The 71,725-nt window shown below is 39.8% G+C and overlaps 3 protein-coding genes across 4 annotated transcripts in view; all 3 read left to right on the plus strand.

Annotated features, from left to right (window-relative positions):
• The first annotated feature begins 2,245 nt into the window (after window positions 1-2,245).
• On the plus strand, window positions 2,246-29,659 carry CD99 (CD99 molecule (Xg blood group)). Of its 2 annotated transcripts, none has more exons than XM_036392451.2 (11): window positions 2,246-2,394; window positions 20,552-20,590; window positions 20,921-20,971; window positions 21,442-21,474; window positions 22,388-22,429; window positions 22,578-22,610; window positions 23,985-24,059; window positions 25,513-25,554; window positions 26,074-26,184; window positions 26,977-27,033; window positions 29,558-29,659. In XM_036392451.2, the coding sequence occupies exons 1-11, from the start codon at window positions 2,334-2,336 to the stop codon at window positions 29,581-29,583; spliced, it is 570 nt and encodes a 189-aa protein (XP_036248344.1). In that variant the 5' UTR covers window positions 2,246-2,333; the 3' UTR covers window positions 29,584-29,659. The 2 variants fall into 2 exon arrangements, with proteins under 2 accessions (XP_036248344.1, XP_036248351.1); XM_036392458.2 differs by having other exon boundaries at window positions 2,247-2,394; window positions 26,980-27,033.
• A 15,872-nt stretch (window positions 29,660-45,531) lies between these two features.
• On the plus strand, window positions 45,532-55,264 carry XG (Xg glycoprotein (Xg blood group)). The gene is given in 9 exon segments (XM_036380448.1): window positions 45,532-45,706; window positions 46,041-46,097; window positions 50,043-50,078; window positions 52,616-52,681; window positions 53,603-53,650; window positions 54,278-54,316; window positions 54,922-54,989; window positions 54,991-55,042; window positions 55,248-55,264. Coding segments are annotated over 9 exon segments (558 nt in total).
• A 3,938-nt stretch (window positions 55,265-59,202) lies between these two features.
• The window catches only part of GYG2 (glycogenin 2), a 19,071-nt gene continuing 6,548 nt past the window's right edge, over window positions 59,203-71,725 (plus strand). Inside the window, exons 1-6 of the mRNA XM_036392154.1 lie at window positions 59,203-59,438; window positions 65,139-65,280; window positions 66,650-66,824; window positions 68,063-68,225; window positions 68,731-68,857; window positions 69,758-69,980. Coding sequence (XP_036248047.1) covers window positions 59,432-59,438; window positions 65,139-65,280; window positions 66,650-66,824; window positions 68,063-68,225; window positions 68,731-68,857; window positions 69,758-69,980 — 837 coding nt within the window. The 5' untranslated portion in view covers window positions 59,203-59,431. The remainder of the gene's footprint in view (window positions 59,439-65,138; window positions 65,281-66,649; window positions 66,825-68,062; window positions 68,226-68,730; window positions 68,858-69,757; window positions 69,981-71,725) is intronic.

Consider the following 71,725-nt stretch of genomic DNA (forward strand, 5'->3'; position numbering starts at 1 on the left):
GGGGACAGAGCAGTAAGGTTTTAACTGCACCATGAAGATCTGGTTTTTAGCAAATAAAAATCTATTTGTCTTTCCTTTGCTTCTTTGGACACCTGGAGAGCTATGATGTTTCTGGCAAGGTTGAAAACTCCAAGTATAAGGGGAAAAAATTAGGGTGAGACAGTAAAAGAGCTACAAGGATCTGATTTCAGAAGAGGAATTGGGGGAATCTGAGAAGAAAGAACATTTACCTTCATAGCTCAGAGACAGCTCTTCAGTTGTGCACACCCAGATTTTATTCAAGCTTGAACTGTTTCACATAGGCTTACAACTTCCAGCCTTCATTGTGATGCTCTATAAGTCACATTTTTATTCAGGTCAAACCACAGACCACGAATGCCTTTTAAAGTTCCTGTTCTTTAGAAATAAGCCATAAGGCAACCTTTTCTCCTACTACAGCATCTTCAGATCAGAAAAATGCCCACGCTTTCTGCAGAGACTTCCTGGCAGAGGCTATGGACAGTACAGAGAGAGTAAAAGACCTCCTAGGACAACCATTGCAGGCTGGGCAAGACAGAGATAGGTGCTATTGGAAGAAGTGGGTCTCCGATTATGATTACTCACACAATAGGAAAAACAGCCTTATTACTAAATGATTTTGATTTTTTACAGATAAGTTTGCTTTATGTGTGAAACAACAAAGCCTGGATTTTTTTAAAATCAAGTCCACACATAGAAGAGCTGGTAACAACAAATCAGGAACCTCGTTTTCACAAAATACCAGTGAAAATTTCAGATCATGACATTAGTAAGATTGAAAAAAATTACCAGATATCTGTAAATTTGGAAAATTTATTAGCCATAAAGTGGCTAGTGCCAGCTAGCTGTGCTCCTGCCTCAAGGACTGAACCAAGTGGAAAACACAAGCTGTAGTACAAAGTGCAGTTATCTCATGTCTGTTCAACAGGAAGTTGCTTTTACTTTATCTAAAGCAGGTAGCTTTGATGAAGAGTAATTTTGGCAACAGGAAGCTACAGGGCCCTGTTCTGACATGGTAATATCCAAGAGATAACTAGGTTTTCTCTGTCAGCTCTGCAGTTCTTAGGCAGGAGGCATGTTTTGGTATGATGTGATTAAATGTGCAGTAGTCTAAGGAGTACCAATTCAGGTTCTTTTTGGCAAGGCACCAACTTCTTGGGCAATTCTTAACAACCACCATAAACACTCTGTTAAAGGATATCCTTTAAGCAACATTAATAATTCCTGTATAAAAGCACAAAGCATTTATGGCAATTCACATATTCAATCTTACCTTCTAGGCTTGGGGTCTGGCAAAAATGGGAACTGCTAACCACTACATAATGTTGACTTCAATACTACTCCTGCAAAACTCAGATATTTTAATGAAAAAGCTTATCCTTAAATTAAAACACAGCATAATTTTAAGTGTTTTTATTAGTACAGTTAAACTCTTTTCTGCTTTAGAGTAAGTCTAAAAATAACCTGATTAGGCACTGTGAAAAAAGAAAAAAAGTAAACACTCCTCAATTTATGAACTGGTGACAATGATTTGACATTTCACCTTTCCAGCTGGCAAGGTCCTACAAATGTTAAATAACAGATATGGACCTCTCTGAGGAAAGTATAGGTCTATGACTACTGAATCCAAGTCAGCTACCTTCTAAATCACACTATGTGTGTCACTGTACTGTTTATTATCCAGTCAATGACCAGTGCATACCTGGCAATTGAAGAACCAGGATTTGGGGGCAGTGTATTTTTCATACACGCCCCTCAACACAGCTCAGCACAAGTACAAATACAAAACTCGAAACTATTTTCTTCTGACTAAAGAAAAAGCAAGCCTGCCATGGGCAGCATTATTAGGTGTCCTGCACTGTTTTGCGTTGGGTGACTTTTCCTGAGGAAAAGCAATGAACGGGAGTGCCTAATTCAAGAGAGGGCAGCGGTACTTGAGCACCTGAGCACTCATCTCTGCTATTAAAACCTGGGGCCAGAGTTGAAGCCCCGTGGCCTCCTTTCGGAGCTCCCTTCAGTTCGCAGGCAGGCTGCAGGGCAGCGGTCAGGGCTGAGCAGCACGACAGACCTTCCACTCCTTCTTTATCTCTGCCGGCAGCGAAAACCAGCCGCCGGCTCCCGGAGCTATCCCTCCTCCCTGCTGGAAGGAGGGCCCTGGGGCGCGGCGGCCCGAGCGCGCTGGGGCGGTGGCCCCGGCCCCGGGGCGGTGCCGCCCTTGCCTCCCGTGGAGCAGCTGCGGTGGTGCGGGGAGCGTCTGTCGGCAGCGTGTGGTGTGTGTCTGTCTGTCTGTCTGTGAGCTTGTGGGGCGGGCAGCCATGCGGCGCTGGAGGCTCCTTTTCTTGCCGGTGCTCCTCGCCGTCCTGGTCTCCGTCAGAGGTGAGGAGGGGTGGGAGCTGCGGAGCGGCCCTGCCGCGGCTCGGGGAGGTAGCCCTGCCCGGGCCCCTGGGGCGGGGGCCGAGCGCTGCCGCTCGCAGCAGTGCGGCTCGGCCAGGCAGTCCCGGGAGGGAGCCGGGCGGGTCCCTGGCTGACCGTGTCTCATAGACCGGGGAAACAGCGCTCTCCCCCTCTTGGCTTTTATTTTTACTTCTTTCTTCTCATTTTACTGGCTGGAAAAGTGTTCTGAGCTTTCTGCCCGCCTTCCGCACTGGAAGCTGACTGGTTTATCATCCGCGGTGAATCCGTGGTCCTCGCCCCAGTAGGGCCCTTGGGTGCAGGGTGGCGCTTGAAGGGGGTTTCGGTTCCTGGGGAGCTCGGCTGGAGCGCAGCTTCCATTTTAGGAAAGAAAGCGGAGTCACGGCAGTCCCAGGGCATCGGATAGTTACTCACCAGAAAGTCTGCCGTCACACGAGAGCCTTTAAAAAATAATTATGGCAAAACTGCACGGTGAAACACACTGATATGTTTTCTGAGAAACTTCTCGTTGCTTCAGTATGTATCAGGGACAATTTTCCTGAATCAAAAAAGTCTGTATGTAATAGCACGTTTGTATTTGGTAAAAAGAAACATTTGGGGGTGGGGAAAGTAGTAAAGTCTCCACTAGGAAGGTGTTTTTTCCAGGCGGAGGACTACTGAACTGGAATATGCAGTCCAAACTGACATTTCCCATTCATATGACTTGTTTTTAAGATATTTCTTTCTTCTTTTTACAATGTCAATAAGCCTACTTGTTGCTGTGCCTAGGTTGGTTTTTTTTTTTCAGGTACTTCATAAAAGCAACACCTCAAATCTTAAATATCTACCTCTGTGAAAGAGAAGGAAAAATGCATGCTCTTAACGTTGATTGGAAGCTGTATGTAGTGCACGTGTGATGCCAGATAAGCAGTTTGACAGCAAGGCTGCTTGAATTCAGTTCTGCTGTGGCCCTATTGTGGTCTTGATTTGCAGGTTGGAAGAGCTGAGCTCTTGGAAAAAATAGTACAATTTTATAGAAGCCACCTTTAAAACTGACAGATGACTCGGCGGCTTACATTTGTCATCTTACTACTTGTGTGGAAAATTTCCTCCTCTACTTCTGCAAGCATTCCTCATGGTTGTAAACAGCAAGATCTTTGCTGTGATGCTCTTAACACGTGGAAGTATTTGGGGCCACTGAGAAACAGGTTCTTCTTATACTTTTTGCCAAGAAGCGTGGAGATGAAAAGAGATGTCAGGATTGTGCTTTACTGGAGGGAAGGTGCACAACAACTGCCTCTAAGGGTTTTGTTTTAAATTCTGAGGAAAATTATGCTACTACTAAAAGCAATCTAAAAGATTGCTTTAGAAAGGTAGTTAATTTATATGAGTGCTGGTTAATGTCAATAATGCAAACTGAGTAGATAGGTTATAATTAGTTTGGACACTTTTTCCTTAAACAGAATGTGTAAGAATTTGAGAACTGCAGAGAATGTTAGCCTGGAGAGGGTGGGGCCCTCCAGGGGAATTTCAGATTTGTGCTCATGACATCTTAAATGACAAAAGCAAAACCTGAATTACATGCTTTTGAAAAACTTAATTTCACTGTTGGTGGGATGTCTGTAGTCTGAATTTACAGAACTGCTATAGAAAGTTAAGGGTCTTGCTTTGTCAGCAGTTCAGCTGTTACGAAACTGTGTGGAGTTGACTGTTTTCACTGGGGGACTGCCTGCTTTCATGATTCAAGCAGAAGAATCTGTGCTCTGGACTGATAACTTCTTACAGGATCATTCATTTTAGGCATAGGAAAGTTGTTAGTGTTAAATCAATGTTCAACATATCTACAAGGATTTGGATGTATTATTAAGCAAGGGTGTACTGTGTTATTTGAGCTTGCTTAGAGAAAGATCTTGCAGTTTTAACCTCAAAGCTGCTATTTAAGTGTTGTCTCATGTGCTAAGTATGAGCTCTGCCAGTCTGGCAGAGCTGCAATTTAGATACCGTTGGGGCTGCATCCATAGGAAGGTTAAATGTGAGTTTTTATATCACCAGTTTCTATAGGCAGTCTGACAACTTGCCCCTCCTGAGAAGCGGGATCTCTGTTTCTCTTCCTTTTTTCTTTTTTTTGGTCTGGTGCCCATCGAGGCGTGCACTGAGATGATTCAGTTTGATAAATCAGCAGATGACTAATCTGCACTGAGTTTGCTCTGCGGAGTGTTTGATGGGTGTTCCTGCCAGCACAAGGGAGTGGCAGGGCCTAGCACGGGAGAGTGGATATGAGATGGGGACACAGAAAAAAGGGCAAGAGGCTTCCTGCTGTGGCTGGCTGTGAGGTGTGAGACCAACTCAGCCGTCTTGTACCTGGAAAATCATCAGGTTAGCCCTGTGTCTAATTTGAGGCATGTGGTTTTCAAAATACAATGCCAAAAAAAAGCATTAGGCAGCATGACTTCTGTACAATGTGTAAGAAGACCACAGCAGATGAAGAATCAAACAGAAAAAAGCCTTGCATGATACTCTACACATGAACTTGATGATCTTAGAGGTCCAAACCAAGCTCAATGATTCTCTGTGATTCTGTGCATGTTGAGCTGCAAGAAACTGCTGTATTTAGACACAAGGCTCAAAAGTCTCCCTTATCTACTGCAGAAAGATCAAAGCATGAAAAGCTGTCTGCTTACTGTGGGCCTGGAGTTTGGACTGGGGTATATGATTTAAGTATCTTTGCAAGAATTGGGGGGAGCTTGTTGAGTGAAAAAAAGCTGCCAAAAGGAGGTGAGCAAAATACAGCTGGAAAATGAGGTACCCATGTTGTAAGATCAGTAGCCTGGGGTGAAGTGTAGGTGGAGATCCCTTCTAAGACCTCTGTAATTAGAGGGCCCTGAGGAAGGGAAGGAAACATTTGAGCTCCTGACTTCTTGCTGAGGCAATTCAGTGTTGAGAGAGATGACTAGTTGGATGGTAGAAGGTGAAATGATCCTGTCTGTAATCCAGTAATCCAGTAGATGGAGCTTTCAGCTGGGACAGGGAGGTACTGTAGGGACTCCTGGAAGCTGAGCTTTGCTTTGTAGGCTCTGGAGCTGTTTGCCTTTTAAATCTGATTTCAGAAACCTCAACAAAACCAATAATAAGCCAACAAGCCACCCCATAGTTTTCATTGGAAAAATTTCAGTAGCAGTGCTAGAATGCATACATGGCAGCATGAACTTTAAAAATGCAGCACTTGTTTCTCCATCTTTCTATTTTCTCTAACGTGAACAGCTAATAATTTTTTCATGTGGTGTTGTATAAAATGGCCACTTCACTGTTATATCAAAATGATGTCACTGCAACAATCCATAAGCTTTCCTTAAGCCATAACTGTTAGTTACAGTGATTTAACTTGGCAAGAGCTAAGTGTGACTCAGCCTACTGCCATCTAGCCAAGACCAATTTCATTATTTTTCCTGACGTTACTCTGGTTCATATGATTGGTTCGTCTGTGTTTGAGACTCTTGCCTACTTTAACTCTTGCTGTCTTGAATTTCCCACTGAAATGACTTTGTATTTCATCAGGTGTCAGCTGTGTTGGAAAATGCAATGATAGTAGTAGTCATTGGTTAAGATCATTTTGACAGGAGCATTTCACTTACTTCTAGCCTTCTGCAAACTGCTTTTGGCACAGGAACCTGCTCTCTGGAGTATAGTAAAAATGTTTTGAGAGAACGTTATGAGCAAAACAGTCTCAACTCATAGGACTTTTACTTAACTTACTGTCAGTTAATGCAAACTTCTAATCATGGGTTTGAGAATTGAGAGAAAAAAGTTGATCCATCAAACCCTAAAGGTTTTAATTTTAAGCCCAAACAGCCCTATCTACTCTATATCAGCTTCCCTGGTTTTCAATGCAGATTGTGCTCAGCCCATCTTCTGCTCCTTTGCTGGGATAACATGCAGAGCAAGGAGGTTGTAATGAGCTTAATGGTGTCTTTCTGCTTCTCCTTCATGCTTCATGCTGCTCTTCCTTTGCTCTTCTTTGCTTTTTAGTGTCCCAGCCTCTATGAGGGTCACTTATGGTCCCTCAGGGCTGTCACTGTTCTGTTGTGGGGGGCCCTGGTGTCAGTGGCCACACTCCTTCAGGGGTGTCTTTGCCATAGTACCTCCAGGAGTCTCCTGTTGGCATGGAACCTCTACTATCCAGAGCACATTTACAGCCACACGTTCCCTCTCCAGTCTCCCTCTGTGAGTCTCTCAAACCATGTCTTCCTGTGTCTCCTGTCCCTGCTGGCTGACTCTGTGTGCTCCAGCAGGAATACTCTGTGCTTCTGAGACCAGTAGAGGGTTTGGTGTTGGAGTTTAGGATCTTTCCTATTGCTTCTTTCTCTCATGGAATTTTGTCCTATCTGTCACTAATGACTGATATCACCATGACTGATACTTAGGAGATAGGAAAAAAGTTTCCACAGGAAGGGTGTAGCTGGCCACTCTCTTAGCTGGGGGATTTCTCTTGGAGGGGCAGAGATACCACAAAATTGGGCTGGGGAAAAATGGGGCTAGGTCAGCTCCTTGCTCTCTTGACTTTGGAGGAGGATGGTTGAGCTGCTTCTTGGTGGGGGAATTTGCTGCCAGAGCCCAGCCCTGCTCTATTTTCTCCTGCCATTGCTCATGAGAGCAGCCATTGAACTGGGACCTTATTGGCACCCTGCCTCACTGGAATGGACCCTTGCCATCTGCTTGGGTGCCTCAGGGAAAAAACCGATACCCTCGCCGTGTCCCCTTTCCTGGAGGGTGTGTCTGCGTGGCTGCATGCAGCAGCTGCTGTGGAGGAACCCAGCTGCCGCTGCCCAGCCCTGCTGCTTTCTGCTGCTGCCTCGGGCTTTTTCACTGAACTCTAACCCACACCCCTGCCTGCTGGGACACCCCATGGCCCCTGCAGCAGCTGTGGAGTTTCTGCTACCTCTCCTGCTCCCCGGGCTGAGCTGTCCCTGCCATTCCAGCCGCCTCTCCGACGTTCCTGCTGCAGCCCGTTTTTGCCATCCCGACCATCCACCATTACTGCGTGAGGGCGGCGCGGCTGAGCTGTCCCACAGTGCCCCCTGCAGGCCGGGGGGATCACGGCATGGCCCTGCCCGGCCGGCAGCCAGCAGCGCCCCCGCTGGAAAGTGCCTGTGGCCAAGATGGCCGGGTGTTGTGGTGTGTTTTATGTTTGTTCAGTTTCCCCCCCATTGTTCTCTCAAAAGGTCCTGCCCTGTTACCAGTTTGTGTCAATCCCCAAACCCCTCCCCAGTTGTCTTGGTTACTAAAAGTATCTTTCTTGTTCCCCACCCCTGGCTGCCTGCCTGTCACTCGACACCCCTGCCTCTTTTTCTAGAAAGTTCGGGCCAGGGTGTCGGGTGATTGGGTTAGGGGCCAGGGTCCCTCCCACAACTGTGTTTGATTGGTTCTCCGATTATGCCAATCCTTAATGTATCCTTCTCTGATTTGCTAGCTTTCCCCCCCCCCCCACCACCCTCTTTAAAACTCGGGGTTTTCTTGCCTCGGGGCTCTCATCCTTCTCCACGTTTTTCCCTACCAATAAAACCACCCTCCCTGAAGAAACTGAGAGTCGCCTCTTCATTTCATCCTGCGACTTCGGAGCTCACTACTGCGGCCACTCGTCCGTAAGCCTGTCATCGCTAGGCACCGGGCCCTGACTTCGTGTTGGGGAAGTGCCTTACTGGCTGGAGGTTGGCTGGACACTTATCTAGCCTGGGCGTTTTACTTTCCACCGGCCACCGCACCAGCCGGGATTGGATTCCTCCTGTTCTGTCTGCTGTGGCTGCCGCCGTGGTTGTGTCCTTGTCTTCTTATCCATACACATATAGTAAAGAACTGTTAGTCCTTTTCCCATATCTTTGTCTGAAATCCCTGCAATTTCAAAGTTGTAATAATTCAGAGGGAAGGGGGTCATGGTCTCTTTTCCAAGGGAGGTTTCCTCCTTTTCAAAGCAAGACAGGTGTGCGCTAGCAGTGTCAGTGCCACTGTGACGTAACTGTAAGTGACACTGGGCAGCTCGTGGCCTCCTCCCATACAGGGCAGCCTGCTGCTGAAACCCTGCCAGGTTCATGTCCTGTACCTTCACTGACCAATGGAATTGAATTGTAGGATGGTTTGGGTTGGAAGAGACCTTAAAGATGATCTGGTTCAAATCACCTGGGCACTTTCCATCAGACCAGGTTGCTCAAAGCCCCATGCAACCTGAACACTTCCAGGAATGGATCATCCATGCAGCACATTCTTGAGCAGCCTGTACCCAGGAATTGTTTGGACATAAATCTTCAGATACTTGCATCTTCTGTCTCCAAAACACGCGGTATGCTTTTGAAGTAAATTAGGACTATTTATGGTATGTAACAGCACATATCTAAATTCTTTATCATTTTTCCAAAGGCCTCCTAATAGGTAATTCCTGGTCCTCAAGTGATAAGGACTTCTTCCTTAGGGATTCCAATTGCTGCAGGAGGATAAATTGTGCTCTAATTCGGGCATCCCAGGGACTGGCTGGTACTTTGTCACCCAGTTGAAATTGGGATAAATGGCTGTCTGTGAGACTGCTATGATGAGTTCTACATTTGTGTTGACTAGCTCCCCCCCAGCTTCATAGAGCTGAGGTTTGCTCTTCCTGGATACAGTTTGGAGTGAGACATTGTAGAGTTCTACCTTTTTAAGTGCCAGGGGATTAGAAGGAATATGATATACCATCTCTGCTCCACAATCTTTCCCTCATTCTTCGATAGCTGTGGTTTTGCTTACTGCTAAGCCTAGCCAAGGCTGCATTCCATCATGCCAACACACTATGTGTTTGTTGCATCTAGGGTGCCACCTACATTATCTTTCCAAGTAGAAAATCTTCTGGCAACTCCTGTCTGACTTTGCTGCTGCATGGACTGGTGGTGTGAACAGAAAGGGGGCTGCTCCACTTGCCAGGCTTCTTCAAACTTCCCTTTCTCCCATCACATTACTGTTTCAACAACTTTTCATGCATGTCCTATTATTCCACTGATTTCACACTGCCTGATGCTTGCACTGTGGCTTCTGAGATGAGTCTAAGCTGTGTTTTCTCCCTCAGTACATGAGCAGAAGTTTCATAGACCTACCTGTCTAAAAATAGCTTTCTTTTGTGTCCACACCATAAGCCTGTACTGGCAAGTCTGGTTAACTGATCAACCTGGTTACTATGTTTCTTAAATTGCCTCTGAATTTCAGATATTCTTATTTACATCATATGTTCAAGGTATTTCTCTGAGTAGCTGTTGTATTACTTTCCATTCTTCTGATGTTGGAAATGGTTTCCCTCATTGCTGCTGATTAACATGACTCCAGTCTTTGACCCATTTCTGGACTGCATTAGTGATCACTCAGGAGGCTGTGTATATGAATTCTCAGGGCCACTGAGGCTCCCAAGCATGTTCTAAGGCTAACAGAGGCCATTAATTCTGCAAATTCATGGCAGCCTCTTCAGCAAATAACTTGTCATATTTTACAGCCTTCATGTTGATTTGCTGGCGTCAGATTAATCAGTTCAGGCTGGGGAAAGAAAAAGACTACATGGTGCCCATTCCTTATTACTGTTTTGAAGGTTTTTCCTTCAATCAATATAGCATCAATACCATGGAAAAATTCTCAAGAGATGTTGCCTTGAACCTTTGTGGATGGTGCCATGGAAGATGGTAGGGTTGCATTTCTGTCCCTTGTAACAGCCAGTTCCAGATATATTGCACACCATTCCAGGTGAAGGCAGACCCAAAGCTAGTGTTTGGAAGGTTGCTTGGTCTCATACAAGGTAGTTTTAGTTTATTTTTCATTTAAAAAGAATAATTTCTCTATATGTTTGTAAATTCTAGTCTGGGAAAGATTTCCCAGCTTGCTGCCGAAAATTGGTTGCTCCTTCCACAGGTACAGTTTTCACCTGTTGAAAATAAATGCAGTGATAGTCATCACAACTTCCTTTTAAACTGGTTTAGCCTCTGCATTTGATGTGACTGTGAAGCCTAGAATAATAAGATCCAGAAGATTTTTTTACAAAGAATTCCAGAAAGTCATAAGGCAAATTCCTCTGAAAGTATAAGAACTTATATCTTTGTGGTGTAAGGCCTGTTTACAGTAGTGTTTCTAAATCCTGAATGGGTTTTTTAAATGTAGAACAGTGTCTTTAAAATATATAGTTGACATGTCAAATGCAGGAGTAATTCAAACATGTTTTGGGAAAAAGATTATTTTGACAGGAAGTATTTACATTTTAAGTCAGGTCTGATCACACAGCATTGTTGGTTGTATAAAAAATGCATTTGTTTTACTCCATGCACATTTCAGTCACTTGTGAAGTGTCTACATGCTATAAACATCTAAAATTGGCATCCTTAACAGTACTTGTAAAAGGAAAGGAAGGTCTCTTGGCTGGAGCAATGGTTAGTTAAATGCAGATGTTAATTCTGCTCTACTTTTCTCATAGCTTGCATCCTGTAAAACTCCCATTGGATTTCTTCTTGCTCCCAAATTTTTCACAAGAAATGGTATCCGTTTCTTGATGTGAGTAAAGTATCCACAAAGCTCATTTCACTCTGAGCCCAAGAGTTTTAATCATGGTAAAATCAAACTCTTTTTTTTTAGGATAACAGTCGTTCTTTCATTGGTTAAAAGTTAAACTCAGTGTACAAGTTAATCTTTCCATGACATAGAAATTCTTTTTAATTAAGCACCCATCAATTTAATTGGTAAAAATCTGATTTTAATTATCAAACTGTCTTTGTATGCTTTTTTGCTTAACCACAGAAAAATATTGCTTGTATATTTTCTGTTTGTGAAGAAATCTAACATTCTGAGGATAACATGAAGTGAAAATTTTTGAAACTCTGATATTTCCAGGAAAGCAAATTCAAGCAATATTGGTAGGATTACTGTTTTTATGACTGACCCAAAAATATTACACTCTAAATCTTCTGTTTCTGGAAAAAGTGCAGTTAGAGTGTTTAGACATATATTTTACCACTGAATTTTTTGTTCGCTGTGACTTGGAGGAGAAGAGTAAACTATGTGAAGATAAAAGGAACTAGTAGTGATAGTAGCAGTAGTAGAAGTGAGATGTGAATAAAAAGTGAGGCTGTTGTGTTGGGTAGTGTTTATTATACTTTTATTATATAAACAGTGTTTATTAGAGCTGATGCTATTGTTGGACAAACCAGACAGCTCTAGAGTCACACAAGTCCTTGTTAAATTTAGAAATGAGATTTTGGGATACGCTTTGGGGGAGGGGCTTGGGGAATTCTGTGCTGAAAGCGTTTAGATAAGTCTGTCTTTTTCTGCATTTTATAGCATTATCTTTCAATCTAGTGATTTTTCCCTCACCTCCAGCTACCCATACCTATCTGTGTCTTTTCAACACCAGAAATGCCTTCCTGCCTCCTATGTGGCTCTCATTCCATCCTGGATGTCAGGCCTCTTGCGGTTTGATCCCAAATTCAGTGGTTAGTTCACCATCTATTCCCTGCTCTCTCCCTCCCCAAATGTTGCACATGGTTATGGAGACATCTCTTCTTCACCTCAGAGCTGTCCCTGCTTGTCTTAGCCAGCAAGTTTGCAATTTGATTTACAATATTCTTCTCCACTGTTCTCACAAACTTTCAGCTTTCCTTTTTTCTAATTTGGCCTTCTATGAAGGTCTTTGTATACTAAGCAGAGATGTGGAGCTTTTTTCCCCAAACTTCAGGCAAGACTTGTGATTCTGAAGCTTGTGGCTGTAGTGAGCTGACAGCTTCTCTGATTCAGATTTCTCGTCTCTCTCCCTTCCTTGTCACTGTTGCTTCTACTCCTATCCCTTGGACGTAGCCATTGTATCTTTGTCACTGGCTTCATTGCAGTTCTATATCCTGGCACAGCTCCTTCAGCTTGCAATTCTTACCTGTCCTGCATCCATTCTTATTGCTTTCCTTTGATGTTCTATTAAATGATTAAATTTTAAAAAGATAAGTAAATTTATAGTGCAAACTGAAGTCTGGCATGTGAAATGGCAGGCTGCAAGTGATTAACACTGGAACATAAAATCTAATTTGATTTTAGGAAGTGATACAGAATCAAAGTGAAGATGATGCAAATAATTCTTAGAGTGGACATGGAGAATTCTTGTTAAAGGTTTTGTCTAAATATAGCAGTAGTACTTTGACAAGATGGAGTTGAACTGGAAATGCTTACAGTTCGACTGTGAACGCATTCCAGCTGTTTTTCTGGGCTCATAAACACACTGAAACTACTAAGAACATAGCCTTGGTACAAAAGGGAAAACTTGCCTTTTTCCTCAAGTATTAAAGGATAGGAAATGGAAAGGAAAACCTCTCAACCTTATTTTAAATGAGAAACAAAACTTATACCATGTTTCTGGCTTTCCATGTATTTGTGCCAACTCCTGTGATTCAAATCATTGCAAACACTGTACTGAGTCTGGTTTCCTCAACCCACACCTTCCCCACAGGAAGCCCTCATCATAAAACCCAAAGTCTTTCTCTTTCTATTAGCACAGGAGGTTGTAGCTCATTTCAAGTACACAGATTGAAAAGCCTGAAGAGTCTTTTTAGCCATAACTGAACAAGCCACAATTAAAATAAAGAGCCTGGAAAACCAGAGTCAGTTTTACTGTTCAGTTAATGTTTCTGGTTAGATTAGAGATTTTGTTTGGACTTTACTATTAGCATGCAAACTGTATTGAATTGTTAAGAATTGTAGTGAGGAAGGTAAAAGAAACAATCTGTGAAATTGTCATCTTACAAGTATCAGCAGACATAGGAGTTCTGCTTTCTGTGAATCTTCATTTCAGTGTGCTCCTATAAAAATAACAGTGTTGATCTGGCTCTGTAAGCATTGCAAGTGTATATTTCAAATACATTTTATTTTAAAGAAGGAATTTGTAAATGAAGATCCAAGTTCCATTAATTTGTTCAACATAAATTATAATTTAACTCTTTTTCCTTGATCAGAATGAGGATTATTTACCAGTCCAACAGTTGAGGTTTTGGGACCAGTGCCTATGCCAATTATTACCCAATGCCAGATCACAAATTTTGGGTTCTTAGTATTTCCTCATTTCTTGTGCTAAAACTTCACCGTATTTCATCTAATGCAGATTGCCCTAATCTTTTGGTCCCTGGACCTTGCTGCTAGACTTTCTTTTTTTCCTCTGAGCCCCCTACCACACTGGGATTCCTCATTCTTCCATTCCTTCCTGCCTCAATCCAAGAGCCTACCAGAGATGCAGACCAAACAAAATGCTGATTGATTGCAAATGAATTTCTGGCTGTGAAACCATGTTATGGAGTGAAACCTTTAATCTATAATTTTACACATTTTATTCCATATGAAGTGTTTTACTGATTTGGGATGAGCAGAAAAAGCACCCACCCCTTGAAGTCATGCCCCAGACATCACACAGTTGCCCTGCAAACATTTCTCCCTTTCTCTGCACTAGACTGGGCAGGGTACTGAGCTCTAGAAATGCATGAAGAGGTTTGGCTGCTTGTGATGTGGCCACTGTTTTGAGGTACACACTTCAGGCCAAGAGGCTGCCTGGATGTCAGTCAGAAAGGTTTTTCTCAAGAACTGCTGAAGCTATTGCTAGATAAAAGTGCAGAAAACCTTGAGGAGTAACAAGAGTCTTCAACACTGGAAGATGGAGAGGTGCTGACATACTGGCTTTGGCCTTTGGAGGATGTTATGACAATTTGCAACAGACCCTTGAGGACTGAGGAGGAGGGCTGGGATGCAAAATGCAGAATTACGAGAGTAAAATTTGTGTGCATGAGGTATCCTAGTCATCCTGAATGTGATTTTACACAGGGCTCTTGTAGCTTTCAAATGTTGACTATAACAGAAGTTGACTAATGACTGACCACTAATAATGGTAAAACTTTGGAAAGCACCTGTATTTCTTACTGCTTTTCAACTAATCCAGACATTCTTGGAATCAGATTAACTTTAATTATCTGTGATGCCAGCTGATACTGGGAGGGTTTCTTAGAGGTGTCAGAGGGGTTAGGATGCTGACATTACGTTGGTTGCCCAGGCATATATTTTATTATCTCTAAGCTTCTAAGAAATAAAGTCAGTATTTACAGGGCCAAGCTGTCCTTTGGTTTCTTTTACTTTAGCATGATCAATACCAAACTGTCCAGTAAAATTCCACTACCACATGGCATTGTTAATGTAAAATGTGAACTAATGTACATTAACAAAGTTAATATATTTTTATGCTACAAAAACCGATTGATATAATAGTTGGGAAGGAATCTTACATAACAAGAGTAAATGTGAGCCTTGTGGTCAGAATGCACCTGGTTATGGAAATTCAAGGTATGTGAGTAGTAGCTGCCAGGCTTGTCCGCTTTGTGAAAGCTTAAAATCCTGTCTGTTGAACAGCTTAAACTTTGAAGCTGTAGACTGTGAGCAACACGTAATTAAGGAATTTTGGTGTCTTAGGCTTATAAAAAATTAACTACTGACATTTCTTATGCGAAGACAGAACTTCAAAAGTGTCTGAATGCAAAGCAGGTGCACAGTCCTTATTGATCTTGGTGAGATTTGGGAACAGGTTTTCTTAAGACTGCTTCAGAGCTCCTGATCCAGCCCCATGACCACAGAGGCAGTGGTGGAGATCAGAGAGGTTCTTGGCCCATTGTGAGCCTCCCTGGAGGAACAGTGATTGCCCTGGGACCTGGGAAGAGGGGCAGGGATACTCCTTGCCTGCTCCAGGGGGAGAGGGCTGGCTTTGCTCTGTTGGTGCAAGAGAAGGCAGTGGCAGGAGTGGCTCTGGGGCTGGCCTTGATGACATCAAGTAACTTCATGTTTAATGCACAGAGTGACCTCGGCGTGTTTGGGGTTGCTGTGAGGAAGGTGCCATGAACTGCTGCACTCGGATGCAGACTAGCCTATGTTTCTCTCTGCCAGTTGTGTGTTGCTTTAGTCCCTGAATTGACACAAAAGGTAACTTAGTAATAATTAAAATGCTCACTAAGTTTAGTAATGCATTTATGTTTGGTAAGGGCAAGTACATAGGTGAAATAGCATTAAGCATAGCCTATGATACTTGCAGTCTTCAATTGTGGTCAGGCCCTCCTGAAATTACAGGTAAGAAAAATGGAACAAAAAAAATCAAATAAATACATCCAATGACTTTTGATTGCTTGCCATGTGGATTCAGTACCTTTGTTACATTTTGCAAAACCCTTTTCCATTCCTTCTACTTCCCATCCCAGTGCCCCCAAAACTTTTAATTTCTTGGTGGAAGTGTCATGCTTCCATCACCCAAATGTTCTTCTAGCAGCTCTTGTTAGTGTAGCTTAGGTTTCTGCTTACAAACTTCAGGAGACAAAGCAATGTATTTCAGTTCTCATTTATAAAAAGAATTGCAGACAGAGTGACTTACTTTATTTTTAATTCTATGACTTTGCAGCACAAGGAGTATAGTCCAGTGGCTAGGATTGGCCCATATCACAGAACCATAGGCTGCTGAAGCTGGTGCCCTTTCAGTCCCACCCCCTGCTTCAGAAGGATCAGCCACTGCAGGTTGCCCAGGACTGTGGTCAGCTGGGTTTTGCTTATTTTGAGTGTGTGGAGGTGGTACTTCTCTGCCTTCTGCAGTGGAATGTGAATATGACCAGTCTAATACTGTAGCAGAAGTATCTAAGAGCAGTGACAGGTCTTTGCAAAGATCTTGGCACTCTTATTTGCTTACTTGGATCTCTTGGATACCCTCTGTTCATCAGCTATTCAAAGCCTGTGTTTGCACTTTTTCTTTTACCTACTGTTTTCCTCCCAGCTAACACAAACTGTGTTGGTTACTAGCGGTGGCCTGGTGAAGATCTGTGGGGAAAATTCAGGACTCCTGGACAACTAATCAATATGATTAAGCAGAAGATGTGTATTGTTTACTTTATGCATTTATTTATACATTCTAACTCTACTGCCCATGCTGATCATGCATTTCTTATTGGTGCCTTTGCTTGTCCGTGCATTTTGCATGCACTTCTCAGAATATGTGATTGGTTACAGTCCAGGTGGCTCACAGCTCTCTAGTATCTCCTTCTTGTGGTCTTGGAATTCTGTTTCTTAGCTGCTTCTTTCTTATTTTAGCACAGTTTATGTCTTAGTAACCTTGATGAATTCCAGAGAGCCCTGAGAAAATTCTGATAAGAACAGTTACAAATGAAATGGCTGGTGCACACTGTAGTCTGAGTGGTTCAGATAGATTGCTCTTGAGATCCAGGTATTTGAGATACAGAGGTGAAAAGAAAATAGTGTAGACGCTTCTAAAGTACTCTGGAATCTGCTCATGCTCCTAGGAGCTAGAAATACCTGCTGTATTGTTCTTCATATGCAATACAATATCTGCTTTATTTGTAAGTATCCTTGTTTAGACTAAGAAAATGCTCATAAGCCCAATTGCTGTGGGTGTTCCTTAAATCTGTAGGGAGTGCAGCATATTCTTGCTGACTTTTCCTTCTCGGACCCTGATAGTACCTTTGTTCTTTAGCTTTATCTCTTGTTTTCTAATTGCTTTTTTTCCTGGAACCAGCTGAATCATACTTAGCTTTTCTCCTTTTAGACTAAGTCTCTGAACTTCTACTTTAGTTGGACCCACCCATACCAAAAGTGCTGTGAGTACATTTTTAAAAGCAGCTGCTTTAAAGACATAGGAAGGTTTGTCATGAACAGTGGAGAAATACCTTTCTTTGCTGGGAAAGCTCACTTCCAGCTCCTTAGAGGGCAGATTTTTATTGTAATGAGTTCCATAACCTAAGTCTTGACATTTTTTGCTACCTTATCTAAAATAGTAATGTATATGGAAAGCCTGATGTGCTTGCTGCATGCTTGGAAAGCAGAATTTTGGTTTCAGAATAGTAATTCTAATCAATAAAGCATAGTTATATTTTTCTTTTATTGACTCTCAATTTTATTTATTCCTCTGTCAGAGCATTTTTTATGTGGGCTTGGCAGTGAGCAATCTCATCCTAAATTATTTCTCTGTGAAGTTCATTTGCAAAATCCCTTAAAATAGCAATGTCACTGAAAGCCTGAAAGCACACCCGTTTTACAAAGGTTTCCTCTTCTTGAGGGAAACCACTGCAGCTGAAGCCATTCTGAGTTTTATGCTGGCAGTGGGAAACTCTTCATATAGCCTCTTTTCTGCTCCAGGTAAAATTTCAGCTGCACCAGCTTTCTGTAAAGTTGAGTGTATGTGCTTATTTTTCCATCTGCCTGGAAAGAAACAGGGTTCTTGAAATATACACAGACCAGCGTAATGTTCATTGTGTTAGTGCTATACCTTTGACTTTGAGACAGATGGTGTTACCAGGTCCTGATGGTCTCTCCTCTGGGTGCTGCTCTGGTGGAGTGTTTTGAGGAGTGTATGTTTTCAACAAATTCCTCTGCCTGCCTGTCAGGATCTCTAGCTGGTCAGAGTGACCCTGAGAAAAGTTGGAAAGTCTCTTTTCCCAGCCCGGCGCTTGAAGAAAGAGTCAGGGCTCTTCATTTCTCGGTCTCAAGGTTGTTTATTGTTCCTTATCTATACAATTCTTTCTCCTGACCTGCTGAGGTCTGCTCAGCAGGACAGTCAGATGCACACTGCCTGCCCTCAGGCCAGTGTTGTCTTTATATTAAAAACTACCTATACAATGTTTACAATTACTTCCCAATATCTATCACCTATGTTAGACAGTGAGCTTCTACTCTAAACCAATCTAAAAGTGCCAACATCACAGCAGAAGATGGAGACCAAGAAGAAGAAGAAAGGCTGGACACGCCCAGATCCCTCCATCTTGCCCCCCCTGAATCCCCATTCTAAAAACCCCAAAATCTACTTTTTCACCTCGTGATAAATTCACTATCATTCTGCTTAATTTGTCATGGCTTGCAGATCTTCATCTGAGGTTGGGAACTTGCTCCATGGGTCATAATCAAAACCACAGGCATTTTGGGCTCTGTGCCAGGGTCTCTGAGCCCCCTGACAGGGGTCTTGGCTGCTCAGGACAGCCAGAGTGATGTCCTGGGTTCTGACACCTGCTCTCTTGGAGTTACACTGCCAAATTCTGATCAGGTCCTGTCTTAGGCATACCTCCCAGAGGACTGTAGCCTGAGAGGTGTATGTACTTGAGAGCACAAGCAAACTAGAACCCGGGTTTGAGGAGCAGCTATGCAAATGCCTGTTAAAATTTCTTATGAGTGCTTTGACCTTTTTTTTGCCTGTTGATACAGAGGTTTCTTGGTGTAGTCTAACCAAAGGAGAGCCTTCAGAAGTAACTGGCATTTGTGTCTTAGCACCTCCTAACTTCACAGAGGTTTGTAAAATTGTATTGCAAGTTGATATAGACTTCAGATAAATGACCTGCTAATATACGGCATTCTTGTGATCTAACAGAGCTTGTGGTCTCCATCTGAAATAAGAGATACCAAGTAAAATATCTTCTTGCTTTCTATTCAAGATCTATACCTACTTATTTTATCCAGGAGATTTTAAGTGTGCTTTGCTTGTGCACCACAATAAAGCCATCAATCACCTCTGTTTCTGTGAAAGGGCTTTTCAGAGACCAGGTAGGCCTGTCTCCTTACTTGGCTGTGAGCAAGGTGGTTTTAGTTCAAATGTTACACTATGGGAATCGCTTCTTAGACTTCAGATTTCAGTTTCTGCTGTAGCAGTTTAGTTGGCCAGAATGCACATTTTTTTTATTCCATTTCAGTTGCTTCCCTGTTCCAAAGGAAAAAAGAAAGTATCTTACTCTCCTTTCTTTTCTTTTTAAAAAAGGCATTATTGATGTGTAGTTACCTGAGAAGGAAAAGGCATTTCAATTTTGACCTTAGTTACGTCAAAAGATGTCACCAGGTATATAAGCATCCATCATTCCTGGTATTAGACTCATGACTTAACTTGGTCTGTCGTGTAAGTGAAAGGTGCATTCTGCTTCTAGTTTGATTTTGATGTTTGTTTTTATTCCTCTCTTCAGACTTTGCAGTAGCTGCTTCTGATGCCTCTTTGGTGGTTACATTCTTAGAGGGAAAGCCAGACACATAATGCTTTATGCAGGTATCTTCTGAACTAAGGTAGTTTCTGTTTGGACATAACTTTTGCTCTGGCTGGCTTGATCCTCAGTAGGTAGAAGTCTTCAAGCTTCTATGGAAGCAGTATATTTAGATGTCTTTTTCTTGAATGGCTGATGGCTACTTTCAGGCCCTTTTCTTTTTCCACGCTTCAGTGAAAGTAGGGATGGTGAAAAATCAGAAACACCCCAAACAGTTGCTTTAGCTATCCACTTATCTTACAAGGCTCTGCTGTTGATCACACCCCACCACATTTGTGCTGTGAGATCAGTTTGTGTCATCTATGTCTTGAGTTGGTGTGTTTGCAGTTGGCTGGGTAAGCAGCAGTAGCTCTAGCACCTGATTTAATACGAGGGACAGTGTTCTTTTCCTAAGGACTGAAAATAGAATCTAATCTCCCTGTATGGAGACCCCCATGGTGGTGCCAGCTGCATTTAGCTGTGTTTTAGGAAGTTGAAAAAGTGCTCAAGATCATACATGCTAATATCTTAACCACCTCCATACTGCTAATCCTAGTTAGGGGCAAAGGTAAGTCTTACAAACCCCTGAAAATTATTTTTTAATGCCAAGATATTAACTCCATTACATAACTTTCATAATGGCCTTTGTGCTCCAAAGCTTTGCTTCACACTTGAATCTTGTATGTTCTCATGCATTGGAGCTGTCCCCCAGCTTATTTTGTGGTTCAGTGGAAAGAAGGGTGGGAAAGAATATGCTGTGGGTGGCACTAAGGAAACATGCAGTAGCAGTGGCAAGAATAAAGTGCATTATTGGCTGCAGGAATGTATATTCCAACCCTTCAGGTCATTTCTATAGAGCTAATTTTTAGTGTGGTTCCTTTTTTTTTCTGAAAAGACATATGGAAGATGACCTGGAGAAATAGAGAAGAATGTCTGTCTTCAACCCTGACTCAAAATATTGTTCTAGATGGACTCAGGAAGCAGAAAGCATACTTCAAGATTGATCACAGACATGTTTATGACTTTATTAAGTGTTGGATTTGAGTAAGAAAAAGTAGTGTCCTTACTGTTTCTTTTATCGTCTACAGGCCAAGATGAATTTTCCTTAGAAGATGCACTTTTCGGAGGTAAAAAAGTTTCTTTCACCTGTTGATTTCTTAGCATTACTGCATGACCAAGCATAACAACTTTGCTACATTTGTTTAAACCTTTGTTTAAACCTCAGTGGAACAATTCAGCCATGTGTTTGTCAAGGTGTTGACCACACAGAACTCAAATTTGTCTTTTGAAGACTTAAAGATTTCTCTTTGAGGTGAAATTTTCTTGCTGTATAGATTTGATCTTGTGCGTTTTGATGTATAGGCATGTACTTAGATTTGTCCTTTGTCCTTCATGTAGCTTCTGAACAGTGTGTTAAATAGAATTTAATTATTTTTTTCCCTAACCATACCTGACAGAAAGTACAAAGAAGCCTCTTGTAACTCAGAAGACACCATCATCAAATAAAGGTGAGATCTAATTGGCTTGTAATGCCTTTTACTGTAAAATCAAGTGTAGTATACGTTCCAATTTGAGATCCTGAATTTTTCAATTTAGTGGCACACAGGGTTGTGATATTTCTATAAAAGAAAGCAGTCCCCTAACAACAAAAGGATTTCTTCATTTTAGAATCTACTCTCAAAAATATGTTTTGTGATTTCACAAAAAGCCCTGTGAAAATTACTTCTGTTGGCTTTCAGTCTACATGTTTGGAGCTTGCTCACCTTGAGCTGGCCCTTGACAGGTCCTCTCATCTCCAAAAGCAGCAAGTTGCTTGGCAGGTAATGCTGGTAACTTTGTAGGACCTTTCTGTGAGTCACTGATGAGTGAGCACATCTTTCATTTGTGGATAAAACGTTGTGAGGTCCATTTTGTTTAAAAAGTAGTCTAAGAGTACATGTTTTGCATTACAATTAAAACTTTCCTTCTTTCTTTGTAGATGATTTCGACTTGTCTGATGCTTTTGATTTTGGTAAGTATTCTATTTTCCTGGATACTGTTCAAATGTACCTGGTGCAATGTTTTCCATCCTTTATGACCGAAGTATAATAAGGCACTGAGTTTATTAGAGTAGCAGGCTGCTGATAAAAATAACTGCAGCCTAGTTTTGTTTGTTAATCTTAAGGTTCTGGATCACCAAAACTGTAAGAATTTCAATAATTTCTTAGCCAGCTTCTACTTGTTTCATTGCTGTTTTTTCACTAGATGGCACTGACTCCATAAACTATTACTTTTGGAAGTAAATGTTAATTCCATAGTAATCTCTCCCATTTCAAGAAGTATTTTTAGTAGCCCAAGAAATATCAATCTGTTATAAATAATTTGAAGGAAAGTACTTTTTTAATGTGAAGGTTGTGACAGAACTGTACAGAGATAATTTCTAAGATCTCTTATTTTCCTATTTTGTGGCAAGCCAAATGAAATGTCATTGTGGGGACCTAGTCTAGTTATATTCCCTGTACTTTGTCTATTTTACAAGTGAGGTACCAGGCTTTATATTTCATTAAAACCTGGTAATTTTATAAAAAGAAAACAGCCAAGTATTATGTACCTGGTAGAAAAATTGAAAGAAACTCAGCCTTTGAAATCAGATGTGCAAACTAAAATGCTGCATAAGACTTAATGAATTTTTCTGTGTATGTTCCATCCTAGCAAGGATCTGACATGCTGGTTAATGTAGCAGGAAAACCTTTTCTGGCATTAAAATACACTATGTAGCTAAAATAACCAAAGAAATACAGGATTACCTAATGAAAGGAAAATGGGGAAGTTTTGATACAATATTTTAGGTCAGATAATTTTTCAAGGTCACTCCCATGCTCTGCTTTTGGTTTCTTCACACTAGTAATTTTGCTCAATTTATTCTAACTCTTATTTGTCTACAGGTGATCCCAAGCCACATCCTCCTGCAAATCCTAGAGACACTGGTAAGACTGATCTAACAGGAATTTCTGAACAGTAAAAGAGTATTTGTTAATCTTTCCTAGTCCCTTTGAACATTACTGTATTATAGTCTGGTTTTATTATCTTAACATTTCCTTTTTTTTTTCTCCTAAATCTCTCTTCTTTTATTAGATAACCCCAAGAAAGTTCAACCTAAAGACTCTGGTAAGGCTTCTAGCACAAACTCCTGGTTTTACTGTCTCAGTTACACTTCCTGTAATTGATCCTTGTTAATTGCCTGCTATGGATGTCAGGTGTGACATACATCAAACACTGAAGCTTGAGCAAAAGTTGTCTTGCAAATAAGCTTTGCACCAGTCTGGAAATTCCTTAACAAACCTGTTGAGTCACTTTCACTTAAAAACAGGATGATATGGGGAAGAGGCAGGATAGGACAGTGTGTGTGTGTGCTTGGGGCAGTGCTGTTCTTGGCTCCCTGTGGTTAAGCACCCATGTATTGCATTGAGTTCTTTCTTCTTTACAAACTGAATCCCTTCTAGTCATGCTCAAAATTAAGTAGCAGCTGCCTATGATCTTTATTCTTAAAGGATCTAAATTAAAGGGAAAGCTCTAAGTTTAAGGGTTGCCTTTTTTTTTGTTTGTTTTGTTTTATTTAAGGACCCCATTAAGAAAAACAATTCTTTGTGTTTGAAAGATAGGTTTTAAATACACGTCCTTTCCTGCATGTTCTGCTTTAGAGGTCCTCCCTCTCTTTGCCTAATCCAGAAAAAAAAAACAAAAACAGATTCAGAAGGATGCAGCTGTGATGATGCCATTATTCACATGGTGGTAAAGAGTACTGGAATGCAAGCCTCAGATCTTGTTCTTTCACCTGATTTGCAGTAGATAACTTGAATTTGATTCTTGCATGCCTCAGTACAGTGCTTTTGACACCCAACTAAAACATCCTCTGATGCAATACTTTTAGTTTTTCTGCCTGAAAAACTGATTTGCATTGTGTAAACTAAATATTCATTTGGCAGCAGAGAGAAGGAGGAGAAGGTGCCATGAGGGAGACAGGAAGGCTCCATGAGGTAGGGTTCATAGGGAAATGGAGAGGGACTACTTCAATGTCCTGCAATAAATCAGAGAAGGGAATTACATTTGGATTGTTTGAGACTTAGACACCCAACTCTGAAGCATCATTCACAGTTGCAACCTTGAAAGTAAATGGTCCTTTTCTGTCCACATTGTTTCTTTGCTTTCACAGGACAGTGAGATTTGGGCTTTTAGAGTTAAGCAGCTTATGAGGCTCCATGCTTGCTTAACCTGATTTGTGCAGTACTACCTGCTCTTCTCTCAGTTGTTCAGGAAGTCCAGAGAAAGGAGTGCTGCTGTCAGACTCTGTAGTGCTGAGCTGAAGGGACTTGACATTGTGAGGTCTTTTAAAAGGTTAAATGCTCTGACTCTGGTGCTGAGCCTAAAGCCACCACAATTTCAGTTGAATGGTCTTGAGAAAATTTCCATGTTATTATATGCCTTGGTGTATCTTATTCACTGAACTTAAAACATGGTAATGTTATTTGCATTGTTTTATAGGCAATTTTGGTGATTCAGATCTATTGGATGGCAGTTTCCCAAGAGGAGGAGGAAGCGATGGCAGTGGCAGCAATGGTAAGATAGCAGGTTGGGCTTCCTATTGTTTCTGTGGCTACCTGAGCTTTTGATTAAAGCCTGCTCATAAGCTGGTTAGACAATTAGAGACCTGGTTAGAGCTGGTTAGCTCTAATTTGTAATGCATTTGGTTCTGGTATCTGAAACTGAAGAGCATATTTTCGAGTTCAAAAGTAACATGTTCTGTCTCTGCCAGAAAAAAGCCCCAAATACTTAGGTGTAAAACTGGTCTAGAGCAAACATTTTCAGTGATTTTTTTACTATAATGCTAAGAAATACGGCTTATGTCGCAACTGAAATGTGAATGCACTACTAACTTCAAAATTGACCATTAATGTAGTTTTTAAGGTCATCCAAGTGCTATTTTTGATCTTTTATGACATACTCTTAGTTTCTTTTAGAAGTTGTAGGTAGGAAGCCTAGGAGTGGGCCAGAAGAGGGTCCACCTTATGTTCTCAAAGATTTCCTTTGTCCCACAGGATTAACTGAAATTTGCACTTCCAGGTGATGCTTAGCCTTCACTTCTTTACTGTGGTGGTAGTGAGGCAGGTGAGGAAGTGAGAAGTTGTAGATGCTCCATCCCTGGAAGTGTTCAAGACTAGACTGGATGGAGCTCTGAGCAACCTGGTTTAGTGGAAGGTGTCCCTGCCCATGGCAGAGGAGTTGAAGCTTGGTGATCACTAAGGTTCCTTCACCACCATATGATTCTATACTCTGAACAGTATAAAACCATTTCATAGCTTGCCACACTTTTTTTGGTAATTTTCTATGCCTAAAATTACTGCTTTACTGCAATTTTAGTATTTCCAAATCAGAATTAGTTTTAAGTATCTTGATGGGGTTTGGGATGTGCTAATGGTTACTGACTTCTCTGAAGACCTGTCCTATGGTGGAGACTGTTGATGCCACTGTTTTGGGTAGCTTCCTCCTTCCAAGGTTCCTTTGGGGCAGTACTCGAAAATTGGAAGGGGCAAGAAACATCTGTGGAGACTCGAGTGGTGGTTTCATCTGCACAGGTTCCTGCCTCAGTGGTGTGAGTTGCACAGTAACAAATTTAGAGTTAGCACTTACAGAAATTCTGGCTTGCTTGTGAAGAGAATTGCAAAGGTAGATGAGGCTGGGATTTTAGGAAAAGATAGTTGGTTCTGTGGAAATACAGCTGAATGTTACTCTGACATTATATGAGTTCTCTGTGGTGGTGCACAGGCTTATTAAACTAGATTTCACAAATGTTATTAGCTCATTTTGTAGAAAGTGCTGAGCACTCAGGGCTGGAGTTGGCACTGCTCTGAGCCATGCTTTGAAAACAGAAAGTTTCAGTGCCAGTTTAACACTGTATGGATATGATATAATACATGCCTTGTATTTTTGGATAATTAATTGACAAAATGTCAATTATGATATAAGTGTTCTTTAGACATACAAAATGTAAACTCTCCATTTATTTTTACAGAACGGAAGGGTCCAACTCCAAATAGTGACCAAGAAGGCGAAGGTAAATGCATGAGTATGTGTGTATGATGTGTTTAGATGTATGAAGCCTGTTTTCTTGGGGTTTCTGATTGCTAATCTTCTGCTAGAATTTTAATTGTAACCCACTACTGGGAGTGGGTTGCAATTAAAAAGCTTTTCTGCAATCTGGAATTTAAACTCTGTTTCCATAGTCCTTTAATATTTCTATGTTACAAATGATTCCCAAGTGTTGAGGTCTCAGAGATACTGGTGCAGTGATGGCTTGCATACAAAGTAGATATGGCAATGAAAGGGTTGCTTTTTTAATTAGTGGAACTTAAAACAGGCATGCTTAAGTTCTTTAACAATGGGCATTGCTAAGAAATCAATGGTTACAAAATGAGAGGATTCACTTTTCATTGAGCACAGAGTTGATTATTACAATTTCATGTAATTTCAGTTTAATGGTTTTTGGAAGTGTTCTCAGTGTTTACTTTGAGGCAATATTTTGATGTGGCTTTCAGTTCTGAAATATATTCATAAACATCTCTGTTTTTTTCAGGTTCTCAGGGAGTATTAGCTGGAATTTTAAGTGCTGTGGGTGCTACTGTAGTTGCATCAGTAGGTAGTTTCATTGCTTACCAGAAGAAGAAACTCTGTTTCAAGCAAAGCGGTAAGAGTTCCAAATTAGTTTTGTCTCCTACTGTCTAAAGAGAGGTATTTTTGTATTTATATGTGAACTATAAATTGATCCTATGCATAAGGTAGTTGTAATAGCCCAGTGAATTTATGTTCACCCCTTTCCTACTAGGCATCTAAGACTGACAAATTCCTTGCCCAAAAACTAGGAGGACTCAAAGCTTTACATTTCCTAAAATAAAAGCACTTCTGGCTAAAATTAAGCAGGAGAGACTGCAAAAAATACTTTTTAAGGAGAATCAAGTGAAGGTTAGGATTAGATATTTTTCATGCTGAGAAATACTTGGTAGTTTCTAATTTTGCAAATTTTAGCTTTGTGTCTTCACAAGATGCTTGCCTACTTATTAGTTTTATGACAACTTACCCCAGTATTCATCCCCAGATTATTCTTCTGCAGTGATATACTGCTTGCTTCCTTTCCACCTAAATAAGATATAATTTGGATATGAAAACTTTGGGAGTACTGTGGGTTATAGGATGGGCAGAAGCTTTGGTTTTGTCTGTTTTACTCTTTCTGACTGTTTAGTGAAGGGATAGAGCAGTCATTCAGCCAGGCACTGCTGTTTTGTAACTTGTTAAGTTTGGAAACTCTTAAAAAAGATCTCTACCATGTGTGTTAAAATTAATGTGGAGGCAAAACAGGGCAACTCAACTACTGTCAGTAGCCCACTTTTTCACTGCTGTTTCTTCTCTCAGATTATCTCTATTTATCAAGAACCTCAAATATAAGAGAATTTGAATGCTAAATATCTGTTTTTTTTCCCAGCAGATGAAGAGAATGTGAATATGGATAGCCACAGGGGAGCACAATCTGAGCCACCTGGTAAGACAAGAATCTAGATAGAAGATCAGCTCTTTGCTGGGGATCCTATAAAATGCACTTTATTGACCATACTGGAGAAAATGAATTGTGCTTTTTGTTAAAAAAAAAAAATTTACAATTTTGGCAGAATATGAGCTAACGGTGTGCCTACGTAGCCAGGAAGGCCAGTGCCATCCTGGGCTGTATCAGCTATAGTGTGGCCACCAGGACCAGGGCTGTGATTGTCCCCTCGTACTTGGCTCTGGTGAGGCCACACCTCGAGTGCTGTGTCCAGTTCTGAGCCCCTCACTTCAAGAAGGACACTGAGGTGCTGCAGCATGTCCAGAGAAGGGCAGTGGGTCTGGGGAAGGGCTATGAGGAGTGACTGAGGGAGTTGGAATTGTTTAGCCTGGAGAAAAGAAGGCTCAGGGGTCATCTTTTCACTCTCTACAGCCGCCTGAAAGGAGGTTGTAGCCAGGTGCGTGTCAGTCACTTCTTTTAGGTAACAAGTGATAGGACAAGAGGAAATGGCCTCAAACTTTGCCTAAGGAGGTTTAGATTAGATATTTGGAAAAATTTTCTCATTAAGAGGTTTGTCAAGCATTGGAACAGGCTGCTCAGAAATTCCTCAGGAAAGCACAGGAGTTGTCATCCGTGGAGGTATTTAAAAGATATATAGACTTGGCACATAGGTGGACTTGGCAGTTCTAGGGTAAGAGTTAAAATGGATGATCTAAAAGGTCTTTCCCAGCATACATGATTGTGTGATTCTATGATTTTACCATGATGACAAACTAGAAGTGAATCAGGCATTTGGCTCTGACAATATGGCCACTTTTCTTGAGTTTTTTATTGAACAGATTGGTTTATTGCCTTGAGAGGGCGTTGAAATGTGGCAGCTTAGAGAAAGTGAAGAATTGAATTTTCTCTGCAAAAGTATCATTAGAGGCAATTGTGAAAACACAAGCCTGCTCCATCACTGTGATGAATAACTGCAGTTGGAAGTTTATTAGTGCATATTTTTTCTGATTAGAATCTGAAATTTTTTTCTAATTATAAACTGATAACACAACACTGAAAGAATATATACTAAAAATTTATGATATTTGGACAGATATGAAACTACACTGGAGGCAAAGAGGACTGAACTCACTAGCATGTTGTAATTAAAGCATTCTCTATTGTGAACAGAGAATGATTCTTGTATGAAAGAACCATCACATAATTAATATTTCTACAAAGGTGAGAGTTGTTGAAGGATCTCTTTTAAAGCAACAAATACTGAGAACCTCACCCTTCCACGTATAGTTGTGTAGGGGATTTGGATGATGGAGCAGGTGATAAGCTCCAGAAATCCATGGATAGAGCTAGAGGAAATGGTATAGGTGAAAACTTGGCCTTGTGACTGGTCAACAAAAGAAGAAGCACTGTAACCTCATGCTGAAGTTCATTGGTTTTGAAGTACTGAGTATTAATATCTCACAGCAGTATATATTTGCAGTATATTCTTCTGTGAGTTTAATCTTAAACCTGCAGAACTATTTCTGGGTTTTTTTATAATTGAAAAATAATTATGCCTTATTTCTCTCGGGTATTTCATGAGTGTGTTATAAAGTTTCATCTGGTTTATTATCTTCTTTATAAACACTTTAAGCTGTTAAGTATATAAAACTCAAGTACAAAACATTTTCTTGTGACTGGCTGTAAGCACTGAAGAGACTCGGGTATTCTCAATTCAGCTGTGCATTAGGGAAGCAAGTGGCATCATTCAAAGTCCTCTACCAAAGGCAGTTAAAATATGACCTGTAGTTGGGTATGCTGAAATTCTGGCCAAGATTCACCGGAACTCAGAATTGAAATGCCTCAGATGATGCAACCTTATCTTAACCAGTAAAGTCACACTTGGGATGTTGTCAAATACGATTACTTCTACCTATTGATTTAATCTAATCTAATATTGATGTCATATTATGTCCCAGATTTCATACCTCTGTTATATTTTGCAGACAAGCATGATCATGTGCTTAGCTAAGGGACTGGGCAGCCATGGTCATCATGGTGCTGCTCCTGATCTGAGTTCTGGGAGTCAGCAGATGTTAGGTCTGCTTTTGGTAATAGATGTGCCTACATGGCTTCCAGTTAGAAGCAGTCTCTCATTAAGCCAGGTCAAATGGCATAGATCTGTGTTTTTAAAATTTTCTGTAAACATGTCTTTGATTTCCTGAACCTATTTTCACTAGGTTACTTTTTGTATGAGCAGCCTGTTTGCATTTGCAAGACCTCAAGCCTGAACTGAGTGCTGGGTTACAGTGCAAGTGTAGCTAGCTTCCCTGTGTGATTATTTGAGTGAGAAATCTGAGTGTAACCTTCCTTGCTATGCAGCCTGTTGGCTTCATAGAATCAAGCCTCCGCTTTCCTAAATTTACCACACGGTGTCAAACATCTGCTGAGTGTTGTTGACTGCATAAACTGTTACATAGTAATGTATAACTTACATTGTATGCTAACTTAGTGCACTAATCTTGAATTGGTTTTCACTTTTCAGTTCAGCGCACACTTCTGGAGAACTAAATTAAAGGAAGAGTGGTGAAGAACAGATCTTTGGAACTGGATAAACAACCTGCATTCTGCCAAAAAAAAAAGAAAAGGAAAGGAAACAAAAAAAAAGCATAGCAAACAGCAGAGCCTGAAGTTTCATGAGAAAACATGAAACTTGTTTCAAACACCTCTAGGACTGTCACTTAGACCTGAGTACTTCTGTATGGTTAGCCCTGTGAAGCATTGTTGCACACCAATACATGGCCTTAATGACAGGAGTGTAGAAGTATGTTGTGCCTTTGCATTCTTTCCTTAACTCCTCTGACAAATAGGTGTATCTCAAGTGCATTCAGTGTATTTAACTTTTCCTTACCTCTCCAAAACCAATATGCAGTTATGGTTTCTGTTATGTTATTGCTCTCAGGCAATACAAACATTTTTTTAAATAACCTGAACTCAGTGAGTGGACCAACAAACCAGCTTGGTGTATGTTGTGGGCACCTGAAAGCAAACAGCTCACTGTGTATGGATGGTGGATCTGTGTGTGGGTGCTGCTGATCCAATCTGTGTAGCTGCCTGGGCCAGCTGCCAGGGAAGAGCTGCTTGTGCTTGAGCATTCAGGAGACAAAAATTCTGTTTTGTTTTTAGATTTTTTTTCATTGCATCTGTCTGGTACAGATTGAGAAAACCCAAAGTTAATGCACACCAAGCCTTCATCCTTTCTGGCTCTTCCTGCTTGGCAAGTACTGAGCTGGTCAGTTGTGGAAAAGCTTGTTTTGCAGATCAGAAACATAATTGGACCTTGTATTTCTGGTGTCATTGACATTTGGCATTGTCTAAAAAGTTGTGGATGAAGAACTTGGGAGTGGGGATTAACATTTTCAGACTTCCATAGCCAAAAGCTTAAGTAAAGATAGTGTTGAATTCAGAAGGCTTATCATACATGTATAAGGGACAGAAACAGTGCCACAGTTCCAAACTACAAACAGCAAGAGTGACCAGAACAAGCCTGTCTCCCTCCACAGGCATCCACTGAACAGTAGAAATAGCAAACACGTGAGAAGTGCTTTTGGACTCGGGAAGGATTCCCTAGGGTGATCACCTGTGGTTGCATCCTCCTCTGAAAGCACTTGTGACCAGTGCTGTGGCTTTTGAAAGCAACAGGAAGGTTTCAAGGATCTGTGGAAACACAGAAAACTACAACTCATAACAGCTAAAGGACTAAGTCTGAAATAATAACTAGTTCTGTCAGGAGGGAATGGTCTGACCAGTTTTGTTGGCTTTCATTCTAGTTGCCTTAAATTTTCATGCAATTTTACCATTTGTGTCTTATTAATGGGCTTCAGCCACCTGACAAAGTTCTACAGGAAGATGGCATTTTTTGGAATATCTTAGAACTTAGAAATTAATGAATTTGGATATTAAACCTGTAAATATATCTGTACATTCAGACGTGAATGTATGCTAAGGATAATTCATTTCAGAATTTCTTGTACATGTTTCTTAGCTTGCAACAAAGCTTTACACAAATTTTAGTATTTTCTTATGGAATTAATTTGTAAGTCTCTTTTTGCCCTCTGTCTGCTTTTAGTATAAAGTGCTAAAGCTTTTAAGTGTGTTTGAGAGTGCAAAAGTGATTCCTACATAAGCATTTGGTTTATGTAAATACAGAGAAATGTACTGCTTGCCTATATGAATAAACAGATATATCTATGCCAAGTGTAGAATAAACAAAAATAACTGTTTGTTAGGGATAAAATGACAGGAGGAGCTCAAACTAGCTTTTAGCTAACCAAGACTGTTGAATCCTTTTTCAGCTTTTGTGAACCCAAAAGTTACTTACTAAGACCTATCAATATTGTGATTTTTCTAAAAATAAATTTTAAAAAAAAGGTTTGTGTCTTCTTCTCCTCAGTAGTTCTGAAAATAAAAAAACTTGGTGCTCACTCACCTAGGGAAGGACCCTTTTAATAGTTTGTCTACCATCAGCAGCTCAAGTTTATTTCCTAGAGACGTTTTAATTATTTTGGAATGAAGTTGGCCAGAAGCAGCAAAGCTTTGTGCTACTTACCGGTGTGAAGTGTAGAGAAGACATCTCTCTGTGTGAAGGACAGACATGGCTTTTGAAGAAAAAGATTTGGAAACCCAGAAAAGATGCTGAAAAGATGCACTTAGATGTCTTAGTATGGGCAAACTTAACAGTGTTCAATTTTCCTCATCCAGTTATCATCAGATCCTGGAGCAATAGACACTTTTGCAGGTCCATGTGTTTCCTCACTTTCTGATGTGGGAGGACCATAAGAGAAGGAAAAGGGAAAGCAGGGGTTGCCAAGTGTCTGAATAGTAAAAAATTTACTGATTTTTCCAGCTTACTGATTTGTCCACTTGTGGTTCCACAGTCTGGAGTTGTGGAAGGAAGATGACTGGCTGCTGCCACCTGGATATTAAAGGCTAAACAGATGACTTGAAATTTCAGTCTGTTCTCTTGTGAGAATGTGCCAGTTTATGGGTTTCTGTTACTTACCTGTGGATAAAACAGCAGTTCACTTGCAGTTATTGGGGTATTAATTTGTTGCATTGCTATTTGCCTCACTACCCACAGAAAATTTGATCTTGTTTCTTTCTCACTCAACTTCCATTACGTTACAGAGCTAAATATTCCAATTCATTATTTCTCCCACACATTGGGACAGGAAACATTACCAGTTAACCATTATTGGCCACTCTGCTGAAGTGGTTTTGCAGTCACATCCCACAGATCAGCAGCTGCCCATCATGGCCTTATGAGCTGCCATTGGCTTTCAGATGTGGGAATTAACGTAGTTTCTATACAGGTTTCAATCAGGCTGTGCAATGGAATGAAAAAAATACTGCCCTTTCTGAGTCCAAACTGCACCTTGATCCCTGTGAGGTACCTTCATGATCAAACTGAGAAAATGGGTGGCAACAAAGAGCCCTGTCCCAGTCCTGTGGTACACCCTCTTCACTTCCATTTCTTACTCTAGTCTACCTCCTTTGAGGATGAGGAGGGGTTACCATCAGTAGTAGGAGGAAAAATAATCAAAGCAGGATCTTATTGTAGAATATGTCACTTTAGCTTCCACAAGGTAGCTGCAGTGGCAGTTTATTCATCCTATTGGTGGAAAAGACTGCTTGAAAAATGTTTTGATGGTTTTCAAATGCCATGTTCATTTCAAATACTTATTCAAAGTTATCCAAATGAATTCATTGGATTGTGCAAGCAAATGAAAGCAAGCAAATCTTAATCATAACATTTAGCAGCTTTTTGCTGTAGCTCTTATTTGTGCATATTTCAGTATCTGTGCCAAATTTTGAATGCTAAGGAAAACATTTTAGTGCACTCAGTTTTCAGTATATCTTGGGCTGAATTACACTTTCAATGATGCTTTTCTGTGTTGGCTTTTTTTTTTTTCACTTTAGGCCACAATCTCAACCACATGTTCCATGTGTGTTTTTCACTTGAGAAACAAGTTGAAAATATTACTTCCTTTTTGCTCTTTTCTGTTACAGAGACACAAAGACACGTTTAAAAGGAAGTAGAGATTATTAGCAATGGGAAGAGGACTTAAATGGAGCAAACCCAGTTTTCCCAAATCTCTGTATTTAGAGTAAATTTAATAACCACAAGAATAAAATACATGTTCCTCCATCTGCTTGTGAAAAGTCATTGAAGCTTTAGCTAGTACATAGTAATTTTATTCTGTTGCCAAGAAATTGTATCACCAATTCACTTGAGTGTTTGGCTTACATTTACATTAATGGCTTATATTACTGGATGCTTCAATATTTTAATTAAAGCACTTCTGCTTTTATGAAAAAAGATGAGTAGTGTAGGATATTAGTGGCATTCCCAAGTAGTTCTAGTGTATAATTCAGTTGTTTCATCTCCAATAGACACATAGGGCAGGTTACCCACACCAAAGAGAGCAATGCCTGACCTCTGCCCATAGGAGGATGGGGCTGCCACTGCGATGAGTTGTGACTGAACTCTTGTTCTCTTTTAGCTTGTCTCATCTAAAAGGCCTGATGGGGTAAAAGTATGTGGTGTAAAGAATAGACAGACACATTGTCTCCTTTTCTACCTCCATTTAAGTTTCTGAAATATTGGCGTTTTCCTTAAAAGACAAGTAAAAAAGTAAAAAAATGTAGGCAACCCATCCTACATATATATAGGTGAATATTAGAACTTTGTTGTCCTTTATGCAGAAAAAGATGGGTCAATGATTTTTCAAGTGCTAAAACTGCTATTTATCATCAGGTATTAGCTCATATATTTATTTTTAATATACAGTATTTTTTACTTGCCATCTTGGGCAAGCTGTTGTATGTTTTTGCCAGCACTGGGATTAGGAAGTTCCTGTAATGCTCCCAAGAACAGGAGGGGGATAAGCATTCAAGACATCCTGACTCCTACACTAGATCCACTCCTTCCAGTGCTGCCCACTTTCGTATTGTTACTTAGCTAGACAGGGCAATAGCTGGCTTCAGGAGGACTGAACAAAATGTGCATCATCTTCAAACTTCATCTGAGAATGTTCCATATCACAGTGAAGTTGTATCAGCAGGCAGGTGAGACAATGCATTTTGGGAAGACTTCACTTGCAGAACAACTGTTTTGAAGTAAAGCTACTGAACATGTGTAAGCTGTTCGGACCTGCCTGGGACTATTCCCTAACCTTGCCAACATTCCTGTTCCCTTCAGGCAAATTCATCACTTGTATGAAGATCAGCACATGTGGCTCTGCTTTTGGCATTCTGATTAAAAAAATAAAAAAATAATTAAAAAAATCAACCAGTGGATTTATAGGATTTCTCATTTCATGGTATAGTTCTTGTTTTAACTGACTGAAAAAGTCACCTCTTCAGCCTAAGTGTCCTTAGCTGTTCTGAGACAGCAATTGGCCCTGACATGGAGGATGATGATACTCAAATCGACCTGTAAAGCTTCTATTAGTAGCTTTAAGCCTGACATATATAAACCATTCTGCTGCTTCAAATTTGGGCAGGGGAGAGGGAGGCAGTTGATTTACTTGAACATCACACTTCTTGAGGACCCAGTACCACCAAGTTCTATCAGTCCATCTTATGCTGTTGCACCTGGTTTTTGTAGTTACTGTAGAAGCATGAGATCTGTTGTATGTTCTGGGTAACTCAACAGAAATGCAGCTGGGGACAGCCTGTGCCCCACACCAGACTGAATCACCCTGCAGCACCACAAGTGCTCAGACTGGCCACTCATGGTAGCAAAGTCCTGAGCTATTTGCTGCCCTAGACAAAACAGCTCCGACAAAACCCCCTGCAGCTCATCCCCCAGCACAAGGGAGGATGCACGCCAGTCACCCTGCTGGTGCTGGGCACCAGGGTGGAGGCTGCCATCCTGTTCACAGGACAAGGCTGTGTTTGCTAGAGTGCTGCATGAGATAGCTATGATGCTATGACAAAACTGGATTTAAATCACATCAGTAATTTTAAATTAAATCCGTGTACAGATAGATGCATTTTTTTATTTTTTCATTTTCCAAAGCTTTGTACCATCTCAGTCAGCACTATCTGACATCTCTCCCCATAAAGGATATGCATGGATATTTGTATTTAAAAAATAAAACAAAAACAAAAAACAAACTAGATCAATAGAAAGAGTCATGATGGGCAATGAAGATAAGGGTTTACCTCTGAAGAGAAGCATCTACTGGGGAGCAGAGCATGCTTCAGTAGTCCAACATCATATTTTAAATTTATGAAACTAGGTTTTTATGTCATCCCTCTCTAGCCAATTCCAAGCTGCTGTAAAGTGGATTCCTAATCTCCATCCACTTCCTTTATTTGGTGGCCTGACTGAGGGGTTAAGTCTGACAGGATTGCTTTTATCAGCTGTTATTGCTGAACCAAGAAACAAGCAGGAAAGTGCTGCTTTGAGGACAGAATATGTCTGAGTGATTCTTTCAAGCATGCTTCAGAGAAAGACAGTCTCCTCTTACAAGATACCTGAGCTCCCACAGCACCACACCCTACTTGGAAGGCAAGGATGTCAAACAGGTTGGCTTTCCCCTCTGGGAAGGAGGTGGATCCAGTGTGTTCAGGCACCCTCCTCATTGGGTGCTGCCACTGCTTCCCCAGCTCTCTGTGCTTCCTGCCTGGACGATAAATAAGTTTCTTGGAGCACAAGTGTCACCTAATGTGCTGCTCACCGCTTGGCTCTAGCAGGGTTGCTTGCTTTCATTACTTGCCTTGTAAGCAAAAAGGTTTCTCTCTCTCTTGCAGAGCTTGGGTGTAGGGGTGAGAAACCTTTTTGGACAGAGCTGCTGATTCCAAGTGTCTCCCTCAAACCTTGGCACTGCAGTTGCGACATCTACCATCACTGCTTGGAAAAAAACCAGCTGGTGCAATCAAGGCACTGCACAGAAGAGCATGGAGAAATTCAGAAGTATTTTTCTTTTGTGCCTTGGCTTCCTCCTAGTCCATGTGAGAGGTAAGTGACCTTTACCTTGGCTTATTTCAAAGGCTAGATTATTAAAAAAGAAAAAAAAAAAAACCCAAACAAAAAACATAAGCTCCCAGCCCTTAAAATGGATGTTTGTTTCTTTGGAAATGCCTGCTACCTTTTTTTTTTTTTTTGGAGCTACTTTTTCATGAGAAGCATTCAAAAGTGTTTATATGTACTTTACCAGTTTCTAAAGAGATACATGTCTCCTGACTGATTGCTCATAATAGCTGTGCCAGTTGAAGTTTGTTTATTATGATTTCTTATTTTCTTGCTAGTGTTGCCTCCCTAAAATAATTCACAAGCTTAGGCTTGAGTATAAACTTTTTTAAATGGAAGCTGTAAAATGAGAGCTTCCAGGGGAACTTAAGAGTTTCCAAAGAGATCTGTAGTCAAATCATGACTTCATGTCTTAAAGCTTTTCTTGGCTTTTGATATTTTGAAATCTATAAGTTTTATTGTAAAAACAAATTCTGATGCAGTTTAAAGGTGTTCATGCTTTTATATTGGTGCATATGCTTTAATAATTATAAACTAATAGTTCAGTTACCTTAGTAAATGTATTCCACAAGCATACTTTTTCATGCAGGATTAATTAAGAATTGAATAAATTTTGTACATATTTTTGGTGAATTAATAGCAATAGAGAAAATGTAGCCTTTTCATACCGAGTCACTTTATTCAAACATAACTTCTTTCAGCAAAATATTCTTTAAAACTTTTGTTGAGGTAAAACCAAATAGAATTATTTTTGTGTGCATCTGCCATGTGGTGTAACCTTTTCTTCTTTGTATATTAGCAATACTGCAGAAACTTTCTGTACAGTATTGGCTGCAGGAATCATTCATTAATCACTAGTTCATGAATCACAAATCAATCATTAATCACTAGTTCCAAAATAGCAGCTGCTGCTGATCCTCCCACCTCCCCTGATTTAAATGAAGTCCCTAGGAGATCTTGCAGTGATGGGCAGTGAAAAACACCTTGTCTTAATTTAGTTTAATTTTAACAAATGAGGAATCATTTAGAGGTCTTCAGCAATTAGCATGGCATAGAAAGAGCAGAGCAGAGACTGTGCTGGCCTGCATGTTGTGTTGTGAGCAGTGATTATTCATGCAGTCTCTCACCTCTTGGCATGCAGACTTTCTTGTTCTGTAGCTGTCATATGCTGAATAGTTCTGTTCAGACAATCTGAGCATGAGCAATCCAATTTGCATATACTCTACTATTTTAATTACAAGGGTAGTTAGCCTAATCATTCTTCATTTATACATGTGCTAATTTAGAGCAAGTTCAGGCTCTGCTTTGGGGGAGAAGTCATTGCTGAAAGTTGCTGTAGGCTTTGGGCACAGTCTTCTGACTCTGGAAACTATTTAATCCACTTTAATTAAGCTAACTTAATTATTTTAAGTCTGTGGCAAGAGCCACTGAATTTTATCATCAAAGTATTCACCATATTTCAGGGATATTTACAAGAACCTCCTCTCAGTCCCAATCAAGATGTGACGTGAGAAATGCTTGGCCATGTTGGTAAAAAGCTGGTCTAAGTACTTATGAAGGGAATGTCTATGGCATGATTCACCCTTTTATAGGCAGCTTAATTCTTTTCTAAATTGTAATCCTCTGTGATAGCATCTATAAACTACTGGACAACCACAGCCAGACCAGATGACATCATTCCTCTTACCATCCAGAATTTCCTTTATGTTCAATTATCTTGAGTTACTTAGCTAGACTACCTTGATGGACACATCTTGACAGAAGCACAACGGAACCAAGAACCATATTGCATAAGGAAAGTGAAATCTGATACAGTTCAGAAACATATATGCTCACTGCAGTATTCCATTTTTAGCTACACTCTAGATTTTGGAATTTCCAGACTTAGGTAGGTTACATGAAGACTCCTATGTATTTGAGCTTCAACAACTAATTGTCTGTGAGGCTTTTAGCCCAATCCAAATGAAATAAACTTCACAGAAACTTCTTCCACTGAATTTCATGGTAACATCCCTCATGAGTTCCTGGAGCTTGGCTGATCTCTGGTAATTCAGGTTTGACTGTGTCTACACTGCCCATTTAAGGGCTCAGACACAACTCAGGCTGCTCCCCTGTAACTGGGATCATGAAACTGTTTGAAGCATAGGTCCCACCTGGGCCAAAAACCTGTGTGCACTCCTGCAGTGAGGAAGCTGTGCAACCTGGGGGCTCTCCCCTTTATGGACCTGGAAGGCAACTGAGACTCCCACTCAAACCTGACTGCTTGGAATGCTCCTCAGGCTCCCAGTGTAGATATAACCTATATATCCCTGGTCTTTAAGGCTGACAGATGGATCCCCTGTCAACAGTAACAAAGACAGTGCAAAGACCGATATGTCTGAGATGGTTTACATTTACTCCATCAGCTATTGAATGCTACATAGGTAAAGGGAACAGCATTTGTTGCTAGTCAGTAAACCAAGCACCTCTGTTCAGCTAAGGCTTACAAAGCTTTTGACTCAAAATCAGTTGTAGTCTCAGTTAATCAGCTGTGCACTTTATAGGGAGGAAATTGTAGACCATTTTGAATTTGAGACCTTATGTGACTTAGTTCTACATCTCTTGTAGTTTTCCCTGGAGTTAAAAGACAGAACAGGAGAGATGACAAACACAGTCCTGTTTTTTCTTATACTGCTCCATGTATCTGCAGTCCTCACTGTTCTGTGTGAGGTCCCTGTGGACGTGCTGAAGCACTTACAGATTCAGCTGGCAACAAATTCTCTTCTGCTGGCTGCCAAAACTATTTCACTCCCAAGACCTGAACTGCAATTATCCACAGGCACATCAGTGCTATCAGCTAAGGGTGGAATTGCAGTTTGAAAAATCCACATACCTGAGCTGGCTGAAACACTAACAACGGCAGAACTGTTGCAACATCAGAGCTTGAGAAGAGAAAACAAGGGGTGCAGTTACTCAGCTGCTCAGGTTCACTTTTCAAACACTGCTGCCACTGTTGCAAGCCTGGCAGCAGTGATCAACCTGCCTATTTATTATTAATTTATTTTCACCATCAAATAATTATTTATTATTAACTTATTTGCAATTGTCAAACCCTTTCCATCCCATTGAGGGTAACAAAAACCAAATAAACATCAGAATTCTTTCAAGATTAGAAATCACTAAAAATGGACCTTTCTGTGGCATTTTAGCTCATAGTAGGAGAAGAGAAATTCACTTTGTTTTGATTAGAGTCTTCCTTCCTTTCCACAGGCTGACATCTATAAATGTTATGGGAAAATATTAAAAATACTTAAATCTGACCTGTAGTAGAATATCTTCTGAAGGCAAACACACCATCCCAGCTGAAAGAATGGGCTTGGATGGGTTATGAAAATATAACAGTCTCACTTCCACTGAATAAGCATTGCCTGTTATCAATAGATTTTTAATTTGTGAAGAATTCATGCAAACGTTGTTTGCATGAATGCTACAGAAAAAAGTGAATGAAAAGTAAGTAGGCATTAAGATTAGCAGACAAGTTGAAGTCCTTCCTTACATCCCTGGTCTAATTACACCAGTGGTAAAGGAACCAGGGTCTATTGAAGGTCAAGAGCTCTTTTGCATGCATTTTACCAGTGTACCTGGTGTGAAAGTGGGAAGGGCAACATTAAAACACATTCTGTGAGCAAGAGAAACAGCAAAGCCTGGCATCCCTCTGACCACCTATATTACATTAAGTTCTCTCTGTTGTCTCCAAACTACTCACTGGAGAAAGTGGGGATTAGCCAGCTGGTACTTAGGCAGAAAGTGGTCACTCTGAGAGCCCAACACAGCTGTTGTCTGTGCCACACTAAGCATTTCAGTAGGAATACTCATACAGGTCTCTTGCTTCAGTACAGTTCTCATGTAATGTGACCAACATTAAGCCTAAGACTCTCAGACTAAATGGCTGAAAAGGGCTGGTGGCTTCATGAACCTGTAGTGCCAGAGAGAAGCTTTGGATGAAGAGCCCACACCATGGGCTAAGCTCTTCTGCCTCAGGACACAAAGCTGAAAATCTGAGTAAGGTGCACAGGAACATGTATGTTGTTCCTTCATGGGAGATCCCAATTCTTTTGCTCTGCCTGCAATTTTACAGCACACACCATCTCTTCTGCACTCACTCTCTAGCAAAATACAGAAAACCATATCTGTTTTATTTTATGTATGCAGGGCATAACAGATCATAAAGAACACCAGTTACCTTTGAACAGAAAGGCAAATGTAATAGAACAAAAAGATTTTTGTTTGTGTTTGGTGAGACGATGTTGCACAGAGCTAAAGCAATACTGCCACTCCTACTTTATTAGTGCATCTAATTATTTAAATGTGTTCTTGTATGAATAAGCAAAAGAGTCCTTTTCGTTTCCCCTGCATTTAAACTAAAACCAGAAATGGCCTAGCAAAAAACATGAAGCCAATAATCAGGTCCATATGTTGTGGTCTATATGCTGGGCCTTGGATCTTAATTATAGATTTTAAAGCATACTCATTTTCCACCCCAGCATCAAGGGGTTGTAATGGCAATCGTTGTTTATGAAACTAAAGGTCCTTGAAGGAAAAACAAGCTACAGTAACATCATCAGGAAATATGGATCATGGGGCTATTGCATGAAAGAAATAGTACCTGCTCATTGAGATTTTGTCCACAGTGCCCACTCTGGGGTGTAAACCTGTGTGTTCTCCCAAAAATGAATAATTTCCTTTAAACAAACATAATTGCTTCCTGAACAAAGTTGGAACACTACATGGGTATGTTCCAAGTCCCATGCAAGGGAAAATACATACTATTTTCTCATTACGGAGTAAATAGGTTTCTAGATTGTATTATAATCAGAAATGGTCTGTGCAAAGAATGACTTACAATTTTAGCTAGAAAAACCCATAAAATGAGTTTAATGAGTGATTTTGGTAACATATTGTTCCCTTTTATAAAATTTTCATTCTCATTTTTAAGTCATAGATATCTTTCTCAGTCTCTTTCAGCTTCATAATGTTTTAAGCACATTGTATTCATGGAACAATTCCTATTTAAGTACACTGAAGAAATCATACTTGATCAAGTCTTTAAATACTGTAAAATCAACTTATTTTCCCTATCTTGCTCAGAATTAGAAGTTAGTTGCTTCTAATTTATTTGTCACACACATAAATTCATCCCAAACACATGACTTCTAGCAATGCACCAAAAAACAATTAATTTAATCATCTTAATGACAAAATTATTAATCTAGCACAATACACATAAATGCATTTTAGTTGTGTGTCCAGAAACATGTACAAACACATTCAAACACCTTTTCTCATGGATTTTAGCTTCCTTTTTAATACTAGACTATGCATATTAAAAGCCTGAGAAGTTAGTTTCATTTGTCACATAACCTGATCCTCACTTAGAAATATTCATTTCTGCCTTATTTAAATCTGCATCATAGTAAGGGCCACAAGCTGTGTTCAGTTAGAGATTGAAAATTGTAGAGAGATGTTGTGGTAGCCTTTTGTCAGAAAATTTAACTGCTGTTGTCATGACAAACTGGTAACACTCACTTGCAGAATCCAGTCTTGTTCCTCATAAACTCAACTCAAAAGCTGTGGGACCTCAGACCCTTGTGATCAAACAGATATATGTGGTTAAAGGGTGGTGAATCCCCTCAACATTTAGATAACAAATTAAACCACAGACAAATGATACTACTGTCTGCATTTTAGTGACTGGATATTTGGGTCACATTTTCAGAAAACTAATATTCAAAATTTGTGAACACTAAATGCAGATGTGCCTGAGGACATGAGTTTGCAAGCATTTTCTCAAATTCTCTGTTATAAGTCATTGAGGACCACCCACAAAAACATTATTACAGTAATTTTACTTCTTTGTCAAAACAGGGATACTCCCAGAAGAAAGGTCAGAAGTAATGCCAAGAAATAGCATACTAGCCAAAAAGCAGCAATAGCAGAGATAACTCTGAGATAATACCACCTGCACAGCTAAATCTCTTCACAACTTTATCCAGATTAAAACAAACAACAAAGACAACAGCAACAAACACAAAACTCAACCAATTAAAAAAACCCAGTGAAACAAAGCTCTTTCTGCCCCACTAAAATTTCTTTCATTCTTGTTATCATCAGTATATTTCTAACTCTTACTATTATTATGGAAGCTGATTAAAAAAATTATGTGGAAAATTAATTTATTTCAGTCTGTTTTTTCTGTGGAGAGCTTCACTAATTTATTTCTTTTGTCAGTTATCTTCAGAGTTCTCTGAAGTGACTGCAGCTCCTATTGAGTGAAATATTTTCTGAAGCTCTAATGTGGTTTTGTTTTCAGACTGACCATGGTCTGAGCTGTTCAGCTATTTAACCAACTATCCTCCTTAAATTAGGTTCTTAAAAATGTCTAGGTACAGTCTCACAAATGGTAATTAGCATTTAAAATTCTGCTCAAAAAATCTTACTCCTTCTGGTCATTTTTGATGTGATTATCGGAGGAAGCTGGCATTGAAATCCAAGCAGTCTTTAGGTTTATTGCAGTATAATTTACCATGCTTGCACAGATGTCCTCATCCAAACTGCCCATCTGCCAAGGTTTATGTTTACATAGTCAAAGAGATTTCACTGTGCACTCCTGTCTTACTCCCAGGCAGCCATTCTGTGTTGATGTCCTTTTCTTTTTATTGCTTGGTTAATCATTAGAAATAATTTTTTAAAAAATCAATCTGAATAATTGTTGAAGGAGATTTTCAGTCTTCTTTTTTCTCTTCTTAGAATTTCTGTAGCTTTCTTCTGTTTCTCACTCAAAGTCTGAAAGCAGGACCTTTTGCCTTTTCACACCTTTTCCATAGGCGAACAGACGTAACAATAGGAGAGGGAAGTGTTGGTATTGTCCAGAAGAAGGGCAGGTATCAGTAAATGCTTCAGTCTGTTGTTTTGCTTTAGTTCTCATGCAATTGAAAGCATCTGGATGATCGTGCTTGAATTCCATAATCGGATTAGATGCCACCTTCTTTTTTTGTTTTTCCCTAACTTCAAAGAAATATTCTACCTGAAAGTTTTCCACAGTCTTCCTTCACAAAATGATTTTGTCACATTCTCTTTGCAGCATTAGGACCTCAGTAGTTGCTTTCCATACTGTTAGTTCCTGCTTGTCATGACCTGTAAAAAGAAGCTGGTTTGGCCAGCTTTGTTATTACAAAATTATTTCTCCTGACTCTTATTCTGATTATGGTTACAAAATTATTCCTGATAACTCACTCCAACAAGAAAGGTTTTAGCCATTGATTGTGGTATCCTGAGGCAATGGGGTTTGGGTCAGACAACCTCCTCCAATACTCAGGATGCTGATCAAAAATGAGGATTTTGCCAGAGGTCAAAATCAAAGGACTGTCAAGCTTATGTTGCTTTACTGCTGGCACTGAAGAAATGCTTCAGAAAAATATAATTCGACCATATAAGTCCAGGCAATGCCAGGATGTCTGCCTGTGCATAGCGTGTCTGCATCAAGATCAAAGGGTCCCATGGCTGGGCTGATAGCCCATGGGCAGAGGCTCAGGGCCAGTAAGGGCTGGTGGTACTCAGGGCTCAAACAGAAAATATCTTCTGATGAAACAACTTGTTTATTTTATGTATTTATATATTTAATGGATTAATATTTAAAAGTGCCAACCAGTCAGAGTCTTAGATTATGGCTTTGATAAAGGCTTTAAATTGAAAGAGAGTAGTTTTAAATTAGACTTTAGGAAGACTTTTTACTGTGAGTTTGGTGAGGCACTGGAACAGGCTGTCCAGAGAAGTTGTGGATACCCCATCTTTGGAAGTGTTCAGGGTTGAATATGTCAATGAACAATCTGGGCTGGTGGAAGGTGTCCCTGCCCATGGCAGTGAGAGTGGGAAGCAGATAGTCTTTAAGGTTCTTCCCAACACAAACCATTCTGCGGTTCTATGATTCCGTGAATATTATCCACCTGAAGACCCAATCCCAATCCATTTTATTGGGATGGTTTTGCTTTAGAAGCCATTCCTTCTTTGCATTCCAGCCTTGTTTTATCTCTTCCATCAGGCCCCATCTATAATTAAGTCCACAGACTTACACTAAAATCCTCGTGGGAATCAAAACATTTCCACTTTATATTCCTGCCCTGACTGTTATTTGAGGATCACACAGTGTTTCACCACTGATAATTAATCTTTCTGGAAGCTCTTTGACACAGGCAAGAGCTATTATTCAGGAACAGTGATTAATGAGAAGAATGCCATGAAGATGTACAGGACCTGTCAAGATGAAGTAGCTGAGCTGAGCCCTGAGCACTGCTGTGCTGACAAACCTCTGGCAGCCTTTCTCTTCCTCAGCTTCTTCACTTGAACAGTGATGCCTTTCTTGCTGTGAAGTGTTCAAGACTTGCCAAGAAAAACTCCTTAATGAACAGTTAGGTATTAAGCCTTTTAGAAGGGATAATAAACATATGCAGATCAAGTGCAGCTTGAGGCTTACTCAATAGAGCACAGTAATGCATTTCTGTGGGAGGGAAGTCATAGCATGTCATGACTTTTTGTGGCTTTGTGTAAACTGTTCTTATGTTTGGAATGCAAACACAAGGATGATGCCCCACCCTGGATGAAAACCGGTGGATACATGTTCACCAAACATGTGTTTCATGAAGCCTGTATATTACAAGGAAAGAGGCAGATTGCAGAGTTAAAAACAGTTAATATATTTAAAATATTTCCCAGTTTTCTTTGCCTGCCAACTTCAAAAGTACAGATGCTAATTACTCTGCTGTGACATTCAAAGATATTGTTGTCACCTAACAGAGAATGGAAAGAATTTTTTTTTCCCTTTTCAGCTTTTTTAATTTACAGAGGAAAATAAGTTAGATAAACACATCTTAATATATTTTACTTATGGCCCATGTTACAGTAAGAATTAAAAAAAACAAAGCTGATTTGTGTTGCAAGTGATCACAAGGCTTGACAGTAAAGCTGCTTGCTAAGTTGAGCCAATAAAATAATAATGAAGATATTAAAAATTATTAATATATATGTTATATATTAATGAAGATATATAATATATATTTTATATATTATATGTATATTATATATACATATAAAATGCATATATACATACATATATATTATACATTTATATATTATATATGTAATATATATTTTTATATACATAACATATATAAAGGTATATATGTTATATATTAATGAAGATATTAAAAATTCTCACCTAGTGATTTTGGTTCACAAGTACTATGCTGAATGCTACTTTCAGCTATCTCCTGGCAATAGTCCTGTGCCCTCTAGCTGGCAACCTGTGTTCTTCAAAGGGCTGTTCGTACAGCAGCTGAATATGATAACAGGAGAGAGCAGCTTCTCTTTGGCCTACCTGAACAAACAACTTCCTTGGATTAAATGAGCCCATCTCTCACAGTCATTCAGGACTATGCTGTGCAGGAATGACAGCTGACAGCTTGGATGGGTCTTTCTTTTGCCTCTTACGGGTGTTCTGCTTCTGTACTGAGCCCTCCAGGTCTGGAGGTGATGGAAACCTGCCTGCTGACTTAGTGTCTTCTGTCACATTCCTTCTAGGTCAAGATGATTTTGATTTAGCTGATGCCCTTGATCACCCTGGTATGTAAATTTTCTATCCTTATTTTACTATGGCATTTACATCTAATAGTAAATCTTAAGTATTTTTCCTTGAGGAATGGAATATGAAGTGGCTCCTACTTCTGTTAAAGGTACACAGAACTGAAGAATGCTAGGTTTCAATGTTTCTATCATGAAATAAAAATCTTCTTTAAAGCAAACCAACAAAAAACTAGATTTGAAAACATATTCCTTCATTCTTGGCTTCTGCTGTGATACATAAAGATGTATTGAAAGCAGCTCTCTACATTTGCACATACCTGCTTTTGTTAGTTGAAGCTGTTAATGTCTATTGGCATGTCATTGTGTTCAACAGATGACATCATTACCAGGAAACCCACAGTGATTAGAAGACCGACAAGACCTGTGTACAGTGAGTAATAAATAATGGGTCATAAAACTGATTTTGTACATGTAGGAAACTTTCACATGAGGTTCTTTATCATATTTGCTGCTGTGCTTTAGCTGAGATAATGTGTGATTAACAGCTGTCTTCTTAAAGTAAAATAAGCTCTTTTGACAATTACCAATTATGTGTCTTTACTGCTTCCAGTGAGGCAATCAAGCATGGCTGGCCAGTGATAGTATTTTATTTCCTGAAGACCTTCTTCACACTTTTCTAGATGGCTCTGAACCCCCTGGGGAGTATAACAATGGGTACCTGTTGCTAAAATTGGCTAACTGTTCCTCTACTTTTTTTCTCTATTATCTTTATTTTTTATATATTTATTCATGACACTTGATAACAGAGTTGGAAAGGAATCAGAACAAAGTTGGAGCTATTCTTTTTTCTCACCATGTATTTAATTCATATTATCTACTATTGATTGATACAACCACCTGTGTCAGAAAGGAGAAAAGGCTCTGAACAGTGGAGAGCTGTAGTCCTGAGAATGCCAAACAATGAATTCCAATGAACACTTGTTAACGTTGAAAAAATCCAAATTCCAAACAAGAACTAAATTGCATTTGTGATGGAACAGTTTATGACAGCATAGATTTTTTTTTTTTTTTTTACCTAAACTGCACTGGAATAATTTTCTGTCTATCAAACAAAATGCTTGGAAAATGCTAGATAAAAAAACCCCATCAACTTCAGGTCTTTTTCTGGACAAACATTGAAATAAGATTTTAGGTGCATGAAAGTAGTTACATTTTCCACACAATTCTCTGGCTCCCTCTTTGAACAAACAGGGGCAGTGTTTTGTCAAAGTGATAGCCATTGTATACTTTAATGGCTGCATTCTTTCTTTTCATTTCATTTGATAAACAAAATTTGTATCTGGCCTAGACTAGAAGTGTCTATTTTAAAATATTGCCCTAAGTGTGGATTTGTTCATATCCTAATGTAAATGTTTCAAGTTACTTGAATTGTGCCCTAAAATACTTTATCCTTGGTCATGTTTAAAGGTAGCTTAGGGTGCCAATGTCTGTACTCAAGCTGCCTCAGTCAGGTGAAAGGAATTTTTATTTTTAGGGACTTCTAAATCTGTTAGAGATATGAACATCTGATTAATATCTGCCCTAACCAAATCCACTTCACTAATTTTTGGCCAGGAAGAACTCCATGCTTTCCAGACTATTTCAGAGTGTCCTTTAGCACTACAGATGACTGCAGAAAGTTTTAAAAAAGCAATAAAAGTTATTAGAAAACCCAAGATTGCAGTTAAAAATCAATTATTGGGTTTGGAAAGAGCAGGAAGATGGTACGAAAGTACATGCTAGCATCTGCTTAATGCTTCATCTTAACTTCAGGATTTCCTTGATGTCCCTTTCAGAAGTGAGGCTCAATGAGATTTTCGTGCAGCTGTGTTGTCATCTTATCACAGGGGTTCCATACTGTTGTCTCCTTATCACAAAAGTTTCATATCTTGATATTTTCTTGTGGGCTCCTCCTCCAAGCACTGACTCTTTCTTCTTCACAAAGCAGCCAACTGACTCCAGTTCCCCACTCCACCAGCCACCCCACTCTTTTATAGCACTCTTCTTCGCACTGGTTACAGCTGTGGCCTGTTAAAGTCAGGCCTGTTCCTAATCTTTGATAATTGGCCCAGCTGCAACTCCTTAGGGGTAAGATTACTTTCTACACTGTCTTTATTTTCTTACAGTCTATCCCCCTACACAGCTGAGGCCAATTACAGGCAACGTCCTCTGGGCATCCCATGCACCTCTGCCTGAGTTAAAACTCTCCCGTAGGGCACCTCCCTAGTGTAGCAAAATTCATCACAACAGTTCATGGAAGGTAATGCTTATTTACAGAGTCTCAATGTGTAAGTCGATATTTACCCACTGACCTTGTTCCTGCATTCTGTTTAATTCAGCCATACCCTCACACCCACCTGCTCAGGAGCACCAAGATGTGTGTGCTCAGGTGGTCTGGTGAGCATTGTGGGCAACATGAGACAAAGCTTGCCAGCTACTGAGCTCTTATCCTGTCTCTGTGCTTCTTCTTGATCAGAAATGACAAGTAGAATCCACAGATCTTTTATATCCTTTAGGAGTAATCAGGTATTATAGAGGTCCTTTGCCTCATAATATTCCTCACTCCAGTGCCTCTGAACCCTTCGTCAGGTTGCTGCCCACTATATTTTTTTTTCACTTGTTTGGAGTTCACAGGCTGTGTGCACAGACTTATTTTCTGGGTGGATGATCAGAAAAGTAGTGATATGCTGCAACCTTTGGTGTTAGAATGCCTTTCTGCTTTTCACAAATGACAAGTCATCTGTGCTGTCATCAGAGCATAGGCCTGCTGATTTTGACAGAAACAACAATCCTCAGTTTTACTGCTGGGAACAGTGACCTTTAGTCTGTTTTTTTAACATTTTGCTGTTTTTTCTGGTCCCGACAGACAAATGCATTTCCATTTTTATTTCATTCATATCGACCTTAGCATTTCTGTAACAAATCTCTACATTAACCCTTCAGAGCAGAACTTGCATTTTACCTGAATTCTTCATGTCAATAATAAATTGAATCCAGTTTTCAATTTATTGCTTCTTACATTGTTAACATTTGACAGGTAAAAGTATTTATGAAATGCAACTCTCTGCTAGGCAGACACAGGGAGGACCTACACCTGACAAGTACAAACCAAGTCATGGATTATGAATTTGTTTATTTTCCTGCCAGATTTCCTAATGACATCAAAGCATTTCTGAGTTGTTACTCAGAAGTGAGTAATTCTCTCAAATGAGACTAGATACTGTGCTAAAGCAGCTTCCTAATCCTCCTAGGCATAAAGAACAGAAGAAAATAGACTTCTGCATGGTGATTTTCCTGTGTTTTAGGAATTCTGGCATGTCTGTAATGAAAAAAAAATTGTTTAATTGAGGATCTACCTAATTGTCTGTGGCAACAAACACTGTTACAAAAATTTAGATAGGTTTTGCTACCCCTTTGTTCTGATTCTCTGTACCACTCCATGCATATAAGCATCAAGAAAGGGATTCTTGGAGTTAAACATCCATCTAATGTATTCCTTTCAGAACTCACCATCATACCATACACACCTTAAAATACCACCCATTCACTCATATCCACACCTGCATATTAGAAACAGAGCTCCTCCTTACCCATCTACAGCTCATGGACAAATTGTTTATTGCATGGAAAGATTCCATCCCAGGTACAGCGAGACATCTGTACGGTGCTGGGCAATGGTCACAGCCAGGTGATTTACTGGGTAACTTTTGCATACAGACATTTAATTCTATCTAAAAACCTTCATAGCTCAAGGAAATAAAAACAGACTGTCTCCCAACCTCAGACAGGTGCGTATGATTGCCTGAAGCAAGGGGTCATCCTGACCCTTACATTGATGTTTGATTCAGTATCTCCCCAGGTAGGTTTATTGCTCCCTAGTATTTGCTCTTGAAATGGATATTCAGTTTTCCTAGTTCAATAAATTACATTCAAGCCAAACATACATATACAAATTTTAACCACAGACATAAATGTTAATAATTAAGTATATTTTAAAAATTCGTACAGTTACATATTATAACATAGCTAATTTTATTTTTGTACTTGCAGGTATACTAAAGAGGTATTGATCTTGATCATTTAAAACAGGAAAAAAACCTTTGTATTTTGAATAGAAAATACTGTGCTATTTGTCAATTAGTGTGTGGGAAAAATGTTAGACTCTATAAGAGTTTTCAAGGAAAAGTGTGATAAGTTATTCGAATTTGTGGCACTGACTTGAAAAAGGTGCTTGTCGAACATGCAGTTGTACACGTTCTAATGAAAATAATAATACATTTCCCTGAAGAATTGTGTGTAACTCACTTTTCTACATCTTCCTCCTATTCCTTTTTAGACAATGATCTACATTTAGGAGATGCACTCGGTGGGGGTGAGTACTCCTTTGTTTCCTTGAATACAAGGGGATTTTTTTCTTTCATAGTCTTTTCCTGAACTCTGCCTAATTTGTAAAAAGATATTTCAGTACTGCAGGAGGTGCTATGGTTGTGAGAGTTATTACAGCTCATGTACATGCAGCCTTCTGCCTGAGGCCATCACACAGAGTGGGGACAGCACCTGGTCACCAGCAACCTTTGAGAGCTTCCAGCTGCCCTGCCTTGCATGAACTGAAGTTAGCTGGGGCTTGCTGAACGATGGCAGAGCACCCCAGGCGTGGCTGGGGAGAGCAAACGTCACCCATTCACTTGGGATGGCTCAGGGTGGAGTCCTCTGACACAAGCTTGAAGAAGGTGATGGCTGTAGTTTCTTCAGTGACCAAAAACGAGCCTGTCTAAGATTAGGAATCAGAGGTAACACTGGATGGGGAGGTTTGAGCTTCTTGGAGCTCTGCTGATGGCAAATTAGAAATTCAGGAAGGAATGTTTCAGAGATGAGCACTGGTGAATACAGCTTAGGCTTGAAACAGTCAAGCTGTTGTAACATGCTGTTAACTTCCAGATATTCCCATAACACCCAGACCTGACCTTGGAAGTATTCTGAGTACAGTACTGTACTGAGCTGTGCAGACATATGAAATCCTTTAGGCTGGGAATTTGTACACCAGATTTTATTTAGTGTGTTTAGAGATATAGCAAGGATGTGAAGTACTCTAGAAAAGTCCTTGAATACTGCAGTTACCCAAAATGCAACTAGTATTCAATCAAAGCCTAAAATTCCACTTTAATCAGAGCCACACAAAAGAAAAACTGCACAGAACCTCCAAATCAGCTGCAGTGGTCTGGTTTGCTCACATTTCAGTCTTAGAGAATGACACTTTTTATATTGGGGTTATTTTTTCCATTTCAACCTTCCCCTGTGGCACTTCATGCCTTTGTGTGAATGATATATTAGTCCACATTTAACAAAGCTGGATCTAATTTTGTTAATAATTCCCATGTTTATAATTTCATTTATTCTTCCCTGTAGTAATTCTTCAATTTTTGCAATCTTTTAATGAGTACTGTTATTGAGTACTGTTATGAGAGGATAGGTTAAATATATTGGCTAAAGTATTAATTAGTAGCTTAAGTATCTTAACGAAACCACATCTTTTCATTCCAAGGATGGAAAATTGTATATTTCCATTGGTTTTTATTTCTTTGTTCCATTTTCTGTTCAGGTTCTTAATTGACCTTCATACATGATATAAAAAGGTTAAAGTTATGAATTTCATTATCAGTATTGCTGAAGACATTTTTTTCACCAGCTGTGCCACACAATATGTCCTCTTATGCTTAGAGAAGACTAAGTTCAGCATCATGATAAAAATTAAATGTGGGATTGGTGGTTTTCTGCTTTTGTGCCACAGTGAGTCTTAGTTCATTACACAGAGCCAGAACTGAGCAAGTCCTTTCTCTGCTGAATATAATTTATTGGGCAAAGTTAGATTCAGCTAAGATTTATGACTCAACCTAAAATCCATTGGTTGCAGACTAAACTCACTTGAGGTTAAGCATATGCCTAAAATAATTTTCTGGGTCAGAACCTAAACGGTGCTCAGGAACAGAAGCATTGTATTTAGCAGCTAGGCAAGAAGAAAACATAGCAAAAGGGCATCTGGCATGTTTAGAAGGTGAAAGATTTAAAGAAGGGGAGGGAAATTGCTATTTATTTCTGTGACCTAATTTTGATTTATGCAGAGAAAAATGCACTGTCTGGCATTTTTAAGAACAGTTGAATACCTGGTTGAATTGGTTGAGTAAAGGGTGGCAAGAGAAAACCGACTCTATACACACAGAGCAGCAACCCTAGATATTAAATTTGGCAGGCTTTGACCTGGGTGAGCTCTTCAGCATTGTATATGCAGTTTGCAAACTGCTTTTAGTGATCAGATCTCCTGCTCTATCCACTGCATCTCTTTCTAATCCTTTGGCAAAAAATTAAGGCTAAATGCTAGCACAAAGTTCTAAGCAACAGCAAAGCTGAAGTCTGAGATCATTTTGCACAATTCAAGAGCAGAAAATTGATTATGCACTAGACAAATTCAGCATCTGTTAGATGAAACTAATCTGCAGGCCTTATTAAAACCTGTTGATGGCAATGAGATAACCTGTTGCCTCCTGCCCAGCCTAGAACACCAGCTTCTCTGTTGGCTCTGAATAACTGCACCACTGACACCCAGAGTGACTGACACATCGTGCCTCCCAGCTGTCAGCTTTAATCAATGTTAGCACTTGCCAGATATATGTAAAATATTTTTCCTCAGTGTTTTTTGTGAATTCTTCTCTTGTTTTGAAAATATTCCCTACTCACTTCCAAGTCAGTTTCTATAGCTAGCTATTTGTTGATATAGTCCTTAAATCTTCTTAACTACTGAAAAGGTCCTTTTATTAATTCACAGAGGACAAATTAGAAATAGGTATAAAATGCTTTAATTTAAAGTTCCCAGTTTTGCCTGTTCAATCATCTAACAATATTAATTATCAATAGGTGACATCTCAAGAAAACCTTTATACCCACCTCTTCCACCACGCCCCGGAAGTTATGGCAATTCCGGTAAGACTACTTGCTCACAAGAAAATGTAATGCTATCAGCTGTTCAGAGCAGACATTTTAAATACTTTATTTCTCTAGCAATAGCACTTATCTATTTATTTATCTCTTATTTCCCTAGTAATAGCATTTATCATCGTTTTCCCACGTCTTCCTTTTGTAAACACTGTTTCTGACCCAGGAGTGAGAAAGCTTTTTTTCTGAATGTTAATGTTGATACTGTAAAGTTTTTCTGTTTGTTTAAAATGCCGCATATTAAGCGGCATGAGACTAACTTTTAATCTTGTTCATGTTTTCATTTTGGGTGTGTATACACTGAACAATGCAAAGGCTCAAATTTGACATCCAGTCACAGGGCAGGGATAAACCTGTGCTCAAATCAATTTGAGATGTGCATCTGAGATTGCCCTGGGGCATTCAGCAGGTGGGGCTGGGCAGCCTGTATTGCTTTTGAGTTTGGTTCCAGACACTTACTTAAATAAAGTAAATGTGGCATATCTATTCTGGCTTTCACCCTGTACCTGTACTTACTTTGGGTATGGTTGTAGTGGTGAGCTGTGGACAGGTCCTTCTGGAGTCCTTCCTGGAAAAGACCCACTGACTCTCTGCTTCAGAGGTCACTGGGACTCAAGATGTCCGTATTATATAAGAGTTTGTGTTACTGGGAGCCCAAACCCACGTATCCCACAAGTGCCCAAAACAGACACAGAATACAGAGACACCAACTTAGTGTCAGTACTTCAGCTTTCAGGTGAATTTTGGTAGGTGACTGTTCAGTGTAAGACATGTGACCCATCCACCATGTTGCAGCTGGGGTTTCAGAGGTCCCTCACCTCTCCCTAGAATGCTACAAAAGGAGTGGACAAGGGAGCTGAAGGGGTTACCATTGTATATCATTTTGCAACTGGAATCTTTATCTTGCAGGAGGTTTTGATGACTCAGATCTGATTGGTGGAAAGCCTTTACCACCAGGTAACATTTGCCTATTTCCCTTGCAACGTGTTCCTAACACCTGTTAATTGGAGCTGGTTGGTTTTGCTTTTGTGGTAAAGTGTTTGTCTCTGAAGGTATATGACCAGACTGCACTGCTGTCATTTAGATTAGTTATCCTTCACGATAAACCACAGGGTTTGAGCCTGAAGCTAGAACTCAAAACATATTCAAAAACACTTTTTGGATGTCAGAAGCCTGCAGGGTTATCCCTTTGAATCCAGCAAGGAAAGTCCAAAAGCAAGGGGCATGCTGAAATAGATGGACCCAGACTAAGATCTTGACAGTAAACTACTAGTAAATGATCTGATTGTCTGGCAGTAGAGATATACTGGCCTCCCTGTAAAATCAGCTTGATGTAGCCTGTTACAGATGGTCCTTCTATTAGATTATAACATTCTTCCCCAAAAAGGAAGTTTCAAGAGGATGAGCAGTTATTCCTCTGGCCAGCACAGCCATCAGTGGGGAGTGGAAGGGGAGCTCCTCTCTTGTAGTCTTGTTGGGCCTACCCCTTTTGCCCTTTGTACATCACACTTTGCTGAGTAAAGACTTAGTTCTTAAAACAGGATGACAAACATTTCTTTGATGAAGCTTCACTCTCTATTCCAGGAGATCAGGAGCATCATTTCAATCATGGAGGGAACACAGGTATAGTAAATAATTTACATTATTCTGCATTTGATTTCTGATCTTTATGAAATACTAAAACATGTTGTCATATATAATGCAAAAGTTCTATTGTCATTACATTACAAGGGTTCTATATTACTAGAGTTTCATACCTCCTTGATGTTTCTTGTAGGCAGCTCCTCTAGGCACTGACTCTTCCTTGTCTTCACAGTAGCCAACTGACTCCAATTCCCCTCAACCAACCAATCCACTCTTTTATAACACTCTTCTTATTGGCTACAGGTGTGGCCTGTTAAAATCAGGCCTGCTCCTAATCTTTAATAATTAACCCAGCTGCAACTCCTTAAGGGGTAAGATTACTTTCTATACTACCTTTATTTACTTATATTCTATCCCCCTACAAAAACAATGCTAGCTTTACACAATAGCAGATATAATAAATTAAGCTTTGAGACATAATTTTCACATCAGCTGTAATATAAAACAATTTTTTATTAATCTGTTTAATTCTATAGTTTCACCAAACTATTTTCATAATTTGGTAAAGGCACTCTTTAGTAGACAATATACTTCAGACAAACCATTTAAGTGCCTCTGAAAAAAACCCTTCTCTTTTTCCACAGATTCGGGTTTAATTGCTGGAGTTACATCTCCTGTAATTTCTGCTTTTGTGATACTGATTGTTGGATCCTATAGCAGCCTACACCGCTTACAAGAATAAGAAGCTTTGTTTCAAACCACGTGGTAAGGCCCAAACAGTTTTCCACTGATTTAGTGCTGAAGTTGATGGGAACTTGACAAACAATTGTCTCTGCCTGCACAGAGGTACCTGGCAATTGTGGCTCTGTGTGTGGAAACCAGCCAGGGTGGCCCACCCAGATCAGCCTCAGAAAAGCTGGCAAAGAACACCCACAGTGGAAATACTGAATGTTCAATTTTCATTTTTCAGGTGGGGCTGCAGTGTAAAGCACTGAAAGAAGAGTTGCTGTCTGATCACAGGCTCCTTTGGTTGGTGACATTCTACACTGCCATTCTGACAGAAGAAAATCTTCCCCTAACGAATGTTTTCTTGAGACATTGCAATCCTGCTCTCTCTAACCTGATGTCACTTTTGCATCTCAAGCTTTATGTCATCAAAAATATGCTTAAGACATCCAGGGATTGTATTGCACTCTCTGACCTGCATTCATAAAGGCTGGATACAGATTTTGACAAAGAAGTTATTGTAAACAACAAAGAAATCGAGTTTGATATAAACTAAAAATCAAAGGATTTGTGAGGGTTTGTGAGGATTTGAGTCACCAATTTTTTTTTTTTCTGTTTTCAAAATTAGCCACAAAACTCAGTCCTTCTGGTAGAATAGGAATAAGGAGTTTGCCATTTCCTTTCACACCTATTGGGTTTCTCCAGTATATTTATGTAATATTTACTATGTTTAAAGAAAATTTGTAATTGCCTAAAGGATTAAAAATTTGAATGCTTTACTTTGTGTTTATGTCTGAATTTTTTGCAAAGTGAAAGGAACTATAGCTAAAAATTCATTCTTAATTTTATAATATACTGAAAAGATTATGTATATTGACCACTGTTTAAAATAAAACAGAGAGGAATACATGCTACTTTTATTTATTTATTTATTTTATTGATTAATTACTGAACTGGTGTTTAGCTCTTCTCAGGAACTTGAATTTTACATGAGTTTCATTTCTGTTCTTGAAAACTTAGGCCTGACTCTAGGAACCTTTGAAGGTACTAATCTAGAAAGATTTTTTTAAAATATTATTTATAACTTCTGAAAAGGGAAAATGGGTACAAAGATTTTTCTGATTCATTTAGAATGAGTTTGGGATGCTTCAATCTCTAAAATCTAAGTCACAATGACTTTTGAGCTTCATATTATGTAGAGGTGTAGTTGACATAGTTTTTCTAGTTAGACAGTTCCACTTCTTTCCTTCATTCCTGAACGACCTTGCAGTGCTAACAATATCCTCATGTAGACAAACCTATCATGAAAATTGACACCTTTCCTGTCTCTCTGCCTTCATTTAGCTAACTGGATAAAAAAAAAAAAATAGCAAGTGAATGAAATACAGATGAAAGTTGGCAAAACTAGCAGTTTACTGACATAATTCTGCAAGAGACATTTTAACTGACATTTAAAGCATAAGAAAATTGGTGTGGTTTTATCTTCATTTTATATCCAAAGCATGTTTTTTGTTACTGCAATTCTACATATATGGAGGTGAATATGATTTTGTGCTTATTACATCATTGAGAGGAAGACATATACTAAAAAAGTAATTTTTCATATAATAAAATACTATTTATCTGAATTATATTTTCAATGGATATATATCAGTTGCTTGCTTAGACTACCACTTTTTTTTTTTTGATCCTGAAAAAAATATAACGTACATCAGTTTAAACATAGAAACATCTCAACAATATACAAACAAATGAATACCTTTTTGGCTATCACTTTCAACTAATAAATAAGAAAATATTTTTAATATGGTTTTCAAGGACATCTAATATTTATTTTTAAATATTAATTTTCCATGTTAACAGTTAAAACAGATTGATGTATATTTTGTTGGACAGACATAAAAGTTTTGATTAATGAAATGACAAGTGTTTTGGTGTTACGACTTCAGTTGTTTGTTCAACCATGAAAATATATATTTTGCTTCTTTCTCTTCTAAATTTTCAATAAACTCCTACTGTGTTTTATCTAAGATGACCCAAGTTTTGTCTGTTTTGTTTGCTACTTTCTGGGACATATGAGGATTGATACATTCTGTATACAAGTTCAACTATGTCCCACTAGAGAAAAGAAAATGCTTCAAACTAAAGAAAAATTACAGGGAAAAAAATGAAAACAGCTTAACTATCTATTCTTTTCTCTTTTTTTTTTTTTAATTTTACCAAGTGTCTAGAGAAGGATCTATGTGCAACATTTTTGGTTTTGCTATATTATGACAACTTATTTTAAATTGTTCATAATATTTTCAAAATAATTTATTACTTGTGTTAATATTAATAGCTCAAAACCAGATTTATTATGGAGAATTTGAGCAAAACCCATAAATCTGAATGGATAAACCCTGACTACCCAAGTGTTTAACCATCTGAAGCTCTTTGGTCTAATTCGTCAGCATATAACAATATATCAATAAACCAGTGTGCAGATGCACTTTTAGGTGTCAATTTCCCTTTCAACAAGAATGATGATGATGGTAAAAACAAATTTATAATTATTGCATTAACTATTTCTAGTATTATTGTTCCAGGTAATTAAGGGGTTATGTAGGGAAGCTCTAGTGTGAAGGAAGGAAGGAAGGAAGGAAGGAAGGTTGGTTAATTGGCTGTTAGAACATTGAACTCTAGCTTGTGATACTGGCTCTGAAACTTAAAATTCATTCCATACAAAAAAAAAGTTGCTGGCACACAAGTAAAACAGATTATCATCTAAATATAGACATCACTTTCATTACCAAGGAGTAACTTTTCTTAGCCTTCAAGTCCCCCAGCTGAAATAGATCTGCCAGTAAAATTATCTACAACAGTAATCGTGGTACTGATAACTATGTTATCTCGTTGATTTGTCTATGTAAGTCAACGGTGAACACAGATCCCTGAGAATTTTGTTTCTATGGGATAAATAAAACTCAATTTCCTGTGTGTTTATGTCCATCCTTCCTTCCTTCAAACACTTTGCTGTTACTACAGAGCAATGACGCCCTCTTCTCCAGTGGACCTTTAGGATTCTTCCAGGGTTTAAGAGAACAAATGCTGCAGCTTGGAGTGGCAACAGAGTTCTCTTGCAAATTGCTGGAAATAAAGTTTTAAATACTTGAGTGGTACCACTAGGCAGTTTTTTCAGTGGCACATTACCTGAAAGTTGTTTACCTCTGCTACATATATACTGATGTTCACGGCAGATTTTGAAATAAAAATGCCTCGGCTAAACCACATCAGCCTAGAATTACTTTGCAGAGACATAGTATGGCTGAATTACATCACAATTACATGACTTCTAAGCTAGTGGCAAAAGCATGTGGTGCAAATAAATATGCATTTATTTATGCACTCGTGAAAATATTTATAGCCCTCTGAATAGCATGAGCTTCCTGACACTGGAAACATCTCTTGCTTGTCAAGGAGTGACAAGGGATCAGACTGTGGGTGACAAGGGATCAGACTGTGAGTATCCGTAAGGGATACGATGGCCCCAGGGAGTTAGGGGCAGACCCCCTTCATTCATGGTGAATCCCGTGTATCTGAGTGACCGCATGCCGCGCTGGAATCACTGTAGTCATGCTCTGAGACCTTTTTCCACGCTCCTTCATAGAGGTTGGTGTTTTCCTCTGGGCGCTGCGCAGCGGAGTCTCCCCAGCCCGTGTCCCTTCCTCTCGGGAAGCGTGTGCGTGACAGGGAGGCTTTGTCGCAGCGGCTGAGACCCGGAGGGCATCCAAGGGCATCGGGGCAGGGACGGGAGGGAACTGGAGGAAGGGGAGCGAGGGTCTCTCCCATCCCAGGGAGCGGGAGTGCCGCGCCCGGAGCGGGGCCCGTGTCGGGCTGCGGAGCCGGGCCGAGGTCCAGCCGGGCTGTGCCCGTGTCGGGCTGCGGAGTCCGGCCAAGCTCCAGCCGGGCTGTGCCCGTGTCGGGCTGCGGAGTCCGGCCAAGCTCCAGCCGGGCTGTGCCCGTGTCGGGCTGCGGTGCCGGGCCGAGCTCCGGGCCATGCCCATCTCTGGGCTGCGGTGCTGGGCTGCGGTGCCGGGCCGAGATCCCGGCCGTGCCCTCCCGGGAGCAGAGCGCTGCGGGGCACGGAGCAGGCGGCGGGAGCGGGCCCCCCTCACAGCAAAGCCGGCGCCCGGAGCGCAGCGGGGGCGGAGTGGATCATACCAACCCCCCCGCCATGCTCTCCGCCGCTAATGCCTTTTCTCTGCTGCTGCGCAGGACTCCCTGCGAATGTAATTCACCGGCCGGTGCCTCCAGCAGAAGGAGGCTAATCCCATTGTGCGGTTTAGCGGCCCCCCGCCCGCAGGTGAGGCGGCAGGAGCGGTGGGCGCCGCGGTCCGGTCCGAGCCCTGCCCTGCCCAGCCCAGCCCAGCCGGCCCCCGCCTGCCCAGCATGTCCGGTGAGTACCCCCGGCCCGCAGGGCCCCGCCCGGCTTGCCCTGAGCAGCTCTCGGGAATAATCGGCAGCGCAGCCTGGAGCCCCCCGGGGCTTTGCCCTTCTCACATCCCGGTGCGGGAGAGGGTCCCTGCTGCTTTCTTATCAGCAGAGTGCTGTGCTGAAATGAGCAGCTCCAGAGGAGGATTTTAACTGTCTGGGTGATGGGGTGAAATAGGTGAACTCATTTATGTATTCTGCTTGTATGTACAGCTTGGCCTGCCTGTGTGTGCTGTCCTGGTGGATCCCCAGGGTGACAGGCTGGGGCTGGCTGTCCCAGTCTAAGGCAGAGTCAGAGAAACCTTTATCACCCCCCTTCTTACACAGCAGTGGTATTGGTCTGAGTCAGGTATCCTTAAAGCCATGAGGTACTAGTTTTAGGGTAATCACAGGGGGTAGCTGCAGGTGCTGTTCTGGCTCTTGAACATAATCAACTTTTTTCCTTTTTTCTCATTTTTGAGAGCAGCAGCTCCCACAGATCTTGGTTTCTTGAGCCATTTGAAGGGTGTCAGTCATGTGGACTGAATGATGACGAGTTTGAATTCATGTATGTAGCACTTCAGCACTGGGAAGATGCAGAAAGTGAATCTGCAAATGAAAGGATTAGAGCATTGTGATTTTGTTTGGTCGATTTTTTTGTTTGTTTGTTTGAGTTTTTTGGGAGTTTTTTGGTTTGCTTTTTTTTTTTTAAATTTGATTTTTTTTCTCTTGGTTGAAAGGAAGGTGTGGAAAGACTGGAAACATCTAACTTGATATGTACCGTAAAATTCCCTGTGGTGCCTCTGGATTGCTTAAGTAATTATTTCTAATAATTATTACCAATTATTACAAATTTTCAAACTGATGTATTACTGTTTTGGGTGTTATGTGTTATGCTTGTTTGCATCTTATGATACTGTTGCATTTGAGTTTTCATGAGGATCATTTACCATCTGTTGAATAACAACACTGCAGAGTCTTGAAGTAGAATGCAATAGTTCTTAACTGAAAGACACATAATAAAACCTACAAAGAACTGGAATCAAGTGGTCTTCCAACACAAGAGCAGTAATCCTGCCTACTAAAATTCAGCAGTGTTTTAATAGAAGATAAGAGAGAATCTGTTTTTGGATGAGGCAGAACTTCATTAGGCCAAGAGAAATTTTGTATACCACTGAATGTCAATTTAAATTCTGTTATAAAAAAGTCTTTGTAAAGTGTTTGTTGTTTATATTCATTAATAACATCAGTGTTTCTACTATTAGATCTAAGAAAGCATGGGAATTAAAACTGCCAGCTCTCATTTGTGTACTAGAGCAAGAATTGCCTCTCTGCTGGAAACTTGCATAATAATTTTTGATAGGGCTCTGACTCAGGTTATTGTCTGACACTATTGTTAATGTTTTCTACTTATAACAAAATACTTCTGGATTGCTTATAAGGTTGTGGGTGTCAGGAGGAGCAGAGACTTCTGTTCCAGGATATGGCTGTGCTAGGCCAGAGAAGTGAGAAGCCTACAGCCTGTGTTCTCTTTTTTGGCAATCTAACACACCTTCATGGTGCTTCTGGGGGAAGATCCGCAGAGTCCTTGTGCAGGAGAGGGAGTGACAGAATTGGTGTCAGGAAACGTGCTGTGATTTGGAGCTGTGTCACTGTCACCTGGGATTTGAGAGAGGTGCTGTGGCTCAGTGGGTACAGGTGGAGGCTGCAGCCTGCAGTCCTGCCGATTGTCTCTGGAGTAGAAGGGGGGAGGTGACAAGAGAGCAACAGATGGCATCAGGGAGGAATTTAGGAAAGCAGTTGTACAGTGTTGGTTAGTAGGAATGGCAGGAGGCACTGGGGACATAACCAGCCTGTTGGAAGCTTTTAGCTATTGATTTATCTGTTCTTATTTTTATGCATAAGATGACAATGTGTCATCTTAGAATGTTCTTACAGAAAAATCCTAACATAGGAGTGTCTGGTCTCCTGTTGCCATTTTGCAGTGGGCAGCTTGGCAAATTTGAATTGTTACATTTGGAGTTACAGATAGACTAAATTTATGCTTCCTCTGTCTATCAGAAAAAATAGAAAAATATTATTTAAAAGCTATGTCTAATGGATTATGAAAAAAACCTCCCTACCCTACTTAAACTTGTCTTGAAGTTGGAACTTGGGTCACTCAGAGCGTGCTATTATCAGTCACTCCTGAGTCTCAAAAGGGGTATCTGGTGTTTTTTAATCCTCTTTTTCTCTTTGAACATGAAAGTGAGCACCACCCTGTCTGCTTGCTCTGTTGGTATTCTAAATAAAGCTCTTAGGTTCCCTAGAATTAGCTTCCACACCTGTCAAAGAATTTTGCCTCTGGCAGTGTCAGAGGTACTACTTCTATGATTAAGTAGCATAAAAAGTTGGTGATCTTGGCTAAAAAAGCTGTTACAAGTTCCACCTAAGATCACCCTGACTGTAGTGGTTCACATTACTTTTGCTGTCTCTTCTGTGTAGCTGCAGAGCAGGTTGTAGAATAACTCAGCAAGTTAATTCCTTGAAGATCCTTGTTTTGTTCTAAGAAAGTATTGTTAGGTAATAAAACTGAGGAGCCACTACTGATGATAATGATTTCTTAATTTGCATCATCATGTGCTTTGTGGTAATCCAGACAAGAGAAATGAGCAGATTTATAAATTCATATGACAGGGTTTAAATGGGATTCTAAAAATACACTTTCTTTTCTCATAGTTTACTGATAGCCAGTGGTATTTTGTTAGCCATAAGGATCTCCAACTTGAAAACAAATTTACCTGAAAACTTAATACCCTGAAGAGTAGGTGTCGTCCATAAAAAATCTTATTCAGCACAAAGAATTAAGGTTATGCTTAATTGTCTCCTTGACACTTAAAAAAAACAAACTAAAAACCAAACCAAACAAACAAAACAACCAAAAAAAATCCCTAAAAAACCCTAAAAACCAGAAAGACCACCAAACCAAAAAACAGTTGCAATGAATTTAACTATATGCGCCTCTGGCTTTCAAACTTAAAGAATTTTTGCTCTTTTAAAGTCAGTGAGTGAAACTTTGTGTACAGTAGATTTAATATCTCAGCTAAATGGAAACTTTCAGGAAAACCATTTACTTCCAAACATGTATATGAAAACCTGACCCTTACTTTCAGTTATAAAAATAAAATGTTTGTTTATTAGGCTATATTCCAAAGAATTTTATAAACAAAGCAAGAAAAATATCACTCCTTTCTTGAAAGCAAGGATTAGATGAAAGGAAAGGTAATGATAAAATATTTTCTATTAAGCCCCCAATGGATCCTTAATGAATAAGTGATGCCCCTGTATGATTTTAAAATCATTAGGATTTGCTTCTCTCTTAGTACCAGAAATATTTTAATGTTAAATCTTTTCAGTCAATAGTTTGATAATCTATTCAATTATCTCTATGATGGTTCACTGTATTAAGAAGGCTGTAACAGGTATCCTACATCTGATTCTCAAAACAGACAGCTCTGTTCTTTGTGAGGGATCAGCAAGAGTTTCTTAGAAGCAGGAGTTATTTGGCAGTTTGCTTTCTTGGGGTTATGACCACACGGGGACAGGGCACAAAAGCATTTGGAGGACATGGTAATTTTCCATACCAATTTGCTGAACCATTTAATGAGTAGTTTGTGTATTTTTCTATGTATTACTTAAGTAAAGATTCAGCTTCTGTAGCCAAAAGAATTTGCAAAAGCCATGTGAAGATTGTGTTCAATTTTGTGGTTGGTTTTAAAACAGTATTTTAAGATAGGAACTCCCACTCATTTCACAATTTGTTTTTTTTTTATATTAACCTAACTCCCACATTCCTCTCAGGAGTTGTTTTATTACCTTTCTTTGGCTGAAGATGCTTGTTGCCTAACACAAAACTGCTTTGCTTTCCTGATCTTTTGCATCTTTTCAGAGTAATTTTCTTGCTGAAGTAGCTTTCAGCAGTTTTCTGGTTCACATTGATTTTTGGGGATGCTTATATTTATTCCTTTAACCCTCTGGGAAACTGCAATAGGAGCAGTTTACTTCACATCTGTTGTTTTAAAGCAACTCCTTATTCACTGATTTCTGGAACACCTGTAACTTGCTTGAGCTGTTATTATAATGGGACATTTGAAAGTTGAATTCTTCATTTGCTTTGTCTGGATATTGCAATTAGAAATGTTACTGGAGTTTGCTCAGCTGTGGGCTATGCAAACTATTTCAAGTTTGGATGGATGGTTTGGGTTTTTTTGGCCAAGTCTGACACTTACTGGGATTCTCCTGAGGTGCAGAGATGTGTGGCAGTGTCAGCAAATGTAAAGTATGTGTACTTGAGATGAAGATGGCTGGCTGGAGATGAGTGAAAAAGGGCAAAAAGTGGGGGGGAAAGGCAGCACACCAGTGGGCCTGTGTTTCATTCTGGATTTGGAGGATGTGAAAAATAAAAATGCTTAATATCTGTTAGCTTATTGTGGGCATCAGCCATACTTTACTGCATACCTTGATGATGGTTGGGGGCAAGAACTCACTCATTTTGTCAGCCTCTGGCTGAGGCAGCCATGAGGTAATTTGTTGAGTTCTCTGCATCTAGCTCTGTGAGATTCTTTCCTGGTGTTTCTCACAGGCCCTGGAAACTGTATGACAGGTTGTTTATGTTAGTATTGTTTGGTTGTTTTAATTTATTTAATGCAATTGCCTGTCCCTTAAGATGATGGTAGTTCTAAACAAGTATTTCAACACAAGTGTTTATTGAAGTTTCAGTCAAGCTCAGTGGAATTCCCTTCATCTGTGTGACCTGCTCATCTTGTTCTGGTTAATTTTGCAGCCTAGAGTGTATTATCCTTCTGCTCCAAGGAGGTTGTTCACCTTGCTGAGTTATAGGTCCTCCCCAGAAGAGCTCTGACAGTGGTGGTAATATCATGGGGCACAGCTGCAGAAGCAGCCCCTTATGATCCTGCCATGGGAGTGGTGTCTTTACAAAATACATTTTCTCCTGTTATGTAGGAGTGTAGGTTGCTTTCTTTTTTTTGTAACTTGTTTCCTCATGTGTTTCCTGACAATAAGGAACACTCCTAAATTCTCTGGAGTTACTTGAGGTAGGGATCCTCAGCTTCTGGGAGGTGTACTGATTTTGATAGGAAATTCTCTGCACTTGTTCAGCCAGCACCAGGTGCCCCAGCACAAAGAAGGCAGAGCAAAAATAATGGTGGGTTGATTCAGTGGCATTATGGAAAGAACATTTCTGGCTACTACTCAACATCTTGTTCTTTTCCTTAGCTTTTGGCACTGTATAAACAAGAACATTTTCCTTATTGGTTGTATTGTATTATGTTTGTTAAATATAAAATCTAAATATGTACAGATCAGCTTTTTTGATTGACATTGTGTTTTGGCAGTAAGACCTAGGGAATTATCTATTTAAGGCTAGTGCAAAAAATTTATACCTGCTATTGAGTAAATCAGGCAAACAAAAATAATAAAAATCAGAAACATACATTCTGCACTCACATTCACTGGGTTTTCTATTCAATTGTGACTTTTGGGGGGAGTCTCATCACAGGAATGGTTGTTATAATCACAGTGTGGTTGTTATAAGCCACAGACTGTTGTTTATCTGGAAGAGGAGGGAGCAAGCTAAAAGAGCTTACATTAAAGTTGTAAAGTGACTCTTCTGAGTACTTTTTTGCAGTAACAGATCAAGCCTTTGTGACCCTTGCTACTGATGATGTGTACTGTCAAGGCGCTCTTGTTCTTGGACAGTCGTTGAGGAATCATAGGACATCCAGAAAATTGGCAGTTCTAATTACTCCAGAGGTTTCCAGTGGGATGAGGTAAGTATTAATGAGCATTTGGAGATTTAAAGAGTCGAAGAATAAGCAACAGCATTGCAATTTTTGTCGTGATTCTACAGGCACTGCAGAACAGCATTTACAGAAATCTTACTAAATCTGAACTCAAGCCCTGTTATTTGGAGGACTGTGATACTTGTTAAAAGACATGCCATGCCATAGCAACTTGAACTCTTAGTTCTGCTACGTCTTAGGAAGTGTGCAAGCTCCTGTTTTCTGTATGCTATGTGAATGTATTTGCAATGCATCTGGCTCAAGAAATAAATTTTCATATTTTTGCTATGACTGGATGCAAAAAAATCTGTTTTCACAGACTTTTGAAGTATGGACCTTGTCAGACCACTGTAACCTTCCTGAGGGAATACTGTATCCATTTGATGGATGGGTGAATACTAAGTCTGTAATTCTTTTTATGTCCATTGAGTGGGAAGAAAAGAGTTTATATTATGCATTTTAAATCAAGGATAACATTAAAAAAAAAAGAAGAAAGCACATCACTGAAATAAACTTCTAATAATCTGTTCATTTAGTTCTTTGCCAGTTAGTTCCTGTTCCCTGAAGATCAATCAGGCAAAAGCAAATGATCCCGAAACCTAGATTTTGAACAGAACAGGTTTTCTTTTTCTGTGTTTGTGAGACATTGACAATGTTTCTTTGATTATAATAGCATAGTATAAGTAAATTAGCTTTGATTATAATAGCATAGTGTAAGTAAATTAGCTGTGTTTTAAATACTTTTTTTCTTGCTCCTTGAAGGAAAATTAGCTACTTTGGTGTTACCTATAGAATTCCCATAAAATACATGCATAGAAAAATAAAATGTTTAGCCTAAAGTCTCATTTGAGATGCTATATAATAGTGAGGAACTATATATGGTGAGCAAGTACACCTTCTAAAAGGTGCAGTTTTGAAGCAGTGTTTACTTGGTCACAGTAGGTACAAATGAGTGTGCTGGCATGTCGCATCTTGTAAAATGCAGAGGGAACACGGTATGGTGCTGTTCTTTGGAATCAGTTGTGCAGGATGAAAGCTGCTTTAATTTCTGTTGGTGTTTCCATAGGAAATAAGTGACTAGAATAAGGATTGTTTTTTCCTTCAAACAGCAGCTCCCACTTTTGAGATGTGCTGGCCCCCATAGTGGAGAAGACAATGTTTTATGGCCTGATAGCTGCCTCTTCAGTATGCTTTTTCCAAAGACTTTTCACTTCTGACTTCTTATATAAGCAATCAGTCTAGCTTTGGTTATTGTCATAAGTAATGTCATGCTGTGTGTCACTGTTGTCACGCCTGAAGTGAACTCTGATGAACTTGTCTAAATCCCCTTCTTTCTCTCCACTGCTGTCTCTGGTAGGTCAGTCCTCAGCAGCGTATTTGATGAGGTGATTGAGGTGGGTGTGCTTGACAGCGCTGACTCAGTCCATTTGGCTCTGATGCAGAGGCCAGAACTGGGTGTAACCTTCACTAAGCTTCATTGTTGGACTCTTACTCATTACAGCAAATGTGTCTTCATGGATGCAGACACTTTGGTGAGTGGAGAGGGAGCCATGGAAACATTTGGGTCTGTCTCTGACTGTGGGATGCTTCCTTGCCAGGCAGCCTTCAGGCCTGTGAAGTGACCAGATTTGCTGGCGGTCACAAGGTCGCAGGAGCTCCATCCTGGCACATTTTAGCAATTCTCACAGTTGTGCTGGCTGCATAAAAATAAATTCACTTTGGAGAGTAGCACTGTCCTCAAAAGAGATCACAAGCTCTATGTACTCAGTCTTCTGACAGAAGTTTAAAATAGATCTCTCTCACATATTTTTGTTTGGAACTATTCTGTCAGGAAGGTAGTTTTAAAATAAGGATAAAAAAAAAAAAAAAGAAATTCCAGACATTATTATTTTTTTAAAGTTTTTAGATGTATGGAGATAAAAATGGTCATAATTTTGGTGAGGACAATCATTTCAGCCTTCCCTTGTGCTTCTGAAAGACTGGGATACATTTTAATTTAGTAGGATTGTATTTGAATTAGGAACCAAATTAAGTTATTCTTCCTGAGGAGGAAGGCTTATGATTTCTTGCTTTACACTAATGTTACAGGAGGAAGGCAAATTCTTGTCCTTTTTAAAAATTCAATTAAGTAATTTTATTTGTAAAAAAATTTCTCCTGTTTTTTACAGTGGCTGTGAAAGGTGGGGGTCCTGACTTTCACTGACTGCACAGCTGTCTTTCCACAAACTTTATCTCTGCTTTAACCCGATTGATTTTCCCACTTCCTTGTGAAGCTTAAAAGAAAACAGAAAAGCAAATCTCTGAACTTAAGTTGTATCAGAAAACTGGCAGCAAGTGACAGTTTTTCTACTACCGTTTAGTCAGTCTGTTGCTTACTAAAATGATTTAGATTCCCAATTTTCATTCAGTTCTGTTGTAGTTATCAAAAATAATGGACTATGGAAAGGTGAGTTAAGAAAGTAGGAAATTGTGTGTTTTCTTGGTATCATATTTAAAGAGACTTTGGATGTTCTCCCAGCTTCATGAAATAATTTCACGTGCTTTGCATTTTATCAGAGAAATCATGGAGAATCACAATTAATGTTGCCTTATTATATCAAAAAGAGAGGTTCTGATCTCTAGCATATTTTACAATGGCACTGCTTTTATGCTCTGCAAGCCATGTACTAGGCCAAACTATCAGTTCACTCCATTGGTACTAATTTGACAATTCTTGCTCTAGACAAACATTTACTCTAGCATCTTTTTCTCTTTTCCTACTTTCCATAAGGTACTTTGCAACGTTGATGAGTTGTTTGATCGAGAAGAGTTTTCTGCAGCTCCTGATTCTGGCTGGCCTGACTGCTTCAATAGTGGTGTGTTTGTGTTCCAGCCCTCCCTGAAGACTTACAACCTGCTGCTCCAGTTTGCTGCTGAGCACGGCAGCTTTGATGGTAAGGGGCAAGGCGTAAGGAATGAGATGCCAGACAGTTTCCATGCTATCAGGCAGAATAGAGGAAGGCAGGAGTTCTCTGGGCTCTATGTAAGAATTCAAGAACTTTGCTTCTTAGACTGTATTTAAGACCTGCTGACTTACTCTGGACTGGCCTTCCCAGAAAAGGGCAGTGAAGGGACATTGTGTCTGAGTCTTGCTAGGTTAATTTTGCTGTCTGGCTTAGGAGAGAGAAACACACCTGATCTTCAGTCTTTTGCTCTTTGAGGGAGACCAAACACTACTCCTTTCTTCTTATATTACAATAGGACTTCATTTACACTGAGCTTGCAGTGGAGTGAATCAGGGATTATTCACTTGTACATGCTCACATGGCCATATTTTCAAGTCCAAGTTGGAGTCCCATGAACACACCAATCTCAGTCCCCAGTCTCACTCCCATCCAAATTTTGATACAAATTTGAGTGTACACATGTTATGGTAATACTGTTTTATGTGTTCTTTAGGAGGTGATCAAGGCTTGTTGAACAGCTTCTTCAGCAACTGGGCAACAGCAGATATTGGCAAACACTTGCCTTTCCTCTATAACTTGAGCAGCAGTTCTGTATACACCTATGTTCCTGCTTTCAATCAGTAAGTAACAACACTTCTGTAAACCTCTGTAGTTTGTTAAAGAACATCCTTTTGTAAGAGAGACTAATAATGGCATATTCTGTTAATTATAAATTACAGTATCACAAATGATCTTCTGTAGAAACCATGCAAGAGAAGCTAAAATTTAATGTGAATATCTGGACACAGAGAGAGTCCCAGAGTTGGCTACACTTTCTTTTATGTTCTTTCAAAGAAGCTTCTTTCATTTTGACAAAATGTAATTACTTTGGCATTAGGTTCTGACAAGTTTTCTTTTAAGCTCGTTCCTTTATTCTTAAGTAATTTCTTAGAGAAGCAATTGGCATTGCTTGAATTTTTTTGAGCCATTCCTTAGTTCCTTAGTATTATGAAATGAAATTTGTGCTACTAATTATATGATTCCAGACAATGCAATTGAGAATCTTATCTGGTAAAAGGCAAGTTAGATTTAGGGTGTCATGAATTTCTGTTCCAGTTGCACAATACACTCTTATTGGAAGATGAACTTAGGCCAGTGTATTTATTAGTAATTTTTAATATGGGATCAGTAATACCCAATTTTGGTGATTAAATATTTGGAGTAATATGTATTTTTTTGTGACTAGAGCATGAAGGAAGACTGGAAATAGTACTGCATGAGACTGTCAGTTTCCTTCATGAACTTTTCTACTAGAATTAGCAGCTGGAAGCAAATGGCAATGTAACTTTTTGTTTTCTGTATTTTAAACAAGATTAATTAAACCAGGAAGATAGAAACAAAATATTAATACATATAATCTCAAATGTGTTGCTGTTGCAAAATGTTAAATTACCTCACCTGTCAGTAAGCATGTTTCTTCTAGGAGTTAATATAAGCTAAGAAATATTTTAGGTATAGACCTGTATATTTGATCTCTACAGTTTTGGTAGAGATGCCAAAGTTGTTCATTTCTTGGGAGCAACAAAGCCCTGGAACTACAAATACAACCTTCAAACAAAGAGACTTATGCAGGATGGTACCACATCTGGATCTTCTCATCAGCTGTCATTCCTTGTCCTCTGGTGGAATATATACAGTGCCAGTATATTGCCTTTGTTGGAAAAACTTCAAAAGATGGAAGAATCAGAATCTGAGGAATGCAAGGTAACTAATAAGGAGTTAGTGGGAATATGTTGGAATTTAAACCAAAAATTCTGAAAATTGGTAGAGGAAGAAATTATATGATGTGTTGGGCTGATTCTGGCTGGATTCCAAGTACCCACCCAAGCCACTCTATCACTCTGCTCCTAAGATGGACAGGGGACGGGAGAGAAAATGTAAGGAAAGACTCATGAGTCTGGATAAGGACAGGGAGAGATCTCTCACCAGGTATCATCAAAGGTGAAACAGGCTGAACTTCAGGAAATTAATTAAATTTATTACCAATCAAGTCAGAGTAAGGAGAAATAACCCCAAATTTGGAACACCTACTGCCATCCCTCACTTCTTCCTGGATTCAACTTTACTCCCTGTTTTCTCTGACTCCCCCCCACCAATGGCACACGGGGATGGGGAATGAGGACTGTGGTCAGTTCATTTCATGTTGTCTCTGCTGCTCCTTCCACCTCAGGGATTCCTCACACTCCTTCCCTGCTCCAGCTGTGGAGTCCCTTCTATGGGAGACAGTCCTCCATGGACTTTTCCAACATTAATCCATCCCATGAGCTGTGAGATGCAGTCCCTCAGGGACTGCCTGTCCCAGTGGGGGTCCCCATGGGGTCACAAGTCCTGCCAGCAAACCTACTCCACTGCAGGCTCCTCTCTTCATAGGTCCAGTGGTGCTGCCAGGAGCCTGCTCCATCATGGGCTTTCCATGGGGTCACAGCCTCCTTCAGACATCCACTTGCTGTGGTGTGGGTTCCACCATGGGGTGCAGGTGGATCTGTGCTCCACCAGGGACCTCCATGGCCTACAGAAGGACACCCTGATGCAGCATGGGATGCAGGGTTATCTCTGCTCTGGCACCTGGAGCACCTCCTCGCCTTAATTCTTCAGTGACCCTAGTGCATGCAGGGTTGTAGCTCACACATATTCTCACTCCTCTGTCTGCAGTTGTCCAGTTGCAAGGAAACTCCCTCCTCCTCCTTAAGTCTTATCCCAAAGGCACTACCACCATCACTGATGGGCTTTTTGGAGCCAGCTGTCATTGGCTCCACTGGGTTTGAGGGAAGCTTCTAGCAGCTTCTTACAGAAGCTACTCCTGGAATCACCCTGCTACCAAAACCTTGCTGTGTAATCCCAATATGTGTGGGAAAACTTACTATCTGTTGGGTTGGTAGTAGAAGTGACCAAAGTAGCCATTTAAGAAGGATTTCTTGTATTATCTGCTTTCCCAGGATATCCTGCAGCCATCTTCTTAAATGATAAAGTTTTTATGGTAATGTATGTGCAGAATATGATACAAGTTAGCCAGAGAAGAGATAACCTGGCCCATGAAACAAACAGACTTCTGTTTTTCTTGTAGCTAAATTGATACAGACCATATAACAAGGTCTTGATCTGTAATAAAATGTACCTTTTCAGTACTACATTATAACTTGTTTCATGAGGTCATAGCAAATAAATCAGGTTTGCAAAAGCAGTGTTAATTGCGTTTAAGATGATATGTACAGTACTTCTATGTCATCAAACATTTAATGATCTCTTTATCCTTTTTTTTTTCCAAAGAATATGCAGCAGTATGCTTTTCATTAATAGAATAAAAATAATCTGTTTATAAATAGATGATTTCTTAGAAACCAGTAGCATAAAGAAATGTGTAGAAGTACAATTTTTAATTTTGTATGCAGACATTACAAATTAGATCCCATTTATGCATATGGAAATATTTTCTTAATGCCTTATAATAT

Source organism: Molothrus ater, chromosome 2, assembly GCF_012460135.2.
Source record: "Molothrus ater isolate BHLD 08-10-18 breed brown headed cowbird chromosome 2, BPBGC_Mater_1.1, whole genome shotgun sequence".
Classification (NCBI taxonomy): Eukaryota; Metazoa; Chordata; class Aves; order Passeriformes; family Icteridae; genus Molothrus; species Molothrus ater.

Excerpts from the sequence above, each read along its gene's own strand:
- CD99 (XM_036392451.2), top strand. The coding sequence starts at position 2,334 with ATGCGGCGCTGGAGGCTCCTTTTCTTGCCGGTGCTCCTCGCCGTCCTG. Across the intron at positions 22,430-22,577 it reads TGCAAATCCTAGAGACACTG|ATAACCCCAAGAAAGTTCAA; the intron begins GTAAGACTGATC and ends TTCTTTTATTAG. Across the intron at positions 24,060-25,512 it reads CGATGGCAGTGGCAGCAATG|AACGGAAGGGTCCAACTCCA; the intron begins GTAAGATAGCAG and ends TTATTTTTACAG.